Source organism: Rutidosis leptorrhynchoides, chromosome 1, assembly GCF_046630445.1.
Source record: "Rutidosis leptorrhynchoides isolate AG116_Rl617_1_P2 chromosome 1, CSIRO_AGI_Rlap_v1, whole genome shotgun sequence".
NCBI classification, from domain to species: domain Eukaryota; kingdom Viridiplantae; phylum Streptophyta; class Magnoliopsida; order Asterales; family Asteraceae; genus Rutidosis; species Rutidosis leptorrhynchoides.
This window is the reverse complement of record NC_092333.1, coordinates 648,655,307-648,727,395: the sequence shown is the minus strand read 5'-3', so window position 1 is coordinate 648,727,395 and position 72,089 is coordinate 648,655,307. Positions and strand designations below refer to the sequence as shown.

General features: G+C 32.4%; 1 protein-coding gene and 1 long non-coding RNA gene across 2 annotated transcripts; one reads left to right on the top strand and one right to left on the bottom strand.

Moving 5' to 3' along the window:
* The first annotated feature begins 36,837 nt into the window (after window positions 1-36,837).
* Window positions 36,838-37,849, top strand: LOC139885769 (uncharacterized). Its single transcript, XR_011772079.1, has 2 exons — window positions 36,838-37,131; window positions 37,334-37,849. It is a non-coding gene; the product is annotated as an uncharacterized lncRNA (long non-coding RNA).
* Window positions 37,850-40,388: 2,539 nt separating this feature from the next.
* Window positions 40,389-44,114, bottom strand: LOC139885768 (cytochrome P450 81Q32-like). Its single transcript, XM_071869526.1, has 2 exons — window positions 43,139-44,114; window positions 40,389-41,275 (listed from the first exon to the last, which is right to left on the bottom strand). The coding sequence occupies exons 1-2, from the start codon at window positions 44,051-44,053 to the stop codon at window positions 40,664-40,666; spliced, it is 1,527 nt and encodes a 508-aa protein (XP_071725627.1). The 5' UTR covers window positions 44,054-44,114; the 3' UTR covers window positions 40,389-40,663.
* Between the last annotated feature and the right edge of the window lie 27,975 nt (window positions 44,115-72,089).

The following is a 72,089-nucleotide window of genomic DNA, read 5'->3' as shown; positions in this document are numbered from 1 at the left end:
GAAATCTTCGTATTAAGATTTGGTTCTCCCGTAATTAAGGAAATTAGAATCTTCTTTGATTAAATGCTATAATCTGTTTCGATTGCCCTGTCGGATATTTCACTATGAACTTCTTCCGTCCCATTATTTCCATAACTCTCATCTTTTATACTTCAATTCATATTTCTGAAACATTTGCCAAATTATCAGAAGTCACTGGAAAAGATAGAATTATCAAGAAAATATATTCTTGATTTATTTAGAGATTAGGTAGAATGTAAGAGTCGTGTACATGGCACATGATGGCGGTAGGGTCTATGAATCATCATGTTCCATTAGAAACTCAACATGACTTACTGTAATATAATCACGTTGATCAAGTGTCATTATATTATACTAACTCATGCTTCAGTTCCCAACACTACTTCAAAAATATTCATAATTTAAACTTGAAGGTTTTACAGAATATAGAAACTAAACAGTTTCCTTTATAATGTAATACAGATAGCGTGAAGAGATAAATGATTTTAGATAAGAATAGTTATGAAAATATCTTTAGAAATATCGAGGATATTTATAATGAAAGATACGATGATATCTTAGAATTTCTAATATCGATGGATGATGATGGAGATTTATCCGTAAAAGTGTAAAGTCAGGAGTAAGGTATTCGTTAATGACTTCAGCAGATACTGAATCATTTGGATTCTTTAAAAACAGGTTTAGTCTTTGTGATTTGTCCACAGCCTCCTTCATGGTTTGCTCAATCCGTTTTCTAGTTCCAACATTTCTGAGCTTTGCCAACATACAATTATTTATCATCAAACTTTTGGCTGTTAAGGTCGTTTACAGTTTTTGTTGCTTCATTCAACTTTTTAAAATTCAGAGTATTGATTCGCAGACTGGTTGCTTTTCAGAATTTTAGAATGGAAGATCATAATTCTAAGAGATAGATGTTATATGTATACATATAACTGTTGCCATAGAAACGCTGCAAGATTCTAAATACTGATTGCTGATTCTCAGTAACTTGTATGGCAATTTTCGTTATAAGATGCGGATGAGTGTATGATGGGGTTTTAATGAATGAATATATTGATTTTTCGGAAAGTCCATGATTAACAAGGTTGTTGGTAAGTTTATTGCTAATGTGGTGGAATATAAATGGTTTCTCTGGTAACGATGATGAATAGGGTAATCATATATATCAAGGTTATAATAAGGTTGTTTCGAATGAAGAGTCGAAGTTGACTTGTTGGAGCTGTGACAAAATTGGCTAATTTGGAAAAGAATTGCAATGTTATTTTCGGTAATAGCAATGCCAAAGGAGCTAGCACAGATACGTGTTAAACGTTTACACTGGTTCCGAGTATTTTCAGGTGCATAACTATATGCATCAATCTTTTCTTCCATAGATGAAGTGCAGTTGGTTCATCCTTTCGATTGAGGTATTTTCAAGATTCAAGAAAGGTTTGAACGCAGATTGTAATCGTCAAGATACAAATGAGGTTTAAGATGAAGTCAAGTGGCAAACTTGAAGAAATGTTTAGTTTCATATGCTATAATCAATATTTTAATTCATTTTAATTGTCTAATGTTATTAGCCCACAGTTAGTAGTCCACAATTAGTAATTCAATAATTCATATATAGTTTAATATATAATATTCGAATTAATTAATACGTATCATGACCCATTGTATACATGTCTCAGACTCGATCACAACTCAAAGTATATATATTATTTTAGAATCAACCTCAACCCTGTATAGCTAACTCGATCATTACCGCATATAGAGTGTCTATGGTTATTCCAAATAATATATATAGATGCGTCGATATGATATGTCAAAACATTGTATATGTGTCCCGATATTTAAATGCGTAAATAACAGTATTTAAATGACGATAAATAAAGTGCGTATAATAAATAACAGAAATTAAATGATGATAAATAAAATTGCGAGAATTAAAATTGCGATAAATAAATTGCGATAAATAAAATGTAATAAGGAATTAACAGTTAGCTAGGAAAAGTTAGCTAGTACTACCTCCGTCTCATTCCAATAGTCCAGTATTCCATTTTGGGCTGTTCCAAATTAATAGTCCACTTCCATAAATAGAAAAGAAAGAAGATATTTCATTGGTGGATCTGGAGAGAGAAGATATTTCATTGGTGGAGAAATGAAGTTAGTGGGATTTCCTAAAACTGCGTGTTTTTTGTCTGTGGACTTTTGAAATGAGACGGAGGGATTATTTTGTTAGCATGGATTCTTAACAAAATTTCTCATAGTTAATTTGTTTGTTTCTAAAAAATTTTATTTTGTCCAATGTTTTCTTCATTATGCCACTTGTTGGATTCTGATAAGTCAAAATCCAAATATGAAATTGAATGAAAATGGTTATTCTGTGGTGAACGGATTCGTATCTCTGTAGATGTAAGTAGGATAGTAAATGAATGTTGAATCAGATTTGAAGAATGTACAATGTAACTTATTAATGTGAAATCTAAATATTTCTCGGGTATTACCTACCCGTTAAAATATTCTCATCATTAACAGTTTGTACAATAGAATTTTTAATTACAATCTTTATGAAAATATAGTTACATATATATTTTCTTCAGATGTAATCATAGATTTAATGAGTTAATATGATATTAAACTCATCTTATTTACGGTTAGAACTAGAGTACATAATCTCTAAAACATTAGAGATTACTTAATCGTCATGTCGAACGAAGATAATTGATGTAGAACGATACGTAGAACGATGATCATGCTTGGGGTATAGATTGTGATATTGTGGCGTGTGGTGTTGATGGTACGAGTGCTGTTGCTGGTGGTTCTGTTCGTGTCGGTGATTTTGCTAAAGCTGGTAAGTTTTGTACCATATTCTCCAAAGCTATTACTCGAGCACGAAGTTCGTTGACTTCTTCTACTACACCGGGATGATTGTCGGTTCGGACGAGCGGATGAATAAGATTCAGAATTGTAGATAGTATATAATCATGACTAGATACTCTGGAAATAAGAGAGAAAATGGTGTCTCGAACAGGTTCGCCGGTAAGTGCTTCAGGTTCTTCGCCAAGAGGTGAATTCGGTTGGTGGAAAGGATCGCCTTCTTCACGTCTCCATTATTTAAGTCGACTACGAACCCATCCCCAATTCATCTAGAATTAGTGATGACTGATTGGTTGATCCATTCCGGTCACACTGCTTTCGGAGCTCGAGTGAAACTCCATGTCGTAATAGCTGTCAGAATTCGAGGAGTTTGAACTAGTTGCGAGTTCCATCTTGTAAGGTTAGATAAAGGGTTTTCAATATGAAATGATTTTTGGATATCAGATGATATTCTAATTACATAGATTTCTTATGTATGGTACAGAAGATCCCGTAGATTACGGAGGAATTTTCGGAATATGTCAGGCAAAGTTTACAGTAACATATATGCTAAGATATAAATTAGCAGATACGATAAGATATGAATTTCGTCTATACACTATTCATGCAATTAATGCAGTAAGATGTGTCTAGACTAAGAATGATAAGCAAGTAATTTCCTAAGGATGATAAGCAGATGATTTCCGACTAGAAATGATAAACAAAACTTTTGACATGCAGACACGGTCAAAGTCCAGACTCATTAATGCATCCAAACAACTACTAGTTAGACACACTAATGCAAGACCTGGTTCGCTAAGACCACTGCTCTGATACTAACTGAAGTGACCAGTTCATACCGATTATAAATGATTCACAATAGTTGATTTCATTGCGAGGTACTTGACCTCTATATGATACATTTTACAAACATTGCATTCGTTTTTAAAAGACAATCTTTCTTTACATCGAAAGTTGACGGCATGCATACCATTTCATAATATATCTAACTATAGTTGACTTAATAATAATCTTGATGAACTCAACGACTCGAATGCAACGTCTTTTGAAATATGCCATGAATGACTCCAAGTAATATCTTTAAAATGAGCAAATGCACAGCGGAAGATTTCTTTCATACCTGAGAATAAACATGCTTAAAAGTGTCAACCAAAAGGTTGGTGAGTTCATAGGTTTATCATAAAACAATAAAATTCATCATTTTGATAGACCACAAGATTTAAATACAGTACACCTAATCTCGTGTACTAAACCATTTTTCATAATGCTCAGCAGAGTAGGTTCGTATCCTTTTCTCCCCCGTAGGTTGCCTCGCGATTTTTAAATAACCGTACACATATCTCGTGCAAAAAATTATAAACATAACCTGTGTATAAAAATCATTCTCTCGATACATAACATTCAACTTGATTTCATTGCTCAATATGGTAACTGACCTTAACATATAATGCGCATCAATAATATCCCCAAAACAGAACATCTCGTCTGTATAAATATATAAACTTCGAAGTACTAAACACCACGTCCACTAGCTCTTCCGTCTAGTGAACATTCTGGGTGGGGGTGTTAAACCCGGTAGCTACCTTTAGGATTCGCGTGAATTAGGGCCATACCCCTTTCTAATTCTTAGGTTACCAAGCAATAATAATCAGGGGAAATATTCACAACAATTAGTGGTAATTATCACGTCCAACTAATTCAATAATAATCCACAGAACTTCTGTCTGAATAATAATTCATTCGAGGAATGTTTTGCTTGTGTCTATCTCGTCAAACATTTATAAAAGCATCTCATGTATTCTAAAAATATAGATTGTAAAAGCATTGAATAAAACAGTTGTAAATCAGTTATAAAGCAGCGCATGTATTCTCAGTCCCAAAAATGTAAAGAGTAAAAGGGAATCAAATGAACTCACATATTGTATTTCATAGTAAAAATACTTATGACGACATTGAACAATGCAGGGTTGACCTCGGATTCACGAACCTATATCAAGTATATATATTAACACATTGTAATATTAATCAACTAAGTTTATATAAATTTTATAATATATATAGATTAATACCCTTATATATAATTAATCCTTATTATTTGTTATAATACTTATATGATATATATATATATATATATATATATATATATATATATATATATATATATATATATATATATATATATATATACTTTAATAAATATGATATTAATATAAATAATATTATATTAGTTAATATATTAAAAATCTGATATTAGTATACTTATGATATATGTAATAAATATATATTTTTGTATAAATCTCTTTTATTTGTTAAATTAATAATTATGATAATACAAAAATAATGACAATAATACTAATAATGATAGTGATAATAATAATTTTGATAATAACATTAATCTTTTTTATTGGTAGTAATAATAATATTAATAGTAATATTGATAATAATAATAATAATAATATAGTTGTAATAATAATAATGGTAAGAGTAATAATTCATCTTCATCATCATCTAATAAACTGTAACCATCATCATCAATACGCATCAATCGATCCATCAAATACCTTTAATGGGTCTACTTCTCAAGTGAACTATGTTGGACCGTCACCCCTTTTCAGCCCAACTTATTTTGATCTAGTTATATGGCACTAACAACAGTCTTGGGCCTGATCACAGTTTGGAAATATTGAACAGGCCAGTTAAGAATCGTGATACCTCATGCCTTCAACATCCTTCGCTAATTATCATCATTAATATAAATCATTACTTTTCACTTCATCTCAGTTTGTCATCACGCCGTTATCATCATCAACAACACTAAATCGCCATCATCAATTTCTAATCATCTTCATCGCATTGCAGTAGCATACCCAGGATATGGCAGCAAACAGTATCATCCTTTCTGTGAGTTTCAAACTCGGATCAAAAGTAGAAATAGGATGGCGTAAAGCAGCTGTAGCAGCAATATAGAAGTGATTCAAATGAGGTGTGTTCGAATAGGAGTTGTTGCGGTGGTTTTTATGATCGTTTGAATAGAAATAGAATATCATTATAACCATCGTCGTAGTATTGCTAGTGTTTCATCTGGGTGACGAATGAAAAAAAATAAATAAATAAATAAAGTAATAGATACAGTAGTAGCCTGTTGAGGTGATCAACAAAGAAACCGAAATAACGATGGTGGTTGGTTGATCGTTGATAGTAATGATTCAAGGTGGCAACGATGGTTGTTTGATGTGGGTGCACGAATAAAAAAAATATATGCAGAAGGTGGAGATTAGAGGTGGTTCACGAAGAGAGGGAGATGGAGAGCATGAGGGAGTTTGTTGGTTCACAGTGGTTGGTGGCGGATGATGAAGTGGTGATAGGATGGTGGTTTATTTTTCCAGCGGTTCATTGGTAGAAGGTGGGTGATGTAAGTGGCGGCGGTTGTGCAGAGAATAAGGGTGACTCACGGTGTTAGGAGGCCTAGGTTGATGAAGGTGATTGGGGAAGGAGATGGTGTATGCCGGAGGTGTGATGACGGTGTCGTTTGTAGGAGAAGGATGGTTTTTGTGTTCCTATGTCTAATGCATTTGTTTGTATATATAAATTCTGTGATTTGACAAATAACAAACATAGTACTATGCACCACAGTAATCAAATAATATAGCCGCCCATGTTTTGTTTTTAACTACCAACAGTTTAATATGGCTAGTATTTCGTACTCCGTTGTAAATCAGTGGCGGATATGGGTCTTCAGAAAAATCTCATATTTTTAAATTAACTATATTTATTTATTTTGGTCATTAAGGTATAAAATTTGATCCTTAATTTGTTAAATAAAAATTACATCAACCGTCCCTCTCAATTCTGGGTAAAATATCAAAAGTGATAAAATTTAATAACTAGATCCTAAATACATTTTTAGTAAGCCTAAAATTTATAGAACTCATTTTAGGATCACCGTTTATTTTAAAATCATATAAGTTCGTTTTTAACTTGATTAATAACTATCAAGATGACAAACGAGTGCTACGAGCGTTTATTAAATAAATTCTAAATCATATATATTCAATATACTTTTCATATATATATATATATATATATATATATATATATATATATATATATATATATATATATATATATATATATATATATATATATATAGTAATATCATATATTATTTTATTTACACAAATGAATTAAATCATATAAGTTTCTATTTCAAATTAATATATATATTTATATATGTATATGTATTTATTTACAGATAGTGGTTCGTGAATCGTCGGGAATAGTCAAAGGTCGATCGATTTCATGAAACATTTAAAAAAAATTTGAGACTCAACATTACAGACTTTTCTTATCGTGTCGAAATCATTTAAAGATTAAGTTTAAATTTGGTCGGAAATTTCCGGGTCGTCATAAAAAGCATCTTCGGTGACATCCTTGTTCTTGTAGATATCACAAATATCATTAAAATATTGAATGTGATCAAAAGGGTTTTCATCTATTAGCCCGCGAAAAGGTCTATCCTTGAACAATGTGAAAAAGTTACCCTCGATCTTCCAATTATCCGCTTCAATTGGTGGCTTTGTGATAGCCGGAGGTACAACCGTTTGTGCCACCATTCTAACATTCCACATCGGAGTGTCATTTGGATCATTTGCAACTACTTCATTAACAATCGGTGGATTAAGATGTGGATTACCCTCTCCTTCTCCGTCCATTTCTATCAAACAAAATGGCAAAACCTCAAAATTCTTCCTCAAATCCCGTTCTTCTCTACGCTTATAAACCCCGTGTATGTGTTTTTCCGGATCAGAAAATGTTTGTGTGAAATCTTGATCCTTGTGGGATCTTCTTCTCATACACCAATAGACCTAACCTTCAAAGACAACACAAACACAAGTGATTATCCAATACAAAATAATAAATAAAAGACAATAAAAGTAACTTTTGTAAGGACGAATCCTTACAAAAGGATCGAATAACTAAAAGCTTGAACCAAATACACAACCTAACTTAGCTAACCATTCCCCGACTGCGGCGCCAAGAAAGTGTGATGTGACGTGGATATACCATACATAACTCCCTAAATTTATACAAGATTCAAATATCACAAAAAGCACGCACAATCTATCGAGCACTTAAAACCCGGTTGCTATAGCACTTAATGCAAGTATTCTTATCAAGTTCTTCCCGAGAGAGCGGTGTAGGTTATGTATTTAAAACTAATAGTTATCCTAGGAGTTTTGTTTGATTGGGGGGTTTGCGAGAGATTTTGACTAATCAACTAACTTTGCAATAAACAAACTAAAACTTAACAAGTAGCAAGTAACAAGTAATTAAGAAATGAGAAGTAATCAATATAATGGAGAGTGTTCACTTATCTAATCCTCTTTATGCTTAGATGGCCCTTGTTTTCCCCAATTTGTTATTACTTAAGTTGTTTGAAATAGTAGATATTCTTAATCCAATTTTACCTTGTAAATTCACATAAGCTTAGTAACACAAGATCAAGCAATGTATGAGTTGATTATTGAGATTATGCCCGGGTTAAAATCACTTAAAACCCTTTAACCATCAGAGTCACCTAAGATAGTCAAACACCACTATGATGAACAAAGGTCAATTGAAAACCAACTTAGTCTAGAAACACAATCACTTGAAATTCCTATTCTAGTTGTCTAGATCACCAAAGGTGTTGAAGCACAAATTGATTCACTACTAAAATCACTTAAAGAGCAACTCAATTCATGTAATCAAAGTAAAACCAATATCAAACATAGCAATGGACCTCATGGCTAACTCAATAACACTAGCTCATGTATTTTCATTCAAAACAACTTTCATTCAATAGATTAAGGGCACATCTCATGCATTAAAGATTCATAGATAAGCAAACACAAGAGATTTAGCTACTCATAACAAAGATTAAACTAGCAATAATCATAAAAGCATCAATAAACATCATCTTGAGTGATAACAAGCTAAGATTCAATGATAAATGAAGATAAAGTAAAGATTACAACTACTTGATTGAAAATATGAAAGAGTAAAGTTAAGATTACAACCCAAATTGATAACAAAAGAAAGATTTAGTACTAATGAAGATGAAACTTGAGCTTGCTTCCTCCAAATCACCTTAGAACTCTAATGGATGATGAAATTAGGGTTTTGTGTGTGAAATTCGGAGTAAAAACTGCAGCTCTCTTGCCAAATGATCTATCTTATTCTATTTATAGTGGTGAGGAAAGTGGGCTGAATCAGCGTCAGGAGCGCCGCTTTTAGCATAGGTGCGGCGTTGTTGGCTTTGGTGCGACGCTTTTAGCCAGTAGGAACGACGCTTCTGCCTCTGAAGAGCGACGCTTCTACTCACTGTGAAGAAATTGAGACAAAACGTTGGTAATTGCGCCGCTTCTATGTCAATTACGGCGCTCTGGGCTGTGAAGAGCGACGCTCCTTATTCAGGAGCAGCGCTTTTGATGCTGTTTCCTGCACTTGTCATTTTCTTTACACTTTTTGAACGTTTCTTTGTCAATTTTACACCAAGTTAGGCATTTTGCCTTGAGTGGACACTTTGGCATAGGAAAACAACTTTTAAGCCCCAACGATTATCAAAACCAAATAAAATGAGGTCGATATTGCGTAATAAATATATCTAAATGGAGCAATATCAGGAGTTTTGTCTAGGTTTGTTTGTTTCGACGCCGTAATATCAGGACCCTGAGAACGAGACGATTGATTGCTACTAGACTTTCCCATTGTAACCTGTTACACAAGAAAAACCATAAAAAGATTAAAAGTTTTATAGTTAATCGTTCGTAACATATAAAACTTTTTATGTAATTCTAGTTATGGTCCTACGGATGGCGCCATTTGGTCGAACATAAATCTGCTCAAATAGAAAAATTGATGTTGAGTGCATGAGGGAGTGTTTAAGAACGTTTATAGCTTTGATCTCCGGTCCAATTTACCATGGATAACCCTTATTGAGATGAGGATCTACAAAAGGGTGATCAAAGCTACGTCTATCATTGATGGCAGTTGCCGCAATAATGGCCATTAAAGGTGGTTGCATAGGGTTTATATTCATGGAACATACCTGTTACCGTAAGTGATTTCTGGATGCAATCGTAACTTTGAGTAATACAGAAAACGTTGTGTCGAGTGAAGGAGGTTTAGGGTCATATTTATAATAAAACCCTAACCCTAGATTACCTCATAATTAGGTTCTGGATCCTACCAAATAACAACCATAAATAACGGGTTTATAGTTGGAAAAGGATCACGTTTAATTATAGATAAAATCATATCTGATTGCTTTCGTGTGCGCTAAGCAAAACCCGCATTCGCACCTCCTAATCAGGTACTCTAGTAATATTTTGGACATACGCGCTACACGTTATACACACGAGCGCTATGCACTAGGGGACGCGTATCATTATATACAAAATCATTGACCTTACCTAAATTGCTTCATTTTATTATCTATTCCCAAAATAACACAAATTATTTGACTTTCAAAAAATTAGTCAAAGTCAAACCCATTATATTATATACAAAATCATCGAGCTTACCTAAATTACTTCATTTTAGTATCTATTCTCAAAATGACACAAATTTTTGACTTTCAAAAAATTAGTCAAAGTCAAACCCGTTATATTATATACAAAATCATAACCCTTACCTAAATTACTTCATTGTAGTATCTATTACTAAAATAACACAAATTATTTGCTTTCAAAAAATTAGTCAAAGTCAAACTCGTTATATTATATACAAAATCATTGACCTTACCTAAGTTACCTCATTTTAGTATCTATTCCCAAAATAACACAAATTACCATACTTATTCGTACAAATTAATACTTATTAATCACATTAACGTAATGTTGAAAAGTTCAACCAAGATAAAAAAATGTAGGATTACCACAAACATTTGCGATTGCATTTGAAATGACTAAGGCTGTGCAAACCACTTTACCACTTCCAGACATATCTTCACCAAGCAATAATTTAGAATATCACTCTTTCATACATAATGTTCACAATGAACAAATGAAATTCATGGCAACTAAACTCAAATTAAATATCACTTGACTACATATGTAACGACCTAAACTCTCAAGTCTTGCTAATGACATTTCATCGAACACCTTGTTTGTGCTCAAGAAACTTCAAAATTTGTGACTGATAAAAATACATTACCTTCTTTGATATAAAAGAAAGAGTTGACGATTATACTCGGGTGATACAAACAATTTTACTTAACATAAGTAACAAATAAACAGTAAATCAAAAAATAAAGAAATCTAACATTTGTGTGTGTTCATGAACAAGCCTTCAAACCAGCTTGCTTATTGCCAAATCAATTGAGGTTCAAATCCTAAAATTCATAAATCAATCAATCATTTTACTAAGTTACTACAACTATTGATTTATAGAAATTGCAAACCGATCTAAAATGTGATTAAATACATGAATGGATCCGAAAACAAAATTAAAAGTCTTCGCATGATACCAATATGAAACTGAATTGTTGAAAGCCTTTCGATATCGATCTAAATCATACAATAAAAATTTATGAAAGCTTTTTCATACCTTTAATTTCAATGACTAATAGTTTATGATTCGAAATAATGAATCGATTAAAATGAAGAATTTGTTAATAAGATTTAAATTTAACAAAACTTAGTTGTATCTCCCTCACCATCTTTGTAGCCCTGAATATCCAGAAATTCATTTAAAAACGTATGGCATAACCATTAACAGATGAGATGAAAACCTGCATAGAAAGATAATTTAGAGATATTTTGATGATAATGGTGAATGAGATAGTGCAGAATACTAAGCAGTATAAAAAGTTATCAGAGTAGCCAAAATTACGGATTATTCTCCTATGATTGATCTGCATTTATGAATATTAGACGTATAATAAGGGATTTTGAAATGAAGTGATTATAAGATTTTTTTATTTTTTGAAATGCAAACTCACACACACCACTACACGGATTATATATACAAATTGTCCCAAGCAGGACTTGAACCATCAACTTTCTGGTTGAAAGGGTCACCTCGACACCGCTGGGAAAATGGCCCTTTGGTAATTATAAGATTTTATTTAAAGCAGTGTTTGGATTTAATTTTTGATTCAAATCCATAACTGAATCCCGAAATTTTATAGAGAATCAATCACATAGTATAAACCATATATAAATTATTATATTTCCAACTATATATCAATCAATTTTGGTCAAACATTTATTTAAGGAAATGCGATCATTTCATAATTATACAATTAAATGATCATAAATGATATAATTATGAAATGATCGCATTTACTTAGATAGATGTTTGACTAAAATTGATTGAAATTTGAAATTTGAAATTTGAGGTCGTTATTAATTTGATATTTGAAAACAGTCCGCCATTTCATGGTAGTAAAAGGGTATTTTTGTAATCAATTAATTCAAGGTGAAGATTATGAGGTCATAATCAAGATTAGGAAACAATCAATGGTCTAGATCATTGATGGGGAATTGAAAGGATGGCTAAGATTATTTGTGTCTACTTCAAATGATATATTTTACACTTTGTTATTATATTTAAAAGGGATATATATATATATATATATATATATATATATATATATATATATATATATATATATATATATATATATATATATATATATATATATCTTTTCTCTAACTATTATACATAAAGAGCTTTTTTTTCAGCATCAACTTCAGGGGTCGCCATGTGTTACATACTTACTGGCTAACCAGCAACCCGGGTCGGGTTAACCACCTCCGTTGGTTTCTAATTCTAATCCATATGTGCACGTGTACTGATGTACGTAGAGGTGTATATGAAATAGCTTATATTTTACTAGGAAAAACTATTAAATACGATACAATTTTACACAAGATATTTATTTATTTATAGAATGGATATACTTAAACCTTGCTACAACACTTATAGGCAGTGTACATAATCATACAGTAGTATAGTTTTTAGTAAGTCTGGTTCGTTCCACAGGGAAAATCTTTAAACAAAGCTTAACGCTATATTAGTTTAATTTATAAAAATACAAATATATATATAAGAAATATTATTATTATAAAAGGGAGGTTTTTACCGTTTAATGACCGGTTTGTCGATTTTTAAAACTTTAGTCGCAGTTAAAACCTAATGTAAAATATTAAAAATAAATACAAGACTTAATTTAAAGCGTAAAGTAAATAACGATAATGAAATTGCGATAAATAAAAGTGTGATAAAATAAAATTGCGATAATTAAAAAGTACGATAATTAAAAGTGCAATTAAATAACAATAAATAAAAGTGCGATAATTAGAAGTGCAATTAAATATAAAATAAAGGAAATTAAATATGAAATAAAAGAATTATGCTTATTTAAACTTCCGTAATCATGATGTTTGACGTGTTGATTTTAGTTTTATGCCCATGGGTTAATTGTTCTTTGTCCTGGATTATTTAATATGTCCGTCTGGTTTTTGTCCATAACAGTCCATCAGTCATAAATATAAAGTGCGAGTATCCTCATCAAATTATCCTTATACCCGAAGTCAAATATTCCAACTAATTGGGGACTTAAATTGTAACAAGGTTTTAATACTTTGTTTAATAATTACTGTGATGACCCAGAAAAATGACATTAATAAATTAATTACAGAATAAAATGTTTCCGACACGTTAAGTAAACTCATTATTAAAACGTATTTATATATATATAAGTAGTTTCGAATATAATTAATAAACGATAGTAACAACCGTTTATCATTTTGATTGTTATTAATCAAGTTTAATATAAACTTATGAAGATTTAAAAATAATGTAGTTCCAAGAAGATATTATGTAAATTATAGATTTGTTAAAAATACATTAAATAATTTATTTTGAAATTTTTTTATGTACTCCGTATATCTGATTTGGGACTGAAAATAATTACCGTTTTATTCTCGATTTCTTTCCGTAAGTAACACTTACCAACTATTATGTTTACTTATTTATAATTCATGTTAATCATTGTGACTAGTATATACACTTGTTAAACATCTTCGATAATCACCCGTGTTCATTATTTGGCATGTGAATCCATTATTAGTCACAAGATCATTTATGTTGGATTAATTAATTAATATTAGTAATATACAATGGAAAGTACAAAGAGTGGAAGGATGCAGACAATAAAGTCAGGTTAGGCTATAGTCACGGAATTACTTATTTATGTCATGACAACAATAATAACAACAAAATATAAAAAGTATGATAGATCTATCTTTATATACATCACTAAACTAGTCAACAACTAGTTAGACACATTTCTTTTTACCAACTTTTTATATGTGAATCTTTTTAATTACGTATTTATTTGAAAATAACAATATAGAAGTATTGTTTTTATTAAAGGTTCTTATTCATAAAGTTGGTTATATGGATCAATAATTTTAATTAAAACTACCTACTTCATAAAATGTTTTGTGATTATGGTCAACTAATTTGCAATTGGTTTCTAGAGATAATCATATACGGAGTACTAGTTGTTTTAAATTCCATATTATAGTTTTGTAATTAATTAAATAACAAGTACACTATTTTTATTTGTTCGGTCACATCAATTAATCTAAATTCATATGAATTCTGTAGTTAGTCTTCCACTGGGTCCATGTATCACGAGATCACTAAACAAAATTTGTGAGAGCTAGTTGTTAAACATGTTGGAAATATATCTATCTATATATAATATATCATTAGGCTAAACATAACACATATCCATCTACATATATTACTCCGTATTAAATTTCATCTATGCAAGCCAACACACACAAATTCATATATCTATATTTCATATTATTTTACTTACATCCGTCTCGCAAAGACACACATAAATATATCTATGAATAAATTATAGTAGAGTCTCAAATTTTGAAGTATGGAATGGTAACGAGTTATTCACGGGTATTTTTATATCGGGTTTCAAATCGGTTTAAAGCTAAGGAAATCGTGGGTATTGTTTAGGGGTATTGTTTGTGAATCCAAGACCAATCGTACAGTCGTCTACTATCATTACATCTATGCAATTTACCTACAATATTGAATCTCAATATTGAACAGTGAGTTATATTCTCCCTTTTTAAATACTTTAAATATTTTTGGGCTGAGAATACATGCAATTTATTTTAAACGCGATAAGACACAAGTACATACTAAATTCTACACTAAGTTAAACCGTAAATCCCTTAGCTTTGGTAACTAGTAGCTGCCAGTACATAGGATATGGACTGGTGGGCGCGAATAATTGTATATGGATCCATAGGGCTTGACATCCCCGTCCGAGCTAGAGCACTAGCCTTTTAACGGACCTATGTTATTTGAGTTTATGACACGTTGGTTTGCGTGTATTAAAACGAATAGGGTAATTATCATTATAGCGTTAAGTTTAGTTACCAGGGTGCTCTGTTACGTAGAATCTATTGATAAACTTTTGATGAAATCTTGTGGTCTATCTTTATATATGTTTATAACTCGAGCAATTAAACCTATAACTCACCAACATTCGTGTTGACTTTTTAGCATGTTTTATTCTCAGGTCCTTAGAATGCTTCCGCTGTGATGTGCTTGTTGCCTGCATGGAGTCTCTCATGCTTTGTACAAAGTTTATTGCATTCAAAATAAAACTGCGTTGTGTAATAAATAATTGGACTGTGAAGTCAACCTGTAAATTTAAGACTTATGTATTTTGGGGTTTTGCTTATACCTAAGTACTCGCCCACATGTTTATAACTTTCTATGTTTAGAAAGTCACTTATTTTAATGAATGCAATATTTTATCAAAACGTATCATATAGAGGTCAAAACCTCACTGTGGAATCAATGATTAACGTGCTACGTCAATAGAGATTTTGACGGGTCGTTACAGTTGGTATCCGAGCTTGAGGTCATAGGGAACCAGAAATTACATTAGTGTGTTTAACTGATAATTGTTAGGATGCATTAGTGAGTCTGGACTATGACCATATATGTTTTTACTGATTTTTGCTTATTATTTGGTCAAAAACATTATATGTGATATATTTATATGCTAATGTAATTGTTGTTTCAATTATGTGATAGATGACTTCCTCTAATCCTATCATTTTGTACGACTCGGAATCGGACACTGAATCTATTCTATCCACAACTGAAAAGGGCGTTCCAATACCTATTAAAGAAGAAATTGTGTTAGCCGGGGAATCTCAACTCCCGGTAAACCCAGAGGAGGTTCCAGCTCCACCCAGCTTTAGTTTTCCGGAGCCACAGTATCGTTGGCATGGACCCATGATCCCTGGAGTAAACGAGGATCGTCCATTTCTAAACAAATATGGACATTGGTCCAGATATACCGCCGACGGGCGGGTTGTGCCGATTACGCCTGGCAGATTTCGGTTCATGACCACCGGTACATATTCTCGCAGTTCGTCATCATATTCTCCTACACATGACTCAGACAGTTCGTCATCAGACGAGATCAGTAAGGAGGAGGATTTCGCTAATGAAATAAAAGAGATCACTAAGGAGAAATTCCAACCTGCTATAGATAATAAAAACAACCACAATAATAAAAAGTCCTTAATTATTAAAAAGGAACATGACCATTCGATCCGTAACCACCCTTATTGTATTAAACCCACTGAGGCAACGGGTACCTCAAAACCCCAACCAAAAATAAAATACACTGCCAGAATGTCTGTCGGACCATGTGCACATAAACAATTGGCAGAGAGAACCAAATGGGAAGAAGTTTATGATAATTCTGAATAAACGACCTCGCAACCATAAATCTTCCATGCGCTATTTTATTGCTTATGTGTGCTACTCTATCTTGTTATGTAAAATAAGCATATGTAAAATATCAGTATTGTATGGTATTGTATTATTTTGGTTTATTAATAATAAATGCATGGAATGATTATTTGTATTATTACTACTTCTTATTATTATTATTACATAATAATGTAGTAACTCGCTATAATTTTTCATAGTGGAATATTATTAGGATTTTAGTAGTTAATTCCTTGTACTAGCTATTCTGTATGAACTTAACGGGTAGGTAATACCCTAGAAATAATTATAAAATGCTAATAAGAAGAAAAGGCATTTATAATAATTGGTTCATATTATTAATATGCTACGATTAACTATTGACAACTCATTTTACCTATAATATTCTATATGATTAAATTATATCTGTTGTGTTTATTGAAGAAACATGTCTCAAATGTCGGATGCTGAGTTTGAGCAACTAGTCGAGAAACGTGTGAATGAAAGAATTGCTGCAACCGAGGCAGCAAAAGCAACAGCCGAAACAGCAGCCAAAGCAGCAGCCGTAAACACAAATTCACGAAACGGATACTCATACAAAACTTTTCAAGGATGCAAACCACAGACGTTTAGTGGAACTGAGGGACCAGTCGGTCTAACCCGATGGTTTGAAAAGATGGAGTCCGTTTTCAAAATCAGTAATTGTGCAAACGGAGACAAGTCAAAGTATGCTTTGTGCACGTTGCAAGATGGTGCACTTACTTGGTGGAACAATTATGCTAAAGCAGAAGGAATAGATACGGCATATGATATCTCTTGGGAAGAACTGAAAAAGATGCTAATCGAGGAGTACTGTCCTCGAAATGAGATCAGAAAAATGGAATCTGAGTTACGTAATCTGAAGGTTATCGGCGCGAATCTCAATAACTATGAAAAGCGTTTCATGGAACTAGCCTTGTTGTGTCCCGAATTGGTGCCAAATGAGAAACGAAAGATAGAAATGTGTATTGACGGTTTATCGATCAATATCAAAGGAAATGTTACATCGTCCAAACCGAATACGATGCAGGAAGCCATGACAATGGCACACCAACTCATGGACCAGATCATAGAGAGTTCGATTAAGGTACCAATTACCGAAGTCAACACAACTGAAGGAAAGAGGAAATGGAAAGAGTATAAGGGCAAAAGTACTCACCTGAAGAAACAAGAAACTTTTAAAGGTAAACAAGATGGGGCAACTGCAAGTCCAAACTATAAGGGACCCCATCCATTCTGCAAAAGATGTTACACACATCATGCAGGTTATTGCCAAGTGGTCTGTGATAAGTGCAACAAGAAAGGACATGTGGCGAAAGATTGTTATGCCACCATTTCTGAAGTAAAGACAAAACTGACCGATGCCAAGAAATGTTTTGGATGCGGGAAGTCTGATCACTTTATAAATCAATGCCCAGATAAGGAAAAGAAAAAAGAACCCGCACGTGGGAGGGCATTTAATGTTAGTACCAGTGAAGCACGTGAGGATCCTAATCTTGTCACGGGTACGTTTACCGTTAATAATCAACTAGCTTCTATTATGTTTGATACGGGTGCTGATAGAAGTTATATGTGTAAAGACTTTAGTTCTAAACTAAAATGTGCATCATTACCTCTAGACGATAAATATACTATAGAATTAGCTAATGGTAAACTGATAAAAGCCGATAAAATTTGCCATGGTTGCGAAATGAATCTCGCTGGTGAAACCTTCAAAATCGATTTAATACCCGTAGAATTAGGAAGTTTTGACGTAATCGTTGGCATGGACTGGATGTCCAAAACAAGAGCGGAAGTTGTTTGCGCTGAGAAAGCAATCCGCATCCCTCGAAAGGATGAAACGTCATTAATGATTTATGGGGAGAAGAGCAACTCAAAGCTGAACTTTATCAGCTGTATGAAGGCCCAGAAACTTATAAGAAAAGGTTGTTATGCTATTCTGGCACACATAAAGAAGATCGATACTGAAGAAAGAAGCATTAATGACATGCCGGTTGTAAAAGAATATCCCGGAGTATTTCCAGAAGAATTACCGGGGCTACCTCCACACAGATGTGTAGAATTCTAGATTGATCTCATACCAGGAGCTGCACCTGTAGCCCGATCTCCATATAGACTTACACCTTCAGAAATGCAAGAATTACAAGACCAGTTGCAAGAATTATCGGTTCGTAGATTTATTCGTCCTAGTTTTTCACCTTGGGGTGCTCCTATTCTGTTCGTCAAGAAGAAGGATGGATCTATGAGAATGTGCATAGATTACCGAGAATTAAACAAATTAACGATCAAGAATCGGTACCCATTACCGAGGATTGATGATTTGTTTGATCAATTGCAAGGATCAAGTGTTTATTCTAAGATTGATCTACGCTCCGGATATCATCAGCTGAGAGTGAAGGAAGAAGATGTTCCTAAAACCGCGTTCAGAACCCGTTACGGTCACTATGAGTTTCTAGTCATGCCTTTTGGATTAACTAATGCTCCAGCAGTATTCATGGATCTAATGAATCGCATCTGTAGACCGTATTTAGACAAATTTGTCATTGTTTTTATCGACGACATATTGATTTACTCGAAGAACAAGGAAGAACATGAGCAACACTTAAGACTGGTACTGGAGATACTCAAGAAAGAAGAATTGTACGCAAAATTTTCGAAGTGTGATTTCTGGTTACAAGAAGTACAATTTTTGGGCCATGTTGTCAGTAAACATGAAATTAAAGTTGACCCCGCCAAGATCGAAGCCATTAGTAAATGGGAAACCCCGAAGACTCCAACACAAATTCGCCAATTCTTAGGTCTTGCTGGTTACTACCGAAGATTCATTCAAGATTTCTCTAGAATCGCCAAACCCTTAACTGCATTGACTCAAAAGAGAATGAAGTATGATTGGTCCACGGAACAGGAATCCTCATTCCAGTTATTAAAGAAGAAGTTAACGTCTGCACCCATTTTGTCATTACCGGAAGGAAATGATGATTTCGTGATCTATTGTGACGCTTCGCGCCAAGGTTTAGGATGTGTATTAATGCAACGCACAAAAGTTATCGCATATGCCTCACGACACCTAAAAAATCATGAAAAGAACTATACGATGCACGATTTAGAACTTGGAGCAGTAGTTTTTGCACTCAAAATATGGAGACACTATCTATATGGCACCAAGTGTACAGTGTACACCGACCATAAGAGTCTTCAGCATATTTTTGATCAAAAACAACTCAATATGAGGCAACGTCGCTGGGTAGAGTTGTTAAACGATTACGATTGTGAAATCCGTTACCACCCCGGAAAGGCTAATGTTGTAGATGATGCCCTAAGTCGAAAAGAAAGAGTAAAACCTCCTAGGGTCCGAGCATTGAATATTACAATTCGTACTGATCTCACAAAGCAAATTCAAGCAGCACAGTTAGAAGCTTTAAAAGAAGAAAACGAAAAAGGCGAAATAAGCAAAGGGTTAGAAAAACAACTTGAAGAAAAAGCCGATGGAACCCTGTATTTTGCTGGTAGGATATGGGTACCAAAATATGGTAACCTAAGGCAACTAGTACTGGATGAAGCACACAAAACGAGGTACTCAATTCACCCAGGAAACGGAAAAATGTACCACGATCTCAAGAAGTTTTATTGGTGGCCTAATATGAAAACAGAAATTGCTACTTATGTAAGCAAATGTTTAACGTGTGCAAAGGTCAAACCTGAGCACCAAAAGCCATCAGGATTACTGCAACAACCAGAAATTCCGCATTGGAAATGGGAAAGAATAACTATGGATTTCATTACGAAATTGCCAAGGACTGCAAGTAGTCATGATACTATTTGGGTGATAGTTGATCGTCTAACTAAATCAGCTCACTTTCTACCAATAAAGGAGACAGACAGTATGGAGAAATTAGCACGCCTATATTTAAAGGAAGTAGTTTCCAGGCATGGTGTACCCATCTCTATCATATCTGATCGCGACACCCGATTCACATCACGTTTCTGGCAGTCATTACAAAAAGCATTGGGAACTCGATTAGATATGAGCACCGCTTATCACCCACAGACAGATGGTCAAAGTGAAAGAACAATACAAACATTGGAAGACATGTTACGGGCATGCGTGATTGACTTTGGAACCAGTTGGGATCGACACTTACCGTTGGCAGAATTTTCATACAATAACAGCTATCATACGAGCATCAACGCAGCGCCATTTGAAGCACTTTACGGTAGAAAGTGCAGATCTCCTATCTGTTGGAGTGAAGTAGGAGAAAGACAACTTACTGGACCAGAAATTATTCATGAAACCACCGAAAAGATCATTCAAATACAACAGCGATTGAAAACGGCCATGAGTTGAAAACGGCCATGAGTCGCCAAAAGAGTTATGCTGATGTAAGAAGAAAACCGCTAGAATTTCAAGTGGGCGACAAAGTCATGTTGAAAGTGTCACCCTGGAAAGGCGTAGTACGATTCGGTAAACGAGGAAAGTTAAGTCCTAGGTACGTAGGACCCTTTGAAATCACCGAAAGAATTGGAGCAGTTGCTTATCGATTAAAGCTACTGCAAGAACTTAGTAGTGTTCACGACACATTTCACGTGTCAAATTTGAAGAAATGTTTAGCTGAAGAGGATGTCGTAATTCCTCTTGACGAAATACGAATCAATGATAAACTCCATTTTGTCGAAGAACCTGTTGAAATCATGGACCGTGAGGTCAAACAATTAAAACAAAGCAAAATACCGATAGTTAGAGTTCGTTGGAACGCTAGACGAGGACCCGAGTTTACTTGGGAACGTGAAGATCAAATGAAGCAAAAGTATCCACATTTGTTCACTAATATCGCTCATAAAACAGGTACTACTCAAAATTTCGGGACGAAATTTTCTTTAATGGGGGGGGGGGGGTACTGTGATGACCCAGAAAAATGACATTAATAAATTAATTACAGGATAAAATGTTTCCGACACGTTAAGTAAACTCATTATTAAAACGTATCTATATATATAAGTAGTTTCGAATATAATTAATAAACGATAGTAACAACCGTTTATCATTTTGATTGTTATTAATCAAGTTTAATATAAACTTATGAAGATTTAAAAATAATGTAGTTCCAAGAAGATATTATGTAAATTATAGATTTGTTAAAAATACATTAAATAATTTATTTTGAAATTTTTTTATGTACTCCGTATATCTGATTTGGGACTGAAAATAATTACCGTTTTATTCTTGATTTCTTTCCGTAAGTAACACTTACCAACTATTATGTTTACTTATTTATAATTCATGTTAATCATTGTGACTAGTATATACACTTGTTAAACATCTTCGATAATCACCCGTGTTCATTATTTGGCATGTGAATCCATTATTAGTCACAAGATCATTTATGTTGGATTAATTAATTAATATTAGTAATATACAATGGAAAGTACAAAGAGTGGAAGGATGCAGACAATAAAGTTAGGTTAGGCTATAGTCACGGAATTACTTATTTATGTCATGACAACAATAATAACAACAAAATATAAAAAGTATGATAGATCTATCTTTATATACATCACTAAACTAGTCAACAACTAGTTAGACACATTTCTTTTTACCAACTTTTTATATGTGAATCTTTTTAATTACGTATTTATTTGAAAATAACAATATAGAAGTATTGTTTTTATTAAAGGTTCTTATTCATAAAGTTGGTTATATGGATCAATAATTTTTATTAAAAAAACCTACTTCATAAAATGTTTTGTGATTATGGTCAACTAATTTACAATTGGTTTCTAGAAATAATCATATACGGAGTACTAGTTGTTTTAAATTCCATATTATAGTTTTGTAATTAATTAAATAACAAGTACACTATTTTTATTTGTTCGGTCACATCAATTAATCTAAATTCATATGAATTCTGTAGTTAGTCTTCCACTGGGTCCATGTATCACGAGATCACTAAACAAAATTTGTGGGAGCTAATTGTTAAACATGTTGGAAATATATCTATCTATATATAATATATCATTAGGCTAAACATAACACATATCCATCTACATATATTACTCCGTATTAAATTTCATCTATGCAAGCCAACACACACAAATTCATATATCTATATTTCATATTATTTTACTTACATCCGTCTCGCAAAGACACACATAAATATATCTATGAATAAATTATAGTAGAGTCTCAAAATTTGAAGTATGGAATGGTAACGAGTTATTCACGGGTATTTTTATATCGGGTTTCAAATCGGTTTAAAGCTAAGGAAATCGTGGGTATTGTTTGGGGGTATTGTTTGTGAATCCAAGACCAATCGTACAGTCGTCTACTATCATTACGTCTACGCAATTTACCTACAATATTGAATCTCAATATTGAACAGTGAGTTATAGTCTCCCTTTTTAAATACTTTAAATATTTTTGGGCTGAGAATACATGCAATTTATTTTAAACGCGATAAGACACAAGTACATACTAAATTCTACACTGAGTTAAACCGAAAATCCCTTAGCTTTGGTAACTAGTAGCTGCCAGTACATAGGATATGGACTGGTGGGCGCGAATAATTGTATATGGATCCATAGGGCTTGACATCCCCGTCCGAGCTAGAGCACTAGCCTTTTAACGGACGTATGTTATTTGAGTTTATGACACGTTGGTTTGCGTGTATTAAAACGAATAGGGTAATTATCATTATAGCGTTAAGTTTAGTTACCAGGGTGCTCTGTTACGTAGAATCTATTGATAAACTTTTGATGAAATCTTGTGGTCTATCTTTATATATGTTTATAACTCGAGCAATTAAACCTATAACTCACCAACATTCGTGTTGACTTTTTAGCATGTTTTATTCTCAGGTCCTTAGAATGCTTCCACTGTGATGTGCTTGTTGCCTGCATGGAGTCTCTCATGCTTTGTACAAAGTTTATTGCATTCAAAATAAAACTGCGTTGTGTAATAAATAATTGGACTGTGAAGTCAACCTGTAAATTTAAGACTTATGTATTTTGGGGTTTTGCTTATACCTAAGTACTCGCCCACATGTTTATAACTTTCTATGTTTAGAAAGTCACTTATTTTAATGAATGCAATATTTTATCAAAACGTATCATATAGAGGTCAAAACCTCACTGTGGAATCAATGATTAACGTGCTGCGTCAATAGAGATTTTGACGGGTCGTTACAATTACACCAGGTTATCGACTGCGTGTAACCAAAGGTTTTAATACTTTGTTATCAATTATTCCAAGTGTCCTTGTACATAATTTCACCCCTGTTTTAATAATTCCATAGACTATTAATCAATTCCCGTGTCCGGTTAAATGAACGATTATTCGTACATATAAATATCCCGCTCATCGTGTCTGATCGAGTGTATATGGTTATTTATAGGGACGTCCAATTGTAAATCTTTATATTAAAATTAACAAACTATCATTTAGTTAAACAAATATAAAGCCCATTAATTGCCCATAGTCTAATTTCCACAAGTGTCGTTCTTTTGTCCAAACCCCAATTATGGTACAAAGCCCAATTACCCAATTTTAATAATTAGCACAACATCATGATTACTTCGGCATTAAATAAGCATAATAATAATTTAGCTACGAGACATTAAATTAAAAAGGTTGAACATAACTTACAATGATTAAAAATAGCGTAGCGTTACACGGACAGAATTTCGACTTACACCCTTACAACATTCGCTAACATACCCTTATTATTAGAATTAAAAATTAAAATTAAAATTAATATATATATATATATATATATATATATATATATATATATATATATATATATATATATATATTACGTATGAATGAGGAGAAGAAAAAGATATATAAAACTCGTCGAATTCGCTGGCTTTTATAGGCAGTTTCAGAATTTGGGGCTCCGCGAGTCGCGGTATATTTCCCCTTCAAACTCCGCAAGTCGCGGAGTTTGCTTTTACAGCTCATCCCTTTTTGGATCTTCTTTGCCGACGGTTTTAATATATAAATATAATATATATAATTTATATAATTAATTATATATTATATTATATTTATATACATAGTTAACTTGTAATTTTTAGTCCGTTGCGTGGAGCGTTGAGAGTTGACTCTGGTCCCGGTTTCGGATTTTCGAACGTCCTTGCGTACAATTTAATAACTTGTACTTTGCGTTTTGAATCTTGTACTCTTGTAATTTTTAGACGTTTCTTATCAATAATTGGAACCACTTTGATTGTATTTTGTACTTTTGAGCTTTTTGGTAATTTGCGTGTCATAAATATAAAGTGCGAGTATCCTCATCAAATTATCCTTATACCCGAAGTCAAATATTCCAACTAATTGGGGACTTAAATTGTAACAAGGTTTTAATACTTTGTTTAATAATTACTGTGATGACCCAGAAAAATGACATTAATAAATTAATTACAGAATAAAATGTTTCCGACACGTTAAGTAAACTCATTATTAAAACGTATCTATATATATATATATATATAAGTAGTTTCGAATATAATTAATAAACGATAGTAACAACCGTTTATCATTTTGATTGTTATTAATCAAGTTTAATATAAACTTATGAAGATTTAAAAATAATGTAGTTCCAAGAAGATATTATGTAAATTATAGATTTGTTAAAAATACATTAAATAATTTATTTTGAAATTTTTTTATGTACTCCGTATATCTGATTTGGGACTGAAAATAATTACCGTTTTATTCTCGATTTCTTTCCGTAAGTAACACTTACCAACTATTATGTTTACTTATTTATAATTCATGTTAATCATTGTGACTAGTATATACACTTGTTAAACATCTTCGATAATCACCCGTGTTCATTATTTGGCATGTGAATCCATTATTAGTCACAAGATCATTTATGTTGGATTAATTAATTAATATTAGTAATATACAATGGAAAGTACAAAGAGTGGAAGGATGCAGACAATAAAGTCAGGTTAGGCTATAGTCACGGAATTACTTATTTATGTCATGACAACAATAATAACAACAAAATATAAAAAGTATGATAGATCTATCTTTATATACATCACTAAACTAGTCAACAACTAGTTAGACACATTTCTTTTTACCAACTTTTTATATGTGAATCTTTTTAATTACGTATTTATTTGAAAATAACAATATAGAAGTATTGTTTTTATTAAAGGTTCTTATTCATAAAGTTGGTTATATGGATCAATAATTTTAATTAAAACTACCTACTTCATAAAATGTTTTGTGATTATGGTCAACTAATTTGCAATTGGTTTCTAGAGATAATCATATACGGAGTACTAGTTGTTTTAAATTCCATATTATAGTTTTGTAACTAATTAAATAACAAGTACACTATTTTTATTTGTTCGGTCACATCAATTAATCTAAATTCATATGAATTCTGTAGTTAGTCTTCCACTGGGTCCATGTATCACGAGATCACTAAACAAAATTTGTGAGAGCTAGTTGTTAAACATGTTGGAAATATATCTATCTATATATAATATATCATTAGGCTAAACATAACACATATCCATCTACATATATTACTCCGTATTAAATTTCATCTATGCAAGCCAACACACACAAATTCATATATCTATATTTCATATTATTTTACTTACATCCGTCTCGCAAAGACACACATAAATATATCTATGAATAAATTATAGTAGAGTCTCAAAATTTGAAGTATGGAATGGTAACGAGTTATTCACGGGTATTTTTATATCGGGTTTCAAATCGGTTTAAAGCTAAGGAAATCGTGGGTATTGTTTAGGGGTATTGTTTGTGAATCCAAGACCAATCGTACAGTCGTCTACTATCATTACATCTACGCAATTTACCTACAATATTGAATCTCAATATTGAACAGTGAGTTATATTCTCCCTTTTTAAATACTATAAATATTTTTGGGCTGAGAATACATGCAATTTATTTTAAACGCGATAAGACACAAGTACATACTAAATTCTACACTAAGTTAAACCGAAAATCCCTTAGCTTTGGTAACTAGTAGCTGCCAGTACATAGGATATGGACTAGTGGGTGCGAATAATTGTATATGGATCCATAGGGCTTGACATCCCCGTCCGAGCTAGAGCACTAGCCTTTTAACGGACCTATGTTATTTGAGTTTATGACACGTTGGTTTGCGTGTATTAAAACGAATAGGGTAATTATCATTATAGCGTTAAGTTTAGTTACCAGGGTGCTTTGTTACGTAGAATCTATTGATAAACTTTTGATGAAATCTTGTGGTCTATCTTTATATATGTTTATAACTCGAGCAATTAAACCTATAACTCACCAACATTCGTGTTGACTTTTTAGCATGTTTTATTCTCAGGTCCTTAGAATGCTTCCGCTGTGATGTGCTTGTTGCCTGCATGGTGTCTCTCATGCTTTGTACAAAGTTTATTGCATTCAAAATAAAACTGCGTTGTGTAATAAATAATTGGACTGTGAAGTCAACCTGTAAATTTAAGACTTATGTATTTTGGGGTTTTGCTTATACCTAAGTACTCGCCCACATGTTTATAACTTTCTATGTTTAGAAAGTCACTTATTTTAATGAATGCAATATTTTATCAAAACGTATCATATAGAGGTCAAAACCTCACTGTGGAATCAATGATTAACGTGCTGCGTCAATAGAGATTTTGACGGGTCGTTACAGTTGGTATCCGAGCTTGAGGTCATAGGGAACCAGAAATTACATTAGTGTGTTTAACTGATAATTGTTAGGATGCATTAGTGAGTCTGGACTATGACCATATATGTTTTTACTGATTTTTGCTTATTATTTGGTCAAAAACATTATATGTGATATATTTATATGCTAATGTAATTGTTGTTTCAATTATGTGATAGATGACTTCCTCTAATCCTATCATTTTGTACGACTCGGAATCGGACACTGAATCTATTCTATCCACAACTGAAAAGGGCGTTCCAATACCTATTAAAGAAGAAATTGTGTTAGCCGGGGAATCTCAACTCCCGGTAAACCCAGAGGAGGTTCCAGCTCCACCCAGCTTTAGTTTTCCGGAGCCACAGTATCGTTGGCATGGACCCATGATCCCTGGAGTAAACGAGGATCGTCCATTTCTAAACAAATATGGACATTGGTCCAGATATACCGCCGACGGGCGGGTTGTGCCGATTACGCCTGGCAGATTTCGGTTCATGACCACCGGTACATATTCTCGCAGTTCGTCATCATATTCTCCTACACATGACTCAGACAGTTCGTCATCAGACGAGATCAGTAAGGAGGAGGATTTCGCTAATGAAATAAAAGAGATCACTAAGGAGAAATTCCAACCTGCTATAGATAATAAAAACAACCACAATAATAAAAAGTCCTTAATTATTAAAAAGGAACATGACCATTCGATCCGTAACCACCCTTATTGTATTAAACCCACTGAGGCAACGGGTACCTCAAAACCCCAACCAAAAATAAAATACACTGCCAGAATGTCTGTCGGATCATGTGCACACAAACAATTGGCAGAGAGAACCAAATGGGAAGAAATTTATGATAATTCTGAATAAACGACCTCGCAACCATAAATCTTCCATGCGCTATTTTATTGCTTATGTGTGCTACTCTATCTTGTTATGTAAAATAAGCATATGTAAAATATCAGTATTGTATGGTATTGTATTATTTTGGTTTATTAATAATAAATGCATGGAATGATTATTTGTATTATTACTACTTCTTATTATTATTATTACATAATAATGTAGTAACTCGCTATAATTTTTCATAGTGGAATATTATTAGGATTTTAGTAGTTAATTCCTTGTACTAGCTATTCTGTATGAACTTAACGGGTAGGTAATACCCTAGAAATAATTATAAAATGCTAATAAGAAGAAAAGGCATTTATAATAATTGGTTCATATTATTAATATGCTACGATTAACTATTGACAACTCATTTTACCTATAATATTCTATATGATTAAATTATATCTGTTGTGTTTATTGAAGAAACATGTCTCAAATGTCGGATGCTGAGTTTGAGCAACTAGTCGAGAAACGTGTGAATGAAAGAATTGCTGCAACCGAGGCAGCAAAAGCAACAGCCGAAGCAGCAGCCAAAGCAGCAGCCGTAAACACAAATTCACGAAACGGATGCTCATACAAAACTTTTCAAGGATGCAAACCACAGACGTTTAGTGGAACTGAGGGACCAGTCGGTCTAACCCGATGGTTTGAAAAGATGGAGTCCGTTTTCAAAATCAGTAATTGTGCAAACGGAGACAAGTCAAAGTATGCTTCGTACACGTTGCAAGATGGTGCACTTACTTGGTGGAACAATTATGCTAAAGTAGAAGGAATAGATACGGCATATGATATCTCTTGGGAAGAACTGAAAAAGATGCTAATCGAGGAGTACTGTCCTCGAAATGAGATCAGAAAAATGGAATCTGAGTTACGTAATCTGAAGGTTATCGGCGCGAATCTCAATAACTATGAAAAGCGTTTCATGGAACTAGCCTTGTTGTGTCCTGAATTGGTGCCAAATGAGAAACGAAAGATAGAAATGTGTATTGACGGTTTATCGATCAATATCAAAGGAAATGTTACATCGTCCAAACCGAATACGATGCAGGAAGCCATGACAATGGCACACCAACTCATGGACCAGATCATAGAGAGTTCGATTAAGGCACCAATTACCGAAGTCAACACAACTGAAGGAAAGAGGAAATGGAAAGACTATAAGGGCAAAAGTACTCACCTGAAGAAACAAGAAACTTTTAAAGGTAAACAAGATGGGGCAACTGCAAGTCCAAACTATAAGGGACCCCATCCATTCTGCAAAAGATGTTACACACATCATGCAGGTTATTGCCAAGTGGTCTGTGATAAGTGCAACAAGAAAGGACATGTGGCGAAAGATTGTTATGCCACCATTTCTGAAGTAAAGACAAAACTGACCGATGCCAAGAAATGTTTTGGATGCGGGAAGTCTGGTCACTTTATAAATCAATGCCCAGATAAGGAAAAGAACAAAGAACCCGCACGTGGGAGGGCATTTAATGTTAGTACCAGTGAAGCACGTGAGGATCCTAATCTTGTCACGGGTACGTTTACCGTTAATAATCAACTAGCTTCTATTATGTTTGATACGGGTGCTGATAGAAGTTATATGTGTAAAGACTTTAGTTCTAAACTAAAATGTGCATCATTACCTCTAGACGATAAATATACTATAGAATTAGCTAATGGTAAACTGATAAAAGCCGATAAATTTACCATGGTTGCGAAATGAATCTCGCTGGTGAAACCTTAAAAATCGATTTAATACCCGTAGAATTAGGAAGTTTTGACGTAATCGTTGGCATGGACTGGATGTCCAAAACAAGAGCGGAAGTTGTTTGCGCTGAGAAAGCAATCCGCATCCCTCGAAAGGATGAAACGTCATTAATGATTTATGGGGAGAAGAGCAACTCAAAGCTGAACTTTATCAGCTGTATGAAGGCCCAGAAACTTATAAGAAAAGGTTGTTATGCTATTCTGGCACACATAAAGAAGATCGATACTGAAGAAAGAAGCATTAATGACATGCCGGTTGTAAAAGAATATCCCGGAGTATTTCCAGAAGAATTACCGGGGCTACCTCCACACAGATGTGTAGAATTCCAGATTGATCTCATACCAGGAGCTGCACCTGTAGCCCGATCTCCATATAGACTTACACCTTCAGAAATGCAAGAATTACAAGACCAGTTGCAAGAATTATCGGTTCGTGGATTTATTCGTCCTAGTTTTTCACCTTGGGGTGCTCCTATTCTGTTCGTCAAGAAGAAGGATGGATCTATGAGAATGTGCATAGATTACCGAGAATTAAACAAATTAATGATCAAGAATCGGTACCCATTACCGAGGATTGATGATTTGTTTGATCAATTGCAAGGATCAAGTGTTTATTCTAAGATTGATCTACGCTCCGGATATCATCAGCTGAGAGTGAAGGAAGAAGATGTTCCTAAAACCGCGTTCAGAACCCGTTACGGTCACTATGAGTTTCTAGTCATGCCTTTTGGATTAACTAATGCTCCAGCAGTATTCATGGATCTAATGAATCGCATCTGTAGACCGTATTTAGACAAATTTGTCATTGTTTTTATCGACGACATATTGATTTACTCGAAGAACAAGGAAGAACATGAGCAACACTTAAGACTGGTACTGGAGATACTCAAGAAAGAAGAATTGTACGCAAAATTTTCGAAGTGTGATTTTTGGTTACAAGAAGTACAATTTTTGGGCCATGTTGTCAGTAAACATGGAATTAAAGTTGACCCCGCCAAGATCGAAGCCATTAGTAAATGGGAAACCCCGAAGACTCCAACACAAATTCGCCAATTCTTAGGTCTTGCTGGTTACTACCGAAGATTCATTCAAGATTTCTCTAGAATCGCCAAACCCTTAACTGCATTGACTCAAAAGAGAATGAAGTATGATTGGTCCACGGAACAGGAATCCTCATTCCAGTTATTAAAGAAGAAGTTAACGTCTGCACCCATTTTGTCATTACCGGAAGGAAATGATGATTTCGTGATCTATTGTGACGCTTCGCGCCAAGGTTTAGGATGTGTATTAATGCAACGCACAAAAGTTATCGCATATGCCTCACGACACCTAAAAAATCATGAAAAGAACTATACGATGCACGATTTAGAACTTGGAGCAGTAGTTTTTGCACTCAAAATATGGAGACACTATCTATATTGCACCAAGTGTACAATGTACACCGACCATAAGAGTCTTCAGCATATTTTTGATCAAAAACAACTCAATATGAGGCAACGTCGCTGGGTAGAGTTGTTAAACGATTACGATTGTGAAATCCGTTACCACCCCGGAAAGGCTAATGTTGTAGATGATGCCCTAAGTCGAAAAGAAAGAGTAAAACCTCTTAGGGTCCGAGCATTGAATATTACAATTCGTACTGATCTCACAAAGCAAATTCAAGCAGCACAGTTAGAAGCTTTAAAAGAAGAAAACGAAAAAGGCGAAATAAGCAAAGGGTTAGAAAAACAACTTGAAGAAAAAGCCGATGGAACCCTGTATTTTGCTGGTAGGATATGGGTACCAAAATATGGTAACCTAAGGCAACTAGTACTGGATGAAGCACACAAAACGAGGTACTCAATTCACCCAGGAAACGGAAAAATGTACCACGATCTCAAGAAGTTTTATTGGTGGCCTAATATGAAAACAGAAATTGCTACTTATGTAAGCAAATGTTTAACGTGTGCAAAGGTCAAAGCTGAGCACCAAAAGCCATCAGGATTACTGCAACAACCAGAAATTACGCATTGGAAATGGGAAAGAATAACAATGGATTTCATTACGAAATTGCCAAGGACTGCAAGTAGTCATGATACTATTTGGGTGATAGTTGATCGTCTAACTAAATCAGCTCACTTTCTACCAATAAAGGAGACAGACAGTATGGAGAAATTAGCACGCCTATATTTGAAGGAAGTAGTTTCCAGGCATGGTGTACCCATCTCTATCATATCTGATCGCGACACCCGATTCACATCACGTTTCTGGCAGTCATTACAAAAAGCATTGGGAACTCGATTAGATATGAGCACCGCTTATCACCCACAGACAGATGGTCAAAATGAAAGAACAATACAAACATTGGAAGACATGTTACGGGCATGCGTGATTGACTTTGGAACCAGTTGGGATCGACACTTACCGTTGGCAGAATTTTCATACAATAACAGCTATCATACGAGCATCAACGCAGCGCCATTTGAAGCACTTTACGGTAGAAAGTGCAGATCTCCTATCTGTTGGAGTGAAGTAGGAGAAAGACAACTTACTGGACCAGAAATTATTCATGAAACCACCGAAAAGATCATTCAAATACAACAGCGATTGAAAACGGCCATGAGTCGCCAAAAGAGTTATGCTGATGTAAGAAGAAAACCGCTAGAATTTCAAGTGGGCGACAAAGTCATGTTGAAAGTGTCACCCTGGAAAGGCGTAGTACGATTCGGTAAACGAGGAAAGTTAAGTCCTAGGTACGTAGGACCCTTTGAAATCACCGAAAGAATTGGAGCAGTTGCTTATCGATTAAAGCTACTGCAAGAACTTAGTAGTGTTCACGACACATTTCACGTGTCAAATTTTGAAGAAATGTTTAGCTGAAGAGGATGTCGTAATTCCTCTTGACGAAATACGAATCAATGATAAACTCCATTTTGTCGAAGAACCTGTTGAAATCATGGACCGTGAGGTCAAACAATTAAAACAAAGCAAAATACCGATAGTTAGAGTTCGTTGGAATGCTAGACGAGGACCCGAGTTTACTTGGGAACGTGAAGATCAAATGAAGCAAAAGTATCCACATTTGTTCACTAATATCGCTCATAAAACAGGTACTACTCAAAATTTCGGGACGAAATTTTCTTTAATGGGAGGGGGGGGGGGTACTGTGATGACCAAGAAAAATGACATTAATAAATTAATTACAGGATAAAATGTTTCCGACACGTTAAGTAAACTCATTATTAAAACGTATCTATATATATAAGTAGTTTCGAATATAATTAATAAACGATAGTAACAACCGTTTATCATTTTGATTGTTATTAATCAAGTTTAATATAAACTTATGAAGATTTAAAAATAATGTAGTTCCAAGAAGATATTATGTAAATTATAGATTTGTTAAAAATACATTAAATAATTTATTTTGAAATTTTTTTATGTACTCCGTATATCTGATTTGGGACTGAAAATAATTACCGTTTTATTCTTGATTTCTTTCCGTAAGTAACACTTACCAACTATTATGTTTACTTATTTATAATTCATGTTAATCATTGTGACTAGTATATACACTTGTTAAACATCTTCGATAATCACCCGTGTTCATTATTTGGCATGTGAATCCATTATTAGTCACAAGATCATTTATGTTGGATTAATTAATTAATATTAGTAATATACAATGGAAAGTACAAAGAGTGGAAGGATGCAGACAATAAAGTCAGGTTAGGCTATAGTCACGGAATTACTTATTTATGTCATGACAACAATGATAACAACAAAATATAAAAAGTATGATAGATCTATCTTTATATACATCACTAAACTAGTCAACAACTAGTTAGACACATTTCTTTTTACCAACTTTTTATATGTGAATCTTTTTAATTACGTATTTATTTGAAAATAACAATATAGAAGTATTGTTTTTATTAAAGGTTCTTATTCATAAAGTTGGTTATATGGATCAATAATTTTTATTAAAAAAACCTACTTCATAAAATGTTTTGTGATTATGGTCAACTAATTTACAATTGGTTTCTAGAAATAATCATATACGGAGTACTAGTTGTTTTAAATTCCATATTATAGTTTTGTAATTAATTAAATAACAAGTACACTATTTTTATTTGTTCGGTCACATCAATTAATCTAAATTCATATGAATTCTGTAGTTAGTCTTCCACTGGGTCCATGTATCACGAGATCACTAAACAAAATTTGTGGGAGCTAGTTGTTAAACATGTTGGAAATATATCTATCTATATATAATATATCATTAGGCTAAACATAACACATATCCATCTACATATATTACTCCGTATTAAATTTCATCTATGCAAGCCAACACACACAAATTCATATATCTATATTTCATATTATTTTACTTACATCCGTCTCGCAAAGACACACATAAATATATCTATGAATAAATTATAGTAGAGTCTCAAAATTTGAAGTATGGAATGGTAACGAGTTATTCACGGGTATTTTTATATCGGGTTTCAAATCGGTTTAAAGCTAAGGAAATCGTGGGTATTGTTTGGGGGTATTGTTTGTGAATCCAAGACCAATCGTACAGTCGTCTACTATCATTACGTCTACGCAATTTACCTACAATATTGAATCTCAATATTGAACAGTGAGTTATAGTCTCCCTTTTTAAATACTTTAAATATTTTTGGGCTGAGAATACATGCAATTTATTTTAAACGCGATAAGACACAAGTACATACTAAATTCTACACTGAGTTAAACCGAAAATCCCTTAGCTTTGGTAACTAGTAGCTGCCAGTACATAGGATATGGACTGGTGGGCGCGAATAATTGTATATGGATCCATAGGGCTTGACATCCCCGTCCGAGCTAGAGCACTAGCCTTTTAACGGACGTATGTTATTTGAGTTTATGACACGTTGGTTTGCGTGTATTAAAACGAATAGGGTAATTATCATTATAGCGTTAAGTTTAGTTACCAGGGTGCTCTGTTACGTAGAATCTATTGATAAACTTTTGATGAAATCTTGTGGTCTATCTTTATATATGTTTATAACTCGAGCAATTAAACCTATAACTCACCAACATTCGTGTTGACTTTTTAGCATGTTTTATTCTCAGGTCCTTAGAATGCTTCCGCTGTGATGTGCTTGTTGCCTGCATGGAGTCTCTCATGCTTTGTACAAAGTTTATTGCATTCAAAATAAAACTGCGTTGTGTAATAAATAATTGGACTGTGAAGTCAACCTGTAAATTTAAGACTTATGTATTTTGGGGTTTTGCTTATACCTAAGTACTCGCCCACATGTTTATAACTTTCTATGTTTAGAAAGTCACTTATTTTAATGAATGCAATATTTTATCAAAACGTATCATATAGAGGTCAAAACCTCACTGTGGAATCAATGATTAACGTGCTGCGTCAATAGAGATTTTGACGGGTCGTTACAATTACACCAGGTTATCGACTGCGTGTAACCAAAGGTTTTAATACTTTGTTATCAATTATGCCAAGTGTCCTTGTACATAATTTCACCCCTGTTTTAATAATTCCATAGACTATTAATCAATTCCCGTGTCCGGTTAAATGAACGATTATTCGTACATATAAATATCCCGCCCATCGTGTCCGATCGAGTGTATATGGTTATTTATAGGGACGTCCAATTGTAAATCTTTATATTTAAATTAACAAACTATCATTTAGTTAAACAAATATAAAGCCCATTAATTGCCCATAGTCTAATTTCCACAAGTGTCGTTCTTTTGTCCAAACCCCAATTATGGTACAAAGCCCAATTACCCAATTTTAATAATTAGCACAACATCATGATTACTTCGGCATTAAATAAGCATAATAATAATTTAGCTACGAGACATTAAATTAAAAAGGTTGAACATAACTTACAATGATTAAAAATAGCGTAGCGTTACACGGACAGAATTTCGACTTACACCCTTACAACATTCGCTAACATACCCTTATTATTAGAATTAAAAATTAAAATTAAAATTATAATATATATATATATATATATATATATATATATATATATATATATATATATATATATATATATATTACGTATGAATGAGGAGAAGAAAAAGATATATAAAACTCGTCGAATTCGCTGGCTTTTATAGGCAGTTTCAGAATTTGGGGCTCCGCGAGTCGCGGTATATTTCCCCTTCAAACTCCGCAAGTCGCGGAGTTTGCTTTTACAGCTCATCCGTTTTTGGATCTTCTTTGCCGACGGTTTTAATATATAAATATAATATATATATAATTTATATAATTAATTATATATTATATTATATTTATATACATAGTTAACTTGTAATTTTTAGTCCGTTGCGTGGAGCGTTGAGAGTTGACTCTGGTCCCGGTTTCGGATTTTCGAACGTCCTTGCGTACAATTTAATAACTTGTACTTTGCGTTTTGAATCTTGTACTCTTGTAATTTTTAGACGTTTCTTATCAATAATTGGAACCACTTTGATTGTATTTTGTACTTTTGAGCTTTTTGGTAATTTGCGTCTTCAATTCGTTGAATCTATCTTTTGTCTTCACCTTTTATTATTTAAACGAATATCACTTGTAAATAGGACAATTGCAACTAAAAGCTTGTTTTCTTGAAGGATAATGCTATGAAATATATGTTCGTTTTTAGCATTATCATGTACCTTCCACCGCATTCTACTATGACACCTGCCACTTACCTATTCATTCTTCTTGTAAAGTTCACAGCTCTCATCGAAGGTCCCACATAGTTTTCCAGTACCCATTTGTTCTTCCTACCATTTCATTATTGTTTTTACCAAACACGCATATGAATCGTCATCTTCCTTTGAACCCTTTATCATACTCCTGATATAATGATTTTGAGGGTTACGATCTACCTATCTTTTTATGATATCTTTCTCCTGACCTTGACGACGCGTGCGTCTTTCCAATTGATGATTCACCCACATCTCTGTATATATTCACCAGACACAAATTGACACAACAAAAATCATTCCACCTTCATCTATCCGGTCGATTGGCTTCATCTTCCTCACTCCGAATCTCTCACACATTCTTCAGGTAAGTGTGTGTTATGTTGTTAAAAAGGTGCGAATTTTGACATTTGACCATCTTTTAGTGTTTTTTGTATGTTTATGGTTTTTAAATACATAGTTTAATTTTGTGCAACTATTACATGATTCAATTGAATAATGTTGATTCTGAAATTTTGTCTAACCCTAATATTTATTATGTGCCGCTATTTGTTTCTGGTTTTCCACAGTTTCACGTCAGCCTTCTTCGTATCACCAAAGTCAGGTTCAACATCTGAATGTACTCTTCATTATATGTCTCTTTTTGTTTGATTGTTGTTGTGTTTGGATCTATGTATTTTTAACTATTGGTGCCCTAAAATGGTTTCTAGAGTTGTGTTTGGGATTTTTTTGAGGTTAAAGATAATGTTTTTTGTTTTCCACTAACTTTTTCATGTTATTTTGTGGCTACAGCTAGAATAATCTTTGGATGAGATAGTTAATTCCTTTTGTAAGTTTTATTTTTTATAATTTTATTTTTAGAAAATTGTATCAAGAGTATAACTATGACCCAATCTACCTTCACTATAGATTCAGCAGATCTCGAATTCCATGGAATTGAATGGGGTTTTCCTTCTTAATTAGTTATGTTAGTTATGTATGAAGTTATGGGTATTTAAATGTCAGGTTGTGTTATGTTGTTTTTTATTTTTATTTTGGATTATAGATTATACATTATTCAAAGAGAAGAGGACGGATTATTCACATTTCTGAAAGCCCCGGTCTTGAAAACCGGTATAGTTTACTATCGAGGGTCCGGTCCGTCCCCGGGTTGAGTTAGAGGAACATCCGAGCGATTTCTTTCGCTGAATATATATATATATATATATATAAAAGGAGTCAGATGTCTGCGCGAGGCCCTCATGTTAGCAGATTTTTACACCTTTGAGTGCACAAGCTCTTCTTCTTCTGCCTTTTCACTCTCTCTTGCCCCTTTAGGAAATTTCGGTATATATATATATATATATATATATATATATATATATATATATATATAGTGGTAGGATCAAGGGGGAAGTAACCAAGCGGGGGGAAGCGAAAAAAAATATTTCGTTTTTTGAAAAAACTTTGTTCACGAACATTATAGATTGGATGAAAATATGAACATTTAATAAAGACACTTTGTGATAAATGTTTTTATTTTGGCGGGAAAACGCTCGAAGAAGTAATATATAACAATTATCGTATTATTCGAGCGTATGTTGAGGTTTTAGATATTAGGGTTTAGATATATTAGGGTTTAGATATTAGGGTTTATAGGGTTTAAATATTAGGGTTTAGAAATTTAGGGTTTAGATTTAGGGTTTAGATTTAGGATTTAGATTGAGCTTTTAACACGAACGGTCCCTAAACCCAAAACCCCAAACCCTAAACTCTAAATCGGGCTAAATTTTACTTCACAAAATATAAGAAAAAAAACGTTAACATTCTTCACGATCAATATTATCTTAAATGTTATTTTTGTCGATCGTTTTCCGCCTAAATAATAACATTCATCACGAAGTATTTTTTTAAAAGTTTATATTTTCGTGTGATCTTGATGCCTGAAAAAAAAATTCAAAAAAAAATGATAAAAAATTTTTTTTGCTTCCCCAGATTGGTTACTTTCTCTTTGATCCTGCCTTTATATATATATATATATATATATATATATATATATTTGCAATAATCATAAAAAGAAAGAAAAAAATCTATAGTAAGTTACAAATTAAACTGTGTGGCCACTATGTTGTGTCCACGGCTGCACGTCATAATGCTTTTGATAAAATGACAAACACATTCAATACACATTTTGTTTTTGCCTAAACTGATTGATAGATACTTATAAACGTGTGTTGTCTCTCTCTGTCTGTGTGTGGGGGTGGGTAGGTGGGTATTAATGATTAAGAAAAAAATCTATAGTTGTGGCAAATACTCCGTATATGATTCCAATCAAATTTCACGCTGCTCAACATGTTTCGAACTACACAAAAATATATGTAAATATTTATGAATAATTTTTCAAAACGAAAGCAGTAATATATCGAATTGATAAGACGATATTAGATATATATATATATATATATATATATATATATATATATATATATATATATATATATATATTTGCAATAATCATAAAAAGAAAGAAAAAAATCTATAGTAAGTTACAAATTAAACTGTGTGGCCACTACTCTGTTGTGTCCACGGCTGCACGTCATAATGCTTTTGATAAAATGACACACACATTCCATACACATTTTGTTTTTGCCTAAACTGATTGATAGATACTTATAAACGTGTGTTGTCTCTCTCTGTCTGTGTGTGGGGGTGGGTAGGTGGGTATTAATGATTAAGAAAAAAATCTATAGTTGTGGCAAATACTCCGTATATGATTCCAATCAAATTTCACGCTGCTCAACATGTTTCAAACTACACAAAAATATATGTAAATATTTATGAATAATTTTTCAAAACGAAAGCAGTAATATATCGAATTGATAAGACGATATTAGATATGAATATCAACAAATCAACTTGAGCTCATTTCATTAAGTCGATTAGTATATTTGGACAGTAATATCAGATTACTTAGAACTGCAAGGATAAAAAATAACCTGTATATGTGAGTTAATCATATTGTTTTCAAAGATCTGATTACGCCACTACTTTAAAACTGCTTTAAACAAAATCATGCACAGCTGATTACTAGGTGATATCATGTCACTCATACTTGCCATCCCTCAATCAATTATACATCAATCAGTTGAATATTGTTTTAAAACATTGGCTTGAGTAAACTCAACTTCTTATACTTTAAACCTATCATGAATACAATAAAAATATAGTAATCACACCCCTAAGTTACAAACTTGCTTTTCTCATCTTAAAGCATTAAAACGGTTCTTACCCTAATTGCAGTAGAACAATGGTTCAAACTAATTAAGCGTAGAAGAATAAAGTTTTCTTTGTTCGATCGGGTCGCTCGAAGGAGAGTATATTTAATGTGATGTACGCGGTTTAATCATATCATTTTGTTGATGTTGTGATCGATGCACACGGTTTTATTATGTTATTATGTGATATATATGCCTGATTGTTATTTTAAAGTATGTGTTAGCTAGGTTGAATCATGTTTTTAATCATTTTATACTATCTAAATATGGTTAATTATCCACCATTTCAACTGCAATCCACATATATGTTTCGGATGAAACCTCAACCATTTAATTGGGAACCTAAAGTTACGATTGTTTAAACGAGATCATTTTTTTATAGCAAACATAACGAAAACTTGTATAAATACAAATAAAACGTTTTCCAAAAGAAAACGTTTTCCAAAAGAAAACGTTTTCAAAAAAAGATACAAGAGAGAACCCCCGATGAGGCTCATATTTAGAACGATGAAACCAAAGAAACGTAGGGTGAACCAAGATAGATCATATCAGTACTTGACAACAGATACATAAAGTAGTAGAGTAGATTAAAGTAAATTTGAATACTTTTGGATCAAATGTCCATCCATGAAGTACCACGTTCCACTAATGAAAATGTGCTATCATATTTGAACGAGGTTTGCAAAGGGCTTGTAACGGCTTCAATTTGCACATTAACAAGTCACCATACGAAGCAGTCATATCGATCTCTCCACCATCAATAGTCTCCCATTCGAACGCCTGAATCAAAGTACCCAATGCCAAGCCAAGAACACGATAACCTAAATTCATTCCAGGACATCCACGCCTGCCAACGCCGAAAGGTATTGTTTTGTATTTATCCTCCAATTTTTCTTCAAATCGCTCTGGTATAAACTCATCAGGGTTGTTCCAAAACACAGGGTCCCTGTGAATGGCCCATGCATTCACCATCAACGTGGTCCCACGAGGAACCGAGTAACCACCAATCATGATGTCTTTAGAAGCTTCACGTGGAAGAAGCATGGGAACAGGTGGATACAGACGAAGACTCTCGTTAATGACGTTTTGAAGGTAACTCAGTCTATCCAAATCTTCTTCTTGTAACAAACGGTTGGAATCAACTTTAGTGTCAATCTCATTCTTAAGTTTTTGCATCACTTTTCTATTGTTCAACAACAACGACATTGTCCATTCGAGTGCAAAATTAGGCGCTTCGGTACCAGTAAGTATTATTGTCTGTATTTTAAGACATATTATAAACGGTTAACCACAGTAATAATAACAACAACAATACTCAATTCTGCAATCGTGATGTATAAGGAATGTGAAATATTGACAATTGTTCCTAACACTCTAGGTAAAAGGGATGTCATTTTACTAACCATGTAAAAAATAATTTCTCGACTCACTGTTAATTAAAGTCATACATTCGTCTATATTATAAACGGTCCTTTCAAATTATCCGAATAATAATAATTTGAACTAAACGAACTCAATATTTTCATAAAAATGCATTTAATATTATTAATACACATGAGTACTTATAAAATTTATTTGATACAACTTACAACATGTCTCAATTCTATTATTTCCGAACAAAAAATACACATTTTAAGAAAAATTATTATCACATTCTTTTTTTATTTATGTCTTACCTTTTATTTATATTTTTATCTTGGTGCAGGTATAAAACAGTTTTTTCATAATATTCTTATTCATTTATAAAAGTGGACAATTTAATTGATACATTTAAAAAAATATATATTGAACAATAAATATGTGACGAAGGAAGTAGGTAGTAATTATTAGATAGATATTAATTTTATTTTAATGTTTTGAAATATTATAAACCAAAAATTATAGATGATTTAATCATTAAAATAGAATCCATAATGTACATATTTAATAGTGACTCTTTATAATATACAGTAATTGAAAATCCATGACATTTAAATTTAAAACTTTGTTAAATAGATAAGATACTAAGTAAGTGGAAGCAATTACGGAGTAATAAACAGTATCAGTTCAAATCAAACTAAATCTACTAATTAACCATTTTATCGAAAAAAATCAAGTTTTATATCATAAAGGTAGATTAACGTACATGATTGCAAAAGCAAATGTTTGACTTAGAACACCTCTATTCATATATTATTAATAGATTATTGGTTCTACTTCCAAATGTGAAAGTAAATTTACTCATTATAAATTAAGTTGATGAATATAGTATATCCATGAGTGTTATGCATAATATATGTAGAGAAAGAAAATTTTGGTGTTAGAATAATTGTATGAAATATGCGGACATTAAAAGTCGAATTCAAATATTATTAATATAAATTATGAATAAGAGTATCTCATTAACATAGGAGTTGATAGTATCTCAATAACTATAATCCATTTAACCCAATCCTTTTTTTCCTTTACAAATCAAGTTATTTTCTAAATTTATACTATTCCTTAATTATCTGATTTTTTTTACTAACTATTATATAATCCATTCATGTTAATTAAATGTATTTTAGACAAAAAGATATATACTATAACCCTTTAAATAACATTATCCATTTATATTTATATTTTCTAAATGCTACATAAAATAAATGGTTATCATGATTTAGAGATATCACACCTTTTAGAATTTGCTAGGCCATGATTTGATCTTTACAAAATAAATAAATAGAAAAATAAAATAAACTGTAACACAAAACATTCATATTTCTTTTAATCGTTGAAAATGAATATAATTTGGTCCAAGATTTTAGAGAGTTTATAAAAGGAAATATTATCTTTTTATTTTTAGGGTGAATCTTTTTTCTTTTTATGAAATGCCACATGGGGTAATCAAGAGCTTAAATTTTTTGAGAGAATGAGAAAATGATACCTTGAATTTTTACTTATTTATCGAAAGTAAAAGTATGAAACTTGCATAAAGCAACTAAAATTGAAAATTTTAATTACTAACAATATATTTTGTTTGCTCAGAATTAATTACTTCAATATTTACTTATATATTGGTATATAATAAAAAAGTCATTTTCAACGCACGCACGATTCATAAGTTCCCAGTGAAAAGCAGGGTAATAGTGTATGTTTTACCAGTATGAGGCCTCGTATGATATCTTGGGTGTAAAGTTGTGGTTCCGCCTCTTGTAAAGCAAGCAAATTATCCAGCATAATACCCGACCCAGGAGAACCTTTACGACGACGTTCCGTTGTAAACTCATCCAACAACTCATTTGTTTTTTCCAATAACTCATACGACTCCTTTTCAAATTTTCTTCCAATACCAAACCATCTCAAAAACGGCAAGAATTCCTCAAGCTTTGGAGCATTTATTTGCCTAAACGACTCCTCCATTATCTCTTGAAACCTATGAGCCACCTCCATGTCACCCTTCTCGATCATCATGTCTCCTCCAAAGTACCTCTTTCCTATTAACCCCATCGTAATGATGTTATTCATAAGTGCTCTAAATTTTGACTCAAGCTCTACCACTTGTTGCGACTTTTGTGATTCGTTATAAATATGTTTACACATAAGTTTAACTTCGTGTTCACGTGAATGCGGGGTTGCAGCTAGATGTGTTGTGGAAAAGAAGTCGGTCGCAGCAACACGACGCAAGGAACGCCAAAGGTAGTCATATGGGGCCAATGTTAATGTGGTGTAATTGTAATTCATGTTTCTAGCAGCCGGGAGTCTAGGTCTATTAGAAACTCCAACGTCATTATTTTGGTTGAAACATTCTTCTACTACCGAAAGAGATGTGACAACTACAAATTTTCGGACGCCAAAATGGAGCAACATAACGGATCCGAATTTTTGAGAGAGTTTTTGTAGGTTTTCATGGAGAGGTTGTTTTATCATCAAGAGGTGGCCAATTATGGGAAATGAAGGAGGGCTTGGAGGCAGGTTTGATTTAGTTCCTGTTTTGTTCAAGAGTTTCATAAAGACTATGAATGGTATAATGAATATTAGTAAGAGAAACAAGTGGGAGAAATATGCTTCTAACATTTTGAATGTGCCTCTTATTAGACAAGTACTCTTTGATTTAAGTGAGGAAGCAGTGGATATGCAAGCAAGTTATAGAATCTAGTAGCTATATATAGAGAGAAAGGAAGGATCGATGTATAAAATTAAAAACCATTTTGTAATTATATCAAAATACGTACGCTTTGTGGTTGAGGTGTTGGTATAAACTAACAAAAATGTCCGATTTTCAAAACTCGCTACTAGTATATCTCGGTGGTGTGGTTGATTTTAGTGTCATCAATTATTTTGTGTCATTGTAATTTACTTGGACAAATGAATTTCAAGTTAAGTTTATCGCAAATGAGGACAATGTAGAGTCCACGCCTGTTTAAGCTAATTAGAATCAATAAATTAAATAAATTGAAAGGTTATGTTTAGTAATTTATGTGTTTTAGCCAAAAGACGCAACTTCTCATGAAGCAGTGTAGTTATTTATGGTTACAGTGTAACTATTCATGATACATTTTCGTCAAAATGTATGGTTTTTCATGATATCTTTTCGTCAGGTGTAACATTACATATAGTACATGTATATAGTTTAATTTGTCTAAAATTTATACAACTAACTACAAGTTGGGCGGAGTACAATAATTGACAAACATTAATGAATAACTAGTAAAGTGGACCGCACTTCGCGGAGATGTGCAAAAAAATTTTGTTTACGATTTCATATAATCACAATGTTATTTCGAAAAATGACTATGAAATTTGTAGTGCAATCAAATTTGCATAATTTTTTTACCATTATTTTAAATTGCATACCCAACCACCGCTTACCACCAGCAAATCGCCAGCCACCTTACAAATCTGAATTGTCACACTCTTCCGACACGGCCACCCTTTTTTTTTTTTTTGTCTAAAACTCCAACTATGTATTAGTTTATATTTTTATTTTATTTTGAATTTGGCCCAACTTATTCTATTCTTTTTTCATCTAGATAGCATCAATCACTTTAAAAAATATTATTATCCGGCCAATTAGTATAATTATGTGGTTACAACTAATTTAAGGATTTTATTATAAAAATTTCAGATTGTTAAAAAAATGTTATAGTAACATTGCTACAGTGATTGCTATAGTATAACAGTGTTTTTTACGAGGTGGCGAGATATGATTGAGATCTATTTACACTAATTAGTATATAGTATAATATAATATAATAGCTTGAAAGATATTAACATGGAATTCATATGCGTTAGTATACGTAAACAAAGTAGAAAGTGAGAGCTTCAATAATGTTGGCTTCCTACACATAAAGTCAAAGAAAGAATGTTGGTAATTTATTTTGATGCTTTTCACGTGATGAATCGTGAGTGGCTAGAAATGATTTAGCAAAGTGTAGGTGTATATGTTCTATGTCATCACGCAGATAAGAGAAAATTATTAGAAAAATAATAAACATATACTGTTGATCCATAATATAAACGGAGTGTACTGTTTTTACGTCAAAAATTTTATTCTTGTAAAAAATGTAAAAGAGTATATAAGAAACTTAGATTTTATACTAAAATCTAAGAAACATGAGTTTGTTTTAACTAATAATATATTTTTTATTGTACCAGGTTCTTTTATATTATATGAATAATGGAAACTTTTAGGGTGGACGTAGGCAGGGTTTTGCCGAACCATGTTATATCGTCTTGTCTATCGGTCACTTTCATTGCATTCTATTATTTCTCGCAAGTTTGTCTCAAACAATTATATCCTTGCTTCCGCTCGTGTGGGTGCGTTGGACAAGTTATAATAACAAATGGTATCAGAGAGTGAATCCAAGTGTTTCAGATAATTTTTGTTTGAAGAGGGTTGCAAATAGTAGTATGTAATTTAAGGTGGAGCCATTTCATGAAACCGGGAACTTCACCTTGTGACAAGCAAGGGTGAAGGATGTTATGGTTCAATAGGGCTTGACATTAAAATGGCGAAAAGTCGGAAAAGATGACAAACTACGAATAGAATTTAAGTTAACAATCACCACGTCTTCTATACCAGATTTGAAGACACTATTACGTAGGGAGAATTATGAGACGACCCGTCCTAATCCATAAGGACGAATACAATAACATATGATTACATTGCGAGGTATTTGACCTCTAAATGATACATTTTACAAACATTGCATTCGATTTTAAAAGACAAACTTTCATTACATCGAAAGTTAACAGACATGCATACCATTTCATACTATATCAAACTATCAATGACTTAACAATAATCTTGTTGAACTCAACGACTCGAATGCAACGTCTTTTGAAATATGTCATGAATGACTCCAAGTAATATCTCTAAAATGAGCAAATGCACAGCGGAAGATTTCTTTAATACCTGAGAATAAACATGCTTTAAAGTGTCAACCAAAAGGTTGGTGAGTTCATTAGTTTATCATAATCGATCATTTCCATAATTTTAATAGACTACAAGATTTTCATTTTATAAATATAATTCCAATAGCATAATCCTCTCGTCTGCATAAAGGTAAAATCATTCATATGGTGAACACCTGGTAACCGACAATAACAAGATGCATATAGAATATCCCCAAAACAGAATCCTCTCGTTTGTATAATAATAAGTCGAAGTACTAAAGCATCCGTACCTCGGATGGGGTTTGTTAGGCCCATAGATCTATCTTTAGGATTCACGTCAATTAGGGGTACTGTTCCCTAATTCTTAGGTTACCAAGCTAAAAAGGGCGATATTCGATTTCGATAATCCAACATAGAATGTAGTTTCAAGTACTTGTGTCTATTTTGTAAAACATTTATAAAAACAGCGTATGTATTCTCAGTCCCAAAAATATATATTGCAAAAGCATTTAAAAAGGGAGCAAGTGAAACTCACAATACGATATTTTGTAGTAAAATATGCATACGACGTAACTGAACAATGCAGGGTTGACCTCCGGATTCACGAACCTATATCGAGTATATATATTAACACATATAATTTGTAATCGAACAATTTGTATATTATTAATGATATAATTGTTATTTTAATAAATTATATGTTTCATTAATAACTAATTTAAATATTTCTATTTTATGTACTTTAAATAAATAATAATTATTTATTATAAAACGTTAATATAGATATGTTATATATATTAACTATAGTGTTATATAACTAAAATCATTTGGTAAAATAATATTAATAATAATAAATAAAAAGTTGTATTATTTTATAATAATAATATTAGTAAATATACTTAATAATGATAACAATAATAATTATGATACTAAAAATAATAATACTTTTAATGATAATAATATTGATAATAATAATAATAATAATTAAAATGATAATAATAATAGTAATAATAAAAATGATGATAATAATAATAATTATACTAATAATAATAATAATAATAATACATATAATATTAGTAATAATAATAATAATAATAATAATAATAATAATAATAATAATAATAATAATAATAATAATAATAATAATAATAATAATAATAATAATAATAATAATAATAATAATAATACTACTACTACTACTACTACCTCAAAGAAGTAGCCCTAAAAAATGCCAAAGTCCGGGTTTAAACCCGCGACGTCCTGCTAACCCGATAACATCCTTAGCTATTACTCCAATTGTGATTTCCTAGTATAATACGGATCCAAATTATTTTAACCCACAATTTAGTTTTTCTTTTTAAAGAACCCATTTACTTATTCATCAAATTTATTTTCGATCATCTCATCATCGTGAATCATAATCGTGTATCTTCATTGTGACTCATTACGATTATCATAATCATTATAACCTCATTATCATCATCTAGTAACTATAATCATCATCACATCCATGATCATCATCACGATGATCCTCATTATCCTTATTATACTATCGTTACCATGATCATAATCATACTCCATCATCAACGTACATCATCGTATCATTATCATCTTTAACATAATCATCATTTTCATTTCATGGTTAACCACAGTTGGGTCTCGGCCCAAGTATATAACCGAATCCTAGTGTCCCAAAATGGAAAATCCAGTAACTCAACACGGCCCAATAAATGAATTAGCCCAGCCAAATTTGGACAAGGATTGGGCCTTGCACAGCCCAATAGCAATTAGGACAGGTACAATATAGTCATATATATTCAGAGATCAATTTAAATCAGTTTTGGAAGTTTATGTTCATACGTACAACATAACTTCCATCATGGACCTTTATGTCAACTTCCAGCTGTCCCAACTTTCTTAATCAGTGGAACAATAACGAGAATACAAGTGGGTTTTGTTTAAATTATTCTATTATTCACTACATAAAATTAATGATTGTTGGGATTTAGATAAAGCAAGAAGGTTTGCTTTATACTTTATATCATTATTATATGTTAATCATCATTTTAACATGTTAGAAGTAGGGGAAGGACAGCAGCTCTTCGTGAGCTGGAAACCAAAAGAAAACAGAAGTGATTTGTGCAACAGTAACAGGAAAATACTTCGACAGGTGGGTGGTTTTGAAATAGAAAAACCAGGGATATCAACGAGTAACACGTATAACAAAGGTGTGGCTAGTATTCCAGTGATGTTTCATAGAAAATAGATTAATAGTAGCTGCAGTAACAGAAAAAGCAGCAGCGAATTTCAAGTACTAGCAGTAGCAATCATGATCTCTTAATAAGTGGGTTTAATGAAAATGGTTTTTGATAAAGGTGGTGGTTTGATGGTTGAAGTGGATTTCAATGGTTCACGATGGAGTGTTTAATTATGATTACAACAAAGGAAAAAATATATATATACGCAAGTTGTTCTTGGTCACAATAGGAGAGAGAGAAGGTTGAAGGTTGGTGATGAAGATGATGAGGATTTTGTTCGGTTGTAGATGCACCAAAAGAAAAAGAACTCGTGCAACAAATTTATGATGATTTTGTTTGTGTTGGTGTGTGTTTTGGTCGGTAATAGCAACCAAAGTGGAAGTGAGGGTGGTGAGTTATGAAAGGGTGGTTTACGGTGGTGAGGTGGGTTATCAAAGCCTAAACAGAAATATGCAGGAGAACCCATGGTTATGTGAGTGTTCTTGGTTTAAACCGGAATAGAAACAGAATAAACTTACAGTGATATGGGTGGTTTATCGTGATGGTTTGCAACTGCAAACAGTAGTAGGTCGGCAGTAATATTTTGAATGATGGTCCTTAGTTGACTGATCTTGGTGATGGTGCTAGTTAGTGATGGCGGTTTATTATGGTTTTTGTGAGGTGAAGATTTTGTTCAAAAGCATTTGGGAACAAAAATATATAGTGGCAATTAAATTGAGATGATGATGGTTTAGTTCGATGGTGTCTTCGGTTACAAGGATTAAGAGAGGGAGAAAGAAAATGAGTGAGATAGAGAGAGAGGATGGTTTAAAAGTGGATCTCTACAAATATTTAAGAAGTAGGAAGGTTGCAAATGGGTTTGATGGATATATTATATATATCTTTATATTACTCCATTCATTTTTAATTTATGAAGAACAATCAACCACAGCTGTCATTTTTAATATTTAATAATGATAATCTAACATAAACAAACGAAACGTGCATTTAACATAAAGTAATAAAATACATAGCAGCCACAAATTTGGATGTTAGTTACCGACGGTTTCATCGGAGTGCTATAATGCGCTCCGTTGTTAGTCAGTGGCGGATAAAAAGTACTCAGATAAATTCCAAATTTTTATGATAATTATATTTATTTATTTTAGTCATTATGGTATAAAATTCGGTCATTAACTATTAAATAAAAGTTACATCAACTGTCCCACTCAATTCTGGGAAAAATATAAAAAGTGTTAAAACTTAACAAATAGTTCCTAAATACATTTTTAATAAGCCTAAAATTTATTGAACTCATTTTCGTATCACCGTTTATTTTAAAATTACATAAGTTTGAGTTTAACTTATCAAGAGATACGAGACAATCATTGTAAGGCATGTTTTGAAAGTCAAGCAGGAATCTCCACTAACATTTGTCTGGTTCTCGTTAATTGACACTTTCGTTCTTTCATGTAAATCACTTTATCATTTTCCGAATATTGTTAAAAAAACAGATTTCTTAAATCATAGTGGACCTCATAACAGAGACTCGTAAGCATAATCACATTGAATCTGATAATTCAATCATTTGATATTATCTTTTAATTCCTTCTAGAATTATATTTAATATATATTGAAACAAATACGTTCATGTTAAGTATTATACATGTAATACTTTGTTAATGTTTTCAATTATTATAACTAGATCTTATATATACATATCTATACACATAAATGTTCATGAATCGTCGAGCACAGTCAAAGGGTAAATAATTATATGAACATAGTTCAAAGTTTTTGATATTTCAACATTACAAACTTTGCTTATCGTGTCGGAATCATATAAAGATTAAGTTTAAATTTGTTCGGAAATTTCCGGGTCATCACAGTACCTACCCGTTAAAGAAATTTCGTCCCGAAATTTGATTGGGATGGTCATGGCTGACAATAAGTATGTTTTCATGACGCATACGAGCTAGAAATTAGAGTTTTATCAATAGTGAGTACTATGGATAAAACAATTTGATTTTTGTGAAGAGTATAAGTGAAACTATCATAAAAGAGAGAAATGAGAAAATAACGGTTCGTCATATCTCTTAACGTAGATATGGTTGATTTCCGGAATTCAAGGGATTATAGAGAAAATGTTCGTAATAAGATTTGATTCTTCGGTAATTAAGGAAATTAAGATCCTCTTTGATTAAATGCGATAATCTGTTTCAATTGCTCTGTCGGATTTTTCACTATAAATCCACCCTCTTCATTTCCTTTATATTTTGGAGTTCCATACTTTTGTTTTCTCTTCCCGATTTTAAGTCAAGCGAATAATGGTCCAGAATTCATAGGTATGGAGTTTCGAATGAACATGACTAATGTTCTAAGAAAGAAATTGTAATAGCACGATCTTAATTGGTTAAATTACCAGAATTCAAGAGGAAAGATAGAACTATCAAGAATTTATGTTCTTGATATGTTTATATATTTGATAGAATGTAAGAGTCGTGTAACATGGCACATGATGACGTTATGATCTGTGAATCATCACGTTTCATTAGAAACTCAACATGACTTACTGTAATATAATCACGTTGATCAAGTGTCATTATATTATACTAACTCATGCTTCAGTTCCCAACACTACTTCAAAAACATTCATATTTTAAATTCGAACTTTTTTAGAATTTAGAAATTAAAATAGTTTCCTTTCTGATGTAATACTGATATTGCGAAGAGATAAATGATTTAGGATAATAATAGTTTTGAAAATATCTTCAGAAATATCGAGGATATTTATAATTAGAGATACGATGATATCTTAGAATTTCTAATATCGATGGATGATGAAGAAGATTTGTTCGTAAAAGTTTAGAGTCAGGAGCAAGGTATTCATTAATGACTTCAGCAGATACTAGATCATTTGGATTCTTTGAAGGCAGATTTAGTCTTTGTGCTTTGTCCACAGCCTCCTTCATGGTTTACTCAATCCGATTTTCAGTTCCAATTTTTCTCATCTTTTGAGCTTCTTCAGCCACTATTCTTTATCATCAAACTTTCGACTGTTAAGATCGTGTACAGTTTTTGCTGCTTCATTCAGCTTTTTTTTTTTTTTTAGAATTCAGAGTATTGATTCGTAGGCTGGGTGCTTTTCAGAATTTTAGAATGGAAGATCATGATTCTAAGAGATAAATATTATATGTATACATATAACTGTTGATATAGAAAAGTTGTGAGATTCAAAATACTGATTGCTGATTCCCGGTAATTGGTATGGCAATTCTCGTTACAAGGTACGGATGAGTATATGATAGGGTTTCAATGAATATAATGGTTTTTTGAAGAGACTTAAGCCAATGAGTAATGAAGTTGCTGGTAACTTTACTGCTAATGTGGTGGGATATAAACGGTTTCCCGGTAACGATGACGAAAGGCAACTTATATATCAAGTTTATAATAGAGTTTATTCGAATGAAAAGTTAAAATTGATTTGCTGAAGCTGTGACAAATTTGGCTACTTTGGAAAGGGATTGCAAAGTTATTTTCAGTAATAACAACACTAAAGGAGCTAGCAAAGATACGTGTTAAACGTTTACTCAGGTTCCGAGTGTTTTTCAGGTGCATAACTATATGCATAAATCTTTCCTTCCGTAGATGAAGTGCGGTTGGTTCATCCTCTCGATTGAGGTGTTTTCAAGAATCATGAAAGCTTTGAACGCAGATTGTAATCGTCAAGATACAAATGAGGTTTAAGATAAAATCAAGTGGCGAACTTGAAGAAATGTTTAGTTTCATATGTTATAATCAATATTTTAATTCATTTTAATTGTCCAATGTTAGTAGTCCACAGTTAGTAATTCAGTAATTCATATATAGTTTAATATATAATATTCGAATTAATTAATACATATTGTGACCCATTGTATACATGTCTCAGACTCGATCACAATTTAAAGTATATATATTATTTTAGAATCAACGTCAACCCTGTATAGCTAACTCGAACATTACCGCATATAGAGTGTCTATGGTTATTCTAAATAATATATATAGATGACGTCGATATGATATATCAAAACATTGTATACGTGTCCTGATATTTAAAGTGCGTAAATAACAGTATTTAAATGACAATAAATAAAGTGTGTAAAATAAATAACAGAAATTAAATGACGATAAATAAAATTGCGAGAATTAAAATTGCGATAATTAAAATGTAATAAGGAATTAGGAACAGTTAGCTAGGATATTGTTAGCGTGGATTCTTAACAAAATTTCTCATAGTTAATTTGTTTGTTTCTAACAAATTTTATTTTTGTCCAATGTTTTCTTCATTATGCCACTTGTTGGATTCTGATAGGTCAAAATTCAAATATGAAATTGAATGAAAATGGTTATTCTGTGGTGAACGGATTCGTATATCTGTGGATGTAAGTAGGATAGTAAATGATTGTTGAATCAGATTTGAAGAATGTACAGTGTAACTTATTAAAGTGAAATCTAAATATTCCTCGGGTATTACCTACCTGTTAAAATATTTTCACCATTAACAGTTTGTACAAAAAAAAAAAAAAATTCAATTACAATCTTTATGAAAATATATATACATATATATTTTCTTCAGATGTAATCATGGATTTAATGAGTTAATATGATATTAAACTCATTTGGTTTTCGGTTGGAATTAGAATGAATAATCTCTAAAACTTTAGAGATTACATAATCACCGCTTAATATTTCTCCAATAAAGTTATAAATCAATACTTCATCGGTTGTTGTTGTTGGTACTCCTTGGTACCTATGGTGCGTATTGAAATGTCCCGTTCTTAGTGATTAAAAACGTTCCATATTAATTGATTTCGTTGCGAGGTTTTGACCTCTATATGAGACGTTTTTCAAAGACTGCATTCATTTTTAAAACAAACCATAACCTTTATTTCATAAATAAAGGTTTAAAAAGCTTTACGTAGATTATCAAATAATGATAATCTAAAATATCCTGTTTACACATGACCATTACATAATGGTTTACAATACAAATATGTTACATCGAAATCAGTTTCTTGAATGCAGTTTTTACACAATATCATACAAACATGGACTTCAAATCTTGTCCTTATTTTAGTATGCAACAGCAGAAGCTCTTAGTATTCACCTGAGAATAAACATGCTTTAAACGTCAACAAAAAATGTTGGTGAGTTATAGGTTTAACCTATATATATCAAATCGTAACAATAGACCACAAGATTTCATATTTCAATACACATCCCATACATAGAGATAAAAATCATTCATATGGTGAACACCTGGTAACCGACATTAACAAGATGCATATATAAGAATATCCCCATCATTCCGGGACACCCTTCGGATATGATATAAATTTCGAAGTACTAAAGCATCCGGTACTTTGGATGGGGTTTGTTAGGCCCAATAGATCTATCTTTAGGATTCGCGTCAATTAGGGTGTCTGTTCCCTAATTCTTAGATTACCAGACTTAATAAAAAGGGGCATATTCGATTTCGATAATTCAACCATAGAATGTAGTTTCACATACTTGTGTCTATTTTGTAAATCATTTATAAAACCTGCATGTATTCTCATCCCAAAAATATTAGATTTTAAAAGTGGGACTATAACTCACTTTCACAGATTTTTACTTCATCGGGAAATAAGACTTGGCCACTGGTTGATTCACGAACCTATAACAATATATACATATATATTAAAGTATGTTCAAAATATATTTACAACACTTTTAATATATTTTGATGTTTTAAGTTTATTAAGTCAGCTGTCCTCGTTAGTAACCTACAACTAGTTGTCCACAGTTAGATGTACAGAAATAAATCGATAAATATTATCTTGAATCAATCCACGACCCAGTGTATACGTATCTCAGTATTGATCACAACTCAAACTATATATATTTTGAAATCAACCTCAACCCTGTATAGCTAACTCCAACATTCACATATAGAGTGTCTATGGTTGTTCCGAAATATATATAGATGTGTCGACATGTTAGGTTGAAACATTGTATACGTGTCTATGGTATCTCAAGATTATATAATATACAATACAAGTTGATTAAGTTATGGTTGGAATAGATTTGTTACCAATTTTCACGTAGATAAAATGAGAAAAATTATCCAATCTTGTTTTACCCCTAACTTCTTCATTTTAAATCCGTTTTGAGTGAATCAAATTGCTATGGTTTCATATTGAACTCTATTTTATGAATCTAAACAGAAAAAGTATAGGTTTATAGTCGGAAAATAAGTTACAAGTCGTTTTTGTAAAGGTAGTCATTTCAGTCGAAAGAACGACGTCTAGATGACCATTTTAGAAAACATACTTCCACTTTGAGTTTAACCATAATTTTTGGATATAGTTTCATGTTCATAATAAAAATCATTTTCCCAGAATAACAACTTTTAAATCAAAGTTTATCATAATTTTTAATTAACTAACCCAAAACAGCCCGCGGTGTTACTACGACGGCGTAAATCCGGTTTTACGGTGTTTTTTGTGTTTCCAGGTTTTAGATCATTAAGTTAGCATATCATATAGATATAGAACATGTGTTTAGTTGATTTTAAAAGTCAAGTTAGAAGGATTAACTTTTATTTGCGAACAAGTTTAGAATTAACTAAACTATGTTCTAGTGATTACAAGTTTAAACCTCCAAATAAGATAGCTTTATATGTATGAATCGAATGATGTTATGAACATCATTACTACCTCAAGTTCCTTGGATAAACCTACTGGAAATGAGAAAAATGGATCTAGCTTCAAAGGATCCTTGGATAGCTTGAAAGTTCTTGAAGCAGAATCATGACACGAAAACAATTTCAAGTAAGATTTCCACTCGAAATAAGATTGTTATAGTTATATAAATTGAATTAAAGTTTGAATATGATTATTACCTTGTATTAGAAATATAACCTACTGTAAGTAACAAAGGTTTCTTGATCTTGAATGATTACTTGGAATGGAATTTATGAAGAACACTTAGAACTTGAAGATAGAACTTGAGAGAGATCAATTAGATGAAGAAAATTGAAGAATGAAAGTGTTTGTAGGTGTTTTTGGTCGTTGGTGTATGGATTAGATATAAAGGATATGTAATTTTGTTTTCATGTAAATAAGTCATGAATGATTACTCATATTTTTGTAATTTTATGAGATATTTCATGCTAGTTGCCAAATGATGGTTCCCACATATGTTAGGTGACTCACATGGGCTGCTAAGAGCTGATCATTGGAGTGTATATACCAATAGTACATACATCTAAAAGCTGTATATTGTACGAGTACGAATACGGGTGCATACGAGTAGAATTGTTGATGAAACTGAACGAGGATGTAATTGTAAGCATTTTTGTTAAGTAGAAGTATTTTTATAAGTGTCTTGAAGTCTTTCAAAAGTGTATGAATACATATTAAAACACTACATGTATATACATTTTAACTGAGTCGTTAAGTCATCGTTAGTCGTTACATGTAAATGTTGTTTTGAAACCTTTAGATTAACAATCTTGTTAAATGTTGTTAACCCATTGTTTATTATATCAAATGAGATGTTAAATTGTTATATTATCATGATATTATGATATATAATATATCTTAGTATGATATATATACAGTTAAATGTCGTTACAACGATAATCGTTACATATATGTCTCGTTTCGAAATCATTAAGTTAGTAGTCTTATTTTTACATATGTAGTTCATTGTTAATACACTTAATGATATATTTACTTATCATTTAACATAATTAACCAAGTGTATCAATATCTTAATATGATTCATATGTACCTAGTAAGACGTTATAACGATAATCGTTATATATATCGTTTTCGAGTTTCTTAATTTAATAGTCTCATTTTTTATGCATATAACTCATTGTTAAAATACCTAATGAGATACATACTTATAATAAAATCATATTAACTATATATATAATCATATATATGTCATCCTATAGTTTTTACAAGTTTTAACGTTCGTGAATCACCGATCAACTTGGGTGGTCAATTGTCTATATGAAACCTATTTCAATTAATCAAGTCTTAACAAGTTTGATTGCTTAACATGTTGGAAACACTTAATCATGTAAATAACAATTTTATTTAATATATATATATATAAACATGGAAAAGTTCGGGTCACTACAGTACCTACCCGTTAAATAAATTTCGTCCCGAAATTTTAAGCAGTTGGAGGTGTTGATGTATCTTCTGGAAATAAATGCGGGTATTTCTTCTTCATCTGATCTTCTCTCTTCCAGGTGAACTCGGGTCCTCTACGAGCATTCCATCGAACCTTAACAATCGGTATCTTGTTTTGTTTAAGTCTCTTAACCTCACGATCCATTATTTCAACGAGTTCTTCAATGAATTGAAGTTTTTCATTGATTTGGATTTCGTCCAACGGAATAGTGAGATCTTCTTTAGCAAAACATTTCTTTAAATTTGAGACGTGGAAAGTGTTATGTACAGCTGCGAGTTGTTGAGGTAGCTCCAGTTGGTAAGCTACTGGTCCGACACCATCTATAATCTACTGGTCCAAGGTGAAACCTTAAGCATGACCATTTCTCCAATTTCAAACTCTATATCTTTTCTTTTACTGTCCGCGTAGCTCTTTTGTCGACTCTGGGCGGTTTTCAATTTTTGTTGAATTTGGATGATTTTCTCGGTAGTTTCTTGAATTATCTCCGGACCCGTAATCTGTCTATCCCCCACTTCATTCCAACAAATCGGAGACCTGCACTTTCTATCATAAAGTGCCTCAAACGGCGCCATCTCAATACTAGAATGATAACTGTTGTTGTAGGAAAATTCTGCTAACGGTAGGTGTCGATCCCAACTGTTTCCGAAATCAATAACACATGCTCGTAGCATGTCTTCAAGCGTTTGTATCGTCCTTTCGCTCTGCCCATCAGTTTGTGGATGATAGGCAGTACTCATGTCTAGACGAGTTCCTAATGCTTGTTGTAATGTCTGCCAGAATCTTGAAATAAATCTGCCATCCCTATCAGAGATAATAGAGATTGGTATTCCATGTCTGGAGACGACTTCCTTCAAATACAGTCGTGCAAACTTATCCATCTTGTCATCTTCTCTTATTGATAGGAAGTGTGCTGATTTGGTGAGACGATCAACTATTACCCAAATAGTATCAAAACTACTTGCAGTCCTTGGCAATTTAGTGATGAAATCCATGGTAATGTTTTCCCATTTCCATTCCGGGATTTCGGGTTGTTGAAGTAGACCTGATGGTTTCTGATGCTCAGCTTTGACCTTAGAACACGTCAAACATTCTCCTACGTATTTAGCAACATCGGCTTTCATACCCGGCCACCAAAAATGTTTCTTGAGATCCTTGTACATCTTCCCCGTTCCAGGATGTATTGAGTATCTGGTTTTATGAGCTTCTCTAAGTACCATTTCTCTCATATCTCCAAATTTTGGTACCCAAATTCTTTTAGCCCTATACCAGGTTCCGTCTTCCCGAATATTAAGATGCTTCTCCGATCCTTTGGGTATTTCATCCTTTAAATTTCCCTCTTTTAAAACTCCTTGTTGCGCCTCCTTTATTTGAGTAGTAAGGTTAGTGTGAATCATTATATTCATAGATTTTACTCGAATGGGTTCTCTGTCCTTTCTGCTCAAGGCGTCGGCTACCACATTTGCCTTCCCCGGGTGGTAACAAATCTCAAAGTTGTAATCATTCAACAATTCAATCCACCTACGCTGCCTCATATTCAGTTGTTTCTGATTAAATATGTGTTGAAGACTTTTGTGGTCGGTATATATAATACTTTTGACCCCATATAAGTAGTGCCTCCAAGTCTTTAATGCAAAAACAACCGCGCCTAATTCTAAATCATGCGTCGTATAATTTTGCTCGTGAATTTTCAATTGTCTAGACGCATAAGCAATCACCTTCGTCCGTTGCATTAATACACAACCGAGACCTTGCTTTGATGCGTCACAATAAATCACAAAATCATCATTCCCTTCAGGCAATGACAATATAGGTGCCGTAGTTAGCTTTTTCTTCAATAATTGAAATGCCTTCTCTTGTTCATCCTTCCATTCAAATTTCTTCCCTTTATGCGTTAATGCAGTCAAGGGTTTTGCTATTCTGGAAAAGTCTTGGATGAACCTTCTGTAGTAACCAGCCAATCCTAAAAATTGACGTATATGCTTCGGAGTTTTTGGGGTTTCCCACTTTTCAACGGTTTCGATCTTTGCCGGGTCCACCTGGATACCTTCTTTGTTCACTATGTGACCGAGGAATTGAACTTCTTCCAACCAAAATGCACACTTTGAAAACTTAGCGTACAGTTTTTCTTTCCTCAATACTTCTAGCACTTTTCTCAAATGTTCTTCGTGCTCTTGATCATTCTTTGAGTAAATAAGTATGTCATCGATGAAAACAATGACAAACTTGTCAAGATATGGCCCACACACTCGGTTCATAAGGTCCATGAACACAGCTGGTGCGTTAGTCAATCCAAACGGCATAACCATAAACTCGTAATGACCATAACACGTCATAAAAGCAGTTTTTGGAATATTATCCTCCTTTACTCGCATTTGATGATATCCAGAACGTAAATCGATCTTCGAATAAACCGACGAGCCTTGTAGTTGATCAAATAAGTCGTCAATTCTCGGCAGTGGATAACGGTTTTTGATGGTAAGTTTGTTCAACTCTCTGTAGTCAATACACAACCTAAATGTACCATCCTTCTTCTTGACAAACAAAACAGGAGCTCCCCATGGTGATGTGCTTGGTCGAATGAAACTACGTTCTAATAGTTCTTGCAGTTGGCTTTGCAGTTCTTTCATCTCGCTGGGTGCGAGTCTATAAGGAGCACTAGCTATTGGTGCAGCTCCTGGTACAAGATCTATTTGAAATTCAACAGATCGATGTGGAGGTAGTCCCGGTAATTCTTTCGGAAATACATCGGGAAATTCTTTTGCGACGGGAACATCATTGATGCTCTTTTCTTCAGTTTGTACTTTCTCGACGTGTGCTAGAACAGCATAGCAACCTTTTCTTATTAGTTTTTGTGCCTTCAAATTACTAATAAGATGTAGCTTCATGTTGCCCTTTTCTCCGTACACCATTAAGGGTTCTCCTTCTCCTCGTAAAATGCGAATTGCATTTTTATAACATACGATCTCTGCTTTCACCTTCTTCAGCCAGTCCATGCCAACTATTACATCAAAACTCCCTAACTCTACTGGTATCAAATCAATCTTAAATATTTCGCTACCCAGTTTAATTTCTCGATTCTGGCATATATTATATGCTGAAATTAATTTACCGTTTGCTAATTCGAGTAAAAATTTACTATCCAACGGCGTCAATGGACAACTTAATTTAGCACAAAAATCTCTACTCATATAGCTTCTATCCGCACCCGAATCAAATAAAACATAAGCAGATTTATTGTCAATAAGAAACGTACCCGTAACAAGCTCTGGGTCTTCCTGTGCCTCTGTCGCATTAATATTGAAAACTCTTCCGGGGCCTTGTCCATTCGTGTTCTCCTGGTTCGGGCAATTTCTAATAATGTGGCCCGGTTTTCCACATTTATAACAAACTACATTGGCATAACTTGCTCCGACACTACTTGCTCCGCCATTACTCGTTCCGACTCTATTTGTTCCTTTCGTTCTATTAACCCCTGGTCCGTAGACCTCACACTTCGCCACGCTGTGACCATTTCTTTTACACTTGTTGCAAAATTTGGTGCAGAACCCCGAGTGATACTTTTCACACCTTTGGCATAGCTGATTCTGATTGTTGTTGTTGTTGTGGTTGTTATTGTTGTTGGGATGATTGTTGTAGTTGCTGTTGTTGTTGTTGTTGTTGTTGTTGTTGTTGGGCCGTTTGTTGTAGTTGCGATTGATGTTGCGATTGTTGGGATAATTGTTGCGATTATTATTGTAATTGCTGTTGTTGTTGTATTGGTGATTCTTATCACCGTTTTCCTCCCACTTTCTTTTGACTTGTTTCACATTGGCCTCTTCAGCCGTCTGTTCTTTAATTCTTTCCTCAATCTGGTTCACTAGTTTGTGATCCATTCTACATGCCTGTTGTATGGAGGCGGGCTCGTGTGAACTTATATCTTCTTGGATTCTTTCCGGTAATCATTTCACAAACGCGTCGATCTTCTCTTCCTCATCTTCGAACGCTCCCGGACACAATAGGCACAATTCTGTGAATCGTCTTTCGTACGTGGTAATATCAAATCCTTGGGTTCGTAACCCTCTAAGTTCTGTCTTGAGCTTATTGACCTCGGTTTTGGGACGGTACTTCTCGTTCATCAAGTGCTTGAATGCTGACCACGGTAGTGCGTACGCATCATCTTGTCCCACTTGTTCTAGATAGGTATTCCACCATGTTAACGCAAAACCTGTGAAGGTATGCGTAGCGTACTTTACTTTGTCCTCTTCAGTACACTTAGTTATGGCAAACACCGATTCGACCTTCTCGGTCCACCGTTTCAATCCGATCGGTCCTTCGGTTCCATCAAATTCCAACGGTTTGCAGGCAGTGAATTCTTTGTAGGTGCATCCTACACGATTTCATGTACTGCTAGATCTAAGGTTATTGTTGGTATGTAGCGCAGCCAGTACTGCGGCTATGTTTGAAGCTAGAAAAGTAAGGAATTCCTCTTCATTCATATTCACGGTGTGTCGAGTAGTCGGTGCCATTTCCTTCAAAATAGTCAAATGGAACAAGTTAATCATACAGAATATTAAGAGTAGTTAATAGTATTTCGTAGCATAATATGAACTCATTTATAAAAGCTTTTTCTTCATATTAGCGTTTTATAAGTTTAAATTCGGGTAGTACCTACCCGTTAAGTTCATACTTAGTAGCTAATATACAATTCAACTACTACAATTCTATATGAAAAACTGATTATAATAATATTTCGCGTTCAAACTTTTATACAATATTTTACAAACTTACAATACCGCTTATGTTACATAAAGCATGAAATATAGCACACAATAACTTTGATACAAGATAGTTGCGAAGATAATTCTAGTTAATAAACAAGGCGTTCAGCAAAGGCAACAAAGACACGTAATTCATACGTCCAGAAATAAGTCATGCATTCTGGTTTTACTAATACCACTTCCCATCCTTGGTCTTGCGGAACGTAACCGTTGTGACCGATAGTATGATAACCTGTTGTAACGTCGTCAAAAGGGCGAAGGTTACGTAATGACCAACAGTCTTTTAATAACCTAAAAACCTCATTTCTTACCCCAATTACCGACTCCGTCACTTGTGGAAACGTTTTGTTTAATAGTTGTAGCCCGATGTTCTTTTTCTCACTTTGGTGAGAAGCGAACATTACTAACCCATAAGCATAACATGCTTCTTTATGTTGCATGTTAGCCGCTTGTTCTAAATCATGAAGTCCTATATTCGGATACATTGAGTCAAAATAATTTCTTAACCCGTTGCGTAAAATAGCATTTGGGTTCCCCGCAATATATGCGTCAAAGTAAACACATCGTAACTTATGGGTTTCCCAATGTGATATCCCCCATCTTTCAAACGAAAGCCTTTTATAAACCAAGGCATTCTTGGAACGTTCTTAGAATGTCTTACAAACTGATTTTGCCATAAATAGTTGTGCCGAGGAATTCTGACCTACTCTAGACAAGATTTCATCAATCATGTCTCCGGGTAAGTCTTCTAAAATATTGGGTTGTCTATCCATTTTGTGTTTTTATACTGTAAAATAGACAAGAGTTAGATTCATAAAAGATACTTATTAATACAAGCAATTTTTACATATATCATAAAGCATAAGCACACTATATTACATATATTACACCGCACAAATACAACTATCTTATTCCGACTTACTCGTTTCTTCTTTTTCGAACTTGGTTCTTTTCGCTAAGTTTTTAGGGATATATGATGTTCCCTTAATACGAGCCGTCGTTTTTCACATTGGTCTAGAAAAACCTGGTGGTTTAGAGGTTCCCGGGTCATTGTTACAACTTAAGGGCTTCGGGGGTTGACGATACATATAAAGTTCACCGAGGTTGGAATTAGATTTCTCTATTTTTATGCCCTTTCCCTTATTATTTTCTTTTGCCTTTTTAAATTCAGTTGGGGTAATTTCTATAACATCATCGAAATTCTCGTCAGAATCCGATTCATCGGAGAATTGGTAATCCTCCCAATATTTTGCTTCCTTGGCGGAAACACCATTGACCATAATTAACCTTGGTCGGTTGGTTGAGGATTTTCTTTTACTTAATCGTTTTATTATTTCCCCCACCGGTTCTATTTCCTCCTCCGGTTCCTCCTCTTCCGGTTCTGATTCTTCTTCCGGTTCTTCTTCGGGAACTTGTGAATCAGTCCAATATATATTCGACTCTTCGTTATTATTAGGTGAGTCAATGGGATTTGTGCTAGAGGTAGACATCTATCACACAATATCAAACATATTAAGAGATTAATATATCACATAATATATACATGTTAATAATATATAGTTTCCAACAAAAATGTTAAGCAATCATTTTTAAAGAAAACACGGTCGAAGTACAGACTCACTAATGCATCCTAACAAACTCGATAAGACACACTAATGCAAATTTTCTGGTTCTCTAAGACCAACGCTCGGATACCAACTGAAATGTCCCGTTCTTAGTGATTAAAAACGTTCCATATTAATTGATTTCGTTGCGAGGTTTTGACCTCTATATGAGACGTTTTTCAAAGACTGCATTCATTTTTAAAACAAACCATAACCTTTATTTCATAAATAAAGGTTTAAAAAGCTTTACGTAGATTATCAAATAATGATAATCTAAAATATCCTGTTTACACACGACCATTACATAATGGTTTACAATACAAATATGTTACATCGAAATCAGTTTCTTGAATGCAGTTTTTACACAATATCATACAAACATGGACTCCAAATCTTGTCCTTATTTTAGTATGCAACAGCGGAAGCTCTTAGTATTCACCTGAGAATAAACATGCTTTAAACGTCAACAAAAAATGTTGGTGAGTTATAGGTTTAACCTATATATATCAAATCGTAACAATAGACCACAAGATTTCATATTTCAATACACATCCCATACATAGAGATAAAAATCATTCATATGGCGAACACCTGGTAACCGACATTAACAAGATGTATATATAAGAATATCCCCATCATTCCGTGACACCCTTCGGATATGATATAAATTTCGAAGTACTAAAGCATCCGGTACTTTGGATGGGGTTTGTTAGGCCCAATAGATCTATCTTTAGGATTCGCGTCAATTAGGGTGTCTGTTCCCTAATTCTTAGATTATCAGACTTAATAAAAAGGGGCATATTCGATTTCGATAATTCAACCATAGAATGTAGTTTCACGTACTTGTGTCTATTTTGTAAATCATTTATAAAACCTGCATGTATTCTCATCCCAAAAATATTAGATTTTATAAGTGGGACTATAACTCACTTTCACAGATTTTTACTTCGTCGGAAAGTAAGACTTGGCCACTGGTTGATTCACGAACCTATAACAATATATACATATATATCAAAGTATGTTCAAATTATATTTACAACACTTTTAATATATTTTGATGTTTTAAGTTTATTAAGTCAGCTGTCCTCGTTAGTAACCTACAACTAGTTGTCCACAGTTAGATGTACAGAAATAAATCGATAAATATTATCTTGAATCAATCCACGACCCAGTGTATACGTATCTCAGTATTTATCACAACTCAAACTATATATATTTTGGAATCAACCTCAACCCTGTATAGCTAACTCCAACATTCACATATAGAGTGTCTATGGTTGTTCCGAAATATATATAGATGTGTCGACATGATAGGTCGAAACATTGTATACGTGTCTATGGTATCTCAAGATTACATAATATAAAATACAAGTTGATTAAGTTATGGTTGGAATAGATTTGTTACCAATTTTCACGTAGCTAAAATGAGAAAAATTATCCAATCTTGTTTTACCCATAACTTCTTCATTTTAAATCCGTTTTGAGTGAATCAAATTGCTATGGTTTCATATTGAACTCTATTTTATGAATCTAAATAGAAAAAGTATAGGTTTATAGTCGGAAAAATAAGTTACAAGTTTTTTTTGTAAAGGTAGTCATTTCAGTCGAAAGAATGACGTCTAGATGACCTTTTTAGAAAACATACTTCCACTTTGATTTTAACCATAATTTTTGGATATAGTTTCATGTTCATAATAAAAATCATTTTCCCAGAATAATAACTTTTAAATCAAAGTTTATCATAATTTTTAATTAACTAACCCAAAACAGCCCGCGGTGTTACTACGACGGCGTAAATCCGGTTTTACGGTGTTTTTCGTGTTTCCAGGTTTTAAATCATTAAGTTAGTATATCATATAGATATAGAACATGTGTTTAGTTGATTTTAAAAGTCAAGTTAGAAGGATTAACTTTTATTTGCGAACAAGTTTAGAATTAACTAAACTATGTTCTAGTGATTACAAGTTTAAACCTCCAAATAAGATAGCTTTATATATATGAATCGAATGATGTTATGAACATCATTACTACCTCAAGTTTCTTGGATAAACCTACTGGAAATGAGAAAAATGGATCTAGCTTCAAAGGATCCTTGGATAGCTTGAAAGTTCTTGAAGCAGAATCATGACACGAAAACAATTTCAAGTAAGATTTCCACTCGAAATAAGATTGTTATAGTTATAGAAATTGAATTAAAGTTTGAATATGATTATTACCTTGTATTAGAAATATAACCTACTGTAAGTAACAAAGGTTTCTTGATCTTGAATGATTACTTGGAATGGATTTAGAAAACTTGGAAGTAAACTTGCAATCTTGGAAGTATTCTTGATTTTATGAAACTAGAACTTTTGGAATTTATGAAGAACACTTAGAACTTGAAGATAGAACTTGAGAGAGATCAATTAGATGAAGAAAATTGAAGAATGAAAGTGTTTGTAGGTGTTTTTGGTCGTTGGTGTATGGATTAGATATAAAGGATATGTAATTTTGTTTTATTGTAAATAAGTCATGAATGATTACTCATATTTTTGTAATTTTATGAGATATTTCATGCTAGTTTCCGAATGATGGTTCCCACATGTGTTAGGTGACTCACATGCGCTGCTAAGAGCTGATCATTGGAGTGTATATACCAATAGTACATACATCTAAAAGCTGTGTATTGTACGAGTACGAATACGGGTGTATACGAGTAGAATTGTTGATGAAACTGAACGAGGATGTAATTGTAAGCATTTTTGTTAAGTAAAAGTATTTTGATAAGTGTATTGAAGTCTTTCAAAAGTGTATGAATACATATTAAAAAACTACATGTATATACATTTTAACTGAGTCGTTAAGTCATCGTTAGTCGTTACATGTAAATGTTGTTTTGAAACCTTTAGGTTAACGATCTTGTTAAATGTTGTTAACCCATTGTTTATTATATCAAATGAAATGTTAAATTGTTATATTATCATGATATTATGATATATAATATATCTTAGTATGATATATATACAGTTAAATGTCGTTACAACGATAATCGTTACATTTATGTCTCGTTTCGAAATCATTAAGTTAGTAGTCTTATTTTTACATATGTAGTTCATTGTTAATACACTTAATGATATATTTACTTATCATTTAACATAATTAACCAAGTGTATCAATATCTTAATATGATTCATATGTACCTAGTAAGACGTTATAACGATAATCGTTATATATATCGTTTTCGAGTTTCTTAATTTAATAGTCTCATTTTTTATGTATATAACTCATTGTTAAAATACCTAATGAGATACATACTTATAATAAAATCATATTAACTATATATATAACCATATATATGTCATCGTATAGTTTTTACAAGTTTTAACGTTCGTGAATCACCGGTCAACTTGGGTGGTCAATTGTCTATATGAAACCTATTTCAATTAATCAAGTCTTAATAAGTTTGATTGCTTAACATGTTGGAAACACTTAATCATGTAAATAACAATTTCATTTAATATATATATAAACATGGAAAAGTTCGGGTCACTACACGTATGACGTTGATGCTCGAGGTACAGTTTGTTAAGTTGAGGTTTACAGTGCGGATGTGGTTGTTGATGGTGCTGGTGCTGATGCTGGTGGTACTGTTGGTTCCGGTGATGTTGCTGAAGCTGGTAAATTTTGCACCATATTCTCCAAATTGATTACTCGAGTGCGAAGTTCGTTGACTTCTTCTATTATTCCGGGATGATTGTTGGTCAGAACGAGTGGATGAATAAGGTTCAGAATTTTTGGATATCATATAGTCGTTACCAGATATCCGGGAAATGAGAGTGAAAATGGTGTCTCGAACAGGTTTTTCGGTAAGTGCTTCAGTTTCTTTATCAAGAGGTGAATTCGGTTGGTGGAAAGGATCGCCTTCTTCACGTCTCCATTGATTAAGTCGGCTACGAACCCATCTCCAATTTATCCTGAATAGGTGATGGCTGATTGGTTAATCCATTCAGGTCACGCTGCTTTCGGAGCTTGAGTGGAATTCTATATCAGAATCCGATGGACTTGAACTAGTGACAAATTCCATTTAGTACGATTGAATAAAGGATTTTTCGATATGAAATGATTTCCGACTTTTGGATGGTATTCTAATTATATAGAATATCTATATATATAGAACAAAAGATTTCGTAGATTACGGAGGAATTTACGGAATATGTCAGGCAAAGTTTACAGTAACAGATACGCTAAGATATGAATTTGCAGATACGCTAAGATATGAATTTTGTCTATACACTATTCATGCAATCAATGCAGTAAGATGTGTCTAGACTATGAATGATAAGCATGTAATTTTCGACAAGAAATGATAAGCAAAACTTTTTGACATGCAGCTAAGGTCGAAGTCCAGACTCACTAATGCATCCTAACAACTATCAGTTAGACACACTAATGCAAGACCTGGTTCGCTAAGACCACCGCTCTGATACCACATGAGATGACCCGTCATAATCCATAAAGACGAATACAATAACATATGATTACATTGCGAGGTATTTGACCTCTAAATGATACATTTTACAAACATAGCATTAGTTTTTAAAAGAAAATTTTTATTACATCGAAAGTTAACAGGCATGCATACTATTTCATACTATATCAAACTATCAATGACTTAACAATAATCTTGTTGAACTCAACGACTCGAATGCAACGTCTTTTGAAATATGTCATGAATGACTCCAAGTAATATCTCTAAAATGAGCAAATGCACAGTGGAAGATATCTTTAATACCTGCGAATAAACATGCTTTAAAGTGTCAACCAAAAGGTTGTTGAGTTCATTAGTTTATCATAATCGATGATTTCCATAATTTTAATAGACCACAAGATTTTCATTTTATAAATATAATTCCAATAGCAGAAATTATCTCGTCTGCATAAAGGTAAAATCATTCATATGGTGAACACCTGGTAACCGACATTAACAAGATGCATATAGAATATCCTCAAAATAGAATCCTTTCGACTGTATAATAATAAGTCGGAGTACTAAAGCATCCGTACCTCGGATGGGGTTTGTTAGGCCCATAGATCTATCTTTAGGATTCGCGTCAATTAGGGGTACTTTTCCCTAATTCTTAGGTTACCAAGCTAAAAAGGGCGATAATCGATTTCGATAATCCAACATAGAATGTAGTTTCAAGTACTTGTGTCTATTTTGTAAAACATTTATAAAAACAGCACATGTATTCTCAGTCCCAAAAATATATGTTGCAAAAGCATTTAAAAAGAGAGCAAATGAAACTCACAATACGATATTTTGTAGTAAAATATGCATACGACGTAACTGAACAATGCAGGTTGACCTCCGGATTCACGAACCTATATCGAGTATATATATTAACACATATAATTTGTAATTGAACAATTTGTATATTATTAATGATATAATTGTTATTTTAATAAATTATATGTTTCATTAATAACTAATTTAAATATTTCTATTTTATGTATTTTAAATAAATAATAATTATTTATTATAAAACATTAATATAAATATGTTATATGTATTAACTATAGTGTTATATAACTAAAATCATTTGGTAAAATAATATTAATAATAATAAATAAAAAGTTGTATTATTTTATAATAATAATATTAGTAAATATACTTAATAATGATAACAATAATAATTATGATACTAAAAATAATAATACTTTTGATGATAATAATATTGATAATAATAATAATAATTAAAATGATAATAATAATAGTAATAATAAAAATGATGATAATAATAATAATTATACTAATAATAATAATACATATAATATTAGTAATAATAATAATAATAATAGTAGTAGTAATAATAATAATAATAATAATAATAATAATAATAATAATAATATTAATAATAATAATAATAATAATAATAATAATAATAATAATAATAATAATAATAATAATAATAATAATAATAATAATAATAATAATAATAATAATAATAATAATACTACCTCAAAGAAGTAGCCCTAAAAATGCTCAAGTCCGGGTTTGAACCCGTAACGTCCCGCTAATCCGATAACATCCTTAGCTATTACTCCAATTGTGATTTCCTAGTATAATACGGATCCAAATTGTTTTAACCCATAATTTAGTTTTTATTTTTAAAGAACCCATTTACTTATTCATCAACTTTATTTTCGATCATCTCATCATCGTGAATCATAATCGTGTATCTTCATTGTGACTCATTACGATTATCATAATCATTATAACCTCATTATCATCATCTAGTAACTATAATCATCATCACTTCCATGATCATCATCACGATGATCATCATTATCCTTATTATACTATCGTTACCATGATCATAATTGAAGCGACCCGTCCTAATCCGTAGGACGAATACAATAACATGTGAATACATCGCGAGGTATTTGACCTCTATATGATACATTTTACAAACATTGCATTCGTTTTTAAAAGATAAAATTTCATTCCATCGAAAGTTGACAGGCATGCATACCATTTCATCATATCCAATCTTTAAATGACCTAATCTGTCATTTACTTTAATTATAATCTTTATTGAACTCAACGACTTGAATGCAATTTCTTTTGAAATATGCCATGAATGACTCCAAGTAATATCTTTAAAATGAGCTAATGCACAGCGGAAGATTTCTTTCATACCTGAGAATAAACATGCTTTAAAGTGTCAACCAAAAGGTTGGTGAGTTCATTAGTTTATCATAATCGATCATTTCCATAATTTTAATAGACCACAAGAATTTCATTTCCATTTTTCATAAACATCATCTCATATCAGGCATTTCGCACAAACTGCATAGAGATAAAAATCATTCATATGGTAAACACCTGGTAATCGACATTAACAAAATGCGTCTAGAATATCCCCATAATTCCGGGACTCTCATCGGACATGATAAAATCGAAGTACTAAAGCATCCGTAACCCGGATGGGGTTTGTTAGGCCCGATAGATCTATCTTTAGGATTCGCATCAATTAGGGTGTCTGTTCCCTAATTCTTAGATTACCAGACTAAAAAGGGTGATATTCGATTCGATAATCCAACCATAGAATGTAGTTTCGATTACTTGTGTCTATTTCGTAAAACAGTTATAAAAGTAGCGCATGTATTCTCAGTCCCAAAAATATATATTGCAAAAGCATTTAAAAAGGGAGCAAATAAAACTAACAATACTGTATTTCGTAGAAAAAATACATATGACGTCATTGAGCAAGTGCAAGATTGGCCTTGGATTCACGAACCTATATTAATTATATATATTGGTCAATATTTGTCTAACAATTTAGGTTAAAACATAGTGTATCACAATCCTAATTCTCGAGACTAATATGCAAAAGTCAACAAAAGTCAATTTGACCCAAAATGATTTCCAAAATTTATACATGTTTAATATATAACTTAAATATAGTCGTTTTATATATATTTAACAGATTTTATTGAAGTTAAATAATAAGAGTCATTTGTTAATAAAAATTTATATTTAAAATTTATATATGATAAAAAAATATACTTTTTATATATTTTAAACAATAAAATTCATAAAGTTCACTTAATATCATTAAAATATAGTGGTATGTAACTTTAATGTAATTATATTACGTGTGATAAAAATATCTTTGTATCACATATTTATTTGATAAACTAATATTGATAATAGTAATAATAAGTAAAAGTTGTATTATTTTGTAATGATAATAATTATTATTATTCTAAAAATAACAATATTTATATTTGCTAAAAATGATATTAATTATGACAAAATGATAATTTATAATAACAAATATATTTCTATAAAAAAATAATAATTTTAGTAAAAATGATAGTTTTAATATTAATAATACTTTTAATAATAATAATAATGATAAAAATAATAAGAACGATAATTTTATCTAAATCAATATCTTAAAATATTTTAATTTCATTATGATACTCATACTCATTATTTCCTAATCGATTTGTTTAATATCTTTTAGTCGTCTTTTATATCGCATTCATAATAATGATAATAATAGCAATTATAATAATTAGATGATACTAATATTAGTTTTAATAATAATAATAATAATAATAATAAATATTATAATAACATTAATAATAATACTAATAACTATTTTAATGATGATAATAATAAAAATAATAATAGTAATAGTAATAATAGTAAAAATGTTAATAATAATCGTAATGATAATAACGATAATAATACTAAATAAAATGAAAATTTTTAATGACAATACATATAACGATAATGATAATAATAATAATAATAATAATAATAATAATATAATAATAATAATAATTATAATAATAATAAGGTCGATAATAACGACGATAGTAATAACAATAATCATTTTCACTATGATACTTAAAATTATAGATAATTCAATTGACTATAACTTTTAATCCGTTCATCGAACCCACACGATTCCTAAATGAAAAGTTATTGATTTTTCATCAGCTTTCCAACGACATGCATATCATATACCTTATCCTAGTAGCATATGTATTTAATTCATGATCTATCATAAACTATCTAACGACAAAAATTAAATATACAAGCATGCATAATCATATATATTCGAGCACTAGTCAGGGATACACTATTAGTATATAAAAGTTAAGTTATGAGTGCTCACGTATCAATATTGAGATTCAATATTGCAGGAAAGTACGTAGACGCAACGGAGATGATAATCACTAGGTTGACCTCACGAGCATACCCACGAACTATACCCATAACCTCCATAGCTATAACAAATAATTTCCTTAGCCCTATCCCACTCGAAAAATCCGTTTGAAATAATATGCCCATGATCTCGTCGTAGTATTTTATGTATAGATAATAATA

Excerpts from the sequence above, each read along its gene's own strand:
- LOC139885768 (XM_071869526.1), bottom strand. The coding sequence starts at position 44,053 with ATGTTAGAAGCATATTTCTCCCACTTGTTTCTCTTACTAATATTCATT. Across the intron at positions 41,276-43,138 it reads TCATACGAGGCCTCATACTG|ACAATAATACTTACTGGTAC; the intron begins GTAAAACATACA and ends CTTAAAATACAG.